The sequence below is a fragment of the Leucoraja erinacea genome, chromosome 42 (assembly GCF_028641065.1).
Source record: "Leucoraja erinacea ecotype New England chromosome 42, Leri_hhj_1, whole genome shotgun sequence".
In the NCBI taxonomy this organism is placed as follows: domain Eukaryota; kingdom Metazoa; phylum Chordata; class Chondrichthyes; order Rajiformes; family Rajidae; genus Leucoraja; species Leucoraja erinaceus.
Window position 1 is genome coordinate 2021506 of NC_073418.1, and position 62752 is coordinate 2084257.

General features: G+C 46.9%; 1 protein-coding gene across 1 annotated transcript; it reads left to right on the forward strand.

The window, feature by feature from the left end:
* Positions 1 to 11467: 11467 nt before the first annotated feature.
* Positions 11468 to 42371, forward strand: LOC129714847 (nurim-like). Its single transcript, XM_055664679.1, has 4 exons — positions 11468 to 11655; positions 27700 to 27905; positions 30460 to 30636; positions 40297 to 42371. Exons 1-4 carry the CDS (start codon positions 11517 to 11519, stop codon positions 40612 to 40614), a joined length of 840 nt encoding a protein of 279 aa, XP_055520654.1. The 5' UTR covers positions 11468 to 11516; the 3' UTR covers positions 40615 to 42371.
* The last annotated feature ends 20381 nt before the right edge of the window (positions 42372 to 62752 follow it).

Consider the following 62752-nt stretch of genomic DNA (forward strand, 5'->3'; position numbering starts at 1 on the left):
TTTCTGCTCTGTAACCAGCACAGCTCTGGAATACAACCATGTACTACATAGAAACATAGAAACATAGAAAATAAAACAAAATAGAATAGAGAAAATTCAACAAAATAGAGAGAGTACAGAGGAGATTTACTAGAATGTTGCCTGGGTTTCAACAACTAAGTTACAGAGATAGGTTGAATAAGTTAGGTCTTTATTCTCTGGAGCGCAGAAGGTTAAGGGGGGACTTGATAGAAGTCTTTAAAATGATGAGAGGGATAGACAGAGTTGATTTGGACAAGCTTTTCCCTTTGAGAATAGGGAAGATTCAAACAAGAGGACATAACTTCAGAATTAAGGGACAGAAGTTTAGGGGTAATATGAGGGGGAAATTCTTTACTCAGAGAGTGGTAGCGGTGTGGAATGAGCTTCCAGTGGAAGTGGTGGAGGCAGGTTCATTGGTTTCATTTAAAAATAAATTGGATAGGCATATGGATGAGAAGGGAATGGAGGGTTATGGTATGAGTGCAGGCAGGTGGGACTAAGGGGAAAAAATGTTGTTCGGCACGGACTTGTAGGGCCGAGATGGCCTGTTTCCGTGCTGTAATTGTTATGTGGTATATGGTTATATGGTTCAAATAGGTGCATGAGGAGGCCATTCGGCCCTTCGAGCCAGCACCGCCATTCATTGTGATCATGGCTGATCGTCCCCTATCAATAACCCGTTCCTGCCTTCTCCCCATATCCCTTGACTCCACTAGCCCAAGAACTCTATCTAACTCACTCTTAACTGCATCCAGTGATTTGGCCTCCACTGCCCTCTGTGGCAGGGAAATTCCATAAATTCACAACTCTCTGGGTGAAAAAGTTTTTTCTCACCTCAGTCTTAAAGGACCTCCCCTTTATTCTAAGAACCTCACCTTTATTCTAAGATGTTTGAATACAGCGGTGCGCAGTAGACTTGCTGCATCACAGCGCCAGAGACCCGGGTTCGATCCTGACTGTGGGTGCTTGTCTCTACCGAATTTGTACGTCTCCCCGTGCCCGCGTGGGTTTCCTCCGGGTGCTTCGATTTATGCCCACATTCTAAAGACCTACGAACTTGTGGGTTAATTGGGGCTCTGTAGATGGCCCCTGGTGTGTGGGAGTGGATGCGAATGTGGATAACAGGGAACTACCGTGTAAAAGTGATCGATGGTCGGCGCGGACTCTGTGGGCCGAAGGGCCTCTTCCCACGTTATACCTCTAAACGAAACTAAACTAATTATCATTTGACGAGCACCTTGCTTCCACAATGTTCCACCCTTATCTCAAACGTCCAGCATTGCTTGTCATCCACGAGATTCCTTGGCTCCACTGTGTAAAATAAGGGGGGGGGGGGGGGGGGGGGGGGGGGGACATACTTGTGATAGTACTGTGTAAGAAGGAACTGCAGTTGCTGGTTTAAACCGAAGATAGACACAAAAAAGCTGGCGTAACTCATCGGGACAGGCAGCATCTTTGGAGAGAAGGAATGGGTAACGTTTCGGGTCGAGACCCTTCTTCAGACCCCCAAAAAGAAGGGTCTCGACCTGAAACGTCATCCATTACTTCTCTCCAGAGATGCTGCCTGTCCCGCTGAATTACTCCAGCATTTTGTGTCTATCTTGTGATAGTATATAGTACAGCTCCGTGAAAATACTTTTTTTTTAAACGAAGGCATTTAATAATCCTCTTCGTTCCTTTAGAACTCAGAAGACTTCATAAAAATTGTAGTGAGTGTTGAAAGATTATACACCTATATTAATTTCACGTGGCCACGTACACTTCAAGTTACCGAGTCAATTATTGAGAACGTTCAAGAGAGTTTATTGTCATGTGTCCCTGATAGGACAATGAAATTCTTGCTTTGCTTCAGCACACAGAACCTAGTAGGCATTGACTACAAAACAGATCAGTGTGTCCATATACCAATGTATAAATATATACACACATGAATAATTAGACTGATCAAGTGCAAATAACAGATAATGGGTTATTAATGATCAGAGTGTTGTCAGAGCCAGGTTTAATAGCCTGGTGGCTGTGGGGAAGTAGCTATTCCTGAACCTGGTCGTTGCATTCTTCAGGCTCCTGTACTCATCGCCACCTTAAGTTGTTCAGCCGGTCAGACCGCATTCTTGGAGAAAAATGATGGGTGACGTTTCCGGTCTGAACCCTTCTTCCCACCCGAAACGTCATCCATCATTTTTCTCCAGAGATGTTGCCTGACCCGTTGAGTTAGTCCAGGAGGTTGTGTCTCTCGCTGCAATCCCTTCCAACATGCCCAAACTCGTTCCTTAGCTATTCCAGAATCTATTTTTTCCATCCAATTGAAGAAAGATGTTTTCACAATGCTTGCATAAGAATTACGTTTCCTTGTAATCTGCCCACATGGCTCAACGTAGAATCTGCTAACGGAATCAGAACAGAACGGAATGTAACGGCCCACTTTCGTTGACCGAAAGGGCCGATGCCCAGCACACCTAGCACATCTATCCTGTGAAATAGGCACACAAAACAACTAGAGTAACTCAGCGGGTCAGACAGCATCTCTCGAGAAATGGAATAGGTCACGATTCGGGTTGCGACCCTTCTTCAGACTGAGAGTGAGGGGAAAGGGAAACGATAGATATAGACGGTGGTGTGGAGAGGTGGAGAACAAAAGCATGTATGATATGCAATTGGGTAACGATGATCAAGTGAACAGGCCATTGTTAGCTATGGGTGACAACGAGTTACAGATAATGAGATTCAACAGGGCGACTTGTAGCTAGTACAAGGACTTGGGTGCGGGAGGGGCAGCGAGTGCGGGGGGGGGGTTGCAAGGGTTACTCGGAGTTAGAGAAATGAATGTTCATACCGCTGGGTTGTAAGCTGTCCAAGCGAAATATGCGGGTGCTGATCCTCCAAGTTGCGTTGGGCCCCACTCTGACAATGGAGGAGGCCCAGGGCAGAAAGGTCAGTTCAGAAATGGGAGGGGGAATTCATGTGTTTGGCAACCGGCAGATCAGGCAGGGCCAGGCACACACACATATACACATATGTAAGTTATAAAGTGCTTGCAACGTTATGACCCCAACAACCAACCAATTTATGAGCCTGTTTCATCAATGTCATTACCACAGGGATGATAGAAGGAGACAAATACAGCGTAAGTGACTTGGAAGTTGTTATTGGGCAAGTATTGTTCCGATAAATAAATTCCACATGTTCACCTTATTGGAGAGTTGCAACAATTGCATTTGAGACTGGATAGACTCGGTTTGTACTCGCTAGAATTTAGAAGATTGAGGGGGGATCTTATAGAAACTTACAAAATTCTTAATTGATTGGACAGGCTAGATGCAGGAAGATTGTTCCCTATGTTGGAGAAGTACAGAACAAGGGGTCACAGTTTAAGGATAAGGGGGAAATCTTTTAGGACTGAATGGAGAAAAACATTTTTCGCACAGAGAGTGGTGAATCTCCGAAATTCTCTGCCACATGCTGTAGTTGAGGCCACAGTTCATTGGCTATATTTAAAAGGGAGTTCGATGAGGCCCTTGTGGCTAAAGGGATCAGGGGGTATGGAGAGAAAGCAGGTACAGGATACTGAGTTGGATGATCAGCCATGATCATATTGAATGGCGGTGCAGGCTCGAAGGGTCAAATGGCCTACTAGTGCACCTATTTTCTATGTCTACTTTTCTATGTTTTAGGACTGAGATGAGAAAAACATTTTTCACACGGAGAGTGGTGAATCTCTGGAAATCTCTGCCACAGAATGTAGTTGAGGCCAGTTCATTGGCTATATTTAAGAGGGAGTTAGATGTGGCCCTTGTGGCTAAAGGGATCAGGGGATATGGAGAGAAGGCAGGTACAAGATAATGAGTTGGGTCCTTTGTTGTTTGTCATGTACATCAATGATCTGGATGAAGGGCTGGTAAATTGGATTAGTAAGTATGCAGATGATACCAAGATAGGGGGTGTTGTGGATAATGAAGAGGATTTCCAAAGTCTACAGAGTGATTTAGGCCATTTGGAAAAATGGGCTGAAAGATGGCAGATGGAGTTTAATACTGATAAATGTGAGGTGCTACACCTTGGCAGGACAAATCAAAATAGGACGTACATGGTAAACGCCATGTACACGGAAGACGCCATTACCGTAGCTCTCCACTCTGTGCTGAGCCACCTGGAGCAGGGGCAGAGCTACGTCCGGATGCTCTTTGTGGATTATAGCTCAGCTTTCAACACAATCATTCCGGACATTCTCATTGGTAAACTGGTCACTCTCGGCCTCCCCATTCTCACATGTGCCTGGATAAAAGATTTCCTCACCAACCCAGACTTTGAGACTCGGCCCCCACCTCTCCTCCACTCGCAGGTTGAGTACCGGCTCCCCACAGGGCTGTGTGCTAAGCCCCCTCTTATACTGTCTCTACACCTACGACTGTAGTCCGGCCTACAACAACAACCGCATCGTCAAATTTGCTGACGACACTACTGTAGTCGGACTTATTTCAAAGGGAGATGAGGCAGCCTACAGAGAGGAAGTCCTGAAGTTGACAACCTGGTGCTCAGAAAACAATCTGGCTCTGAACACCAGGAAAACAAAAGAGCTGATTGTCGACTTCAGGAGGAACAGCACCGACTTAGTCCCCCTACACATCAACGGCGAGTGTGTGGAGAGGGTCAACACCTTCCGGTTTCTCGGCGTCCTTATCTCTGCTGATATCTCCTGGACAGACAACACGACAACGGTCATCAAGAAGGCTCAGCAGCGGCTGCACTTCCTGAGGGTCCTCAGGAAGCACAACCTGGACTCTAACCTGCTGCTGACCTTCTACCGCTCGTCCATCGAGAGCCTGCTGACATACTGCACTACAGCATGGTATGGCAGCTGCACCATGGCAGACAGGGAGAGGCTTCAGAGGGTAACTAGGACAGCACAGAAGATCATTGGCTGCCCTCTCCCCTCCCTGATGGATATTTACACCTCCCGCTGCCTTAGCAGGGCAAAGAATATCATCAAGGACAGCTCCCATCCTGCGTTTGGACTGTTCGACCTGCTGCCCTCTGGAAGGCGCTATAGGTGCATCAAATCTAGGACAAATAGACTCAGGAATAGTTGTTTTCCGAAAATCATAACTACTCTTAATTCACACAAGCACTGACTTCACAGCCCAACACCCGGACTTCCATCTATTCTATCCACATACTGAAATTTGGAACTGTAATGTGTATTATAACTGTAATTTTTAACATTTTTTAAAAACATTTTTAATATTTAATATTGTCTTTAAACATCTGCCTAAGAATACTACCTATTCATCCTTCACCATTTTGCCTTTATAGATATGTATATAGCACCGCAGAATTGTGCACCTATCACCCCCCCCCTCTCCCTTTTGTTTTTGTTTTCTGTTTCTTGTTTTTTTGTACTAAATTATATGTATATTACAGAGATAGGTTGAATAAGTTAGGTCTTTATTCTCTGGAGCGCAGAAGGTTAAGGGGGGACTTGATAGAGGTCTTTAAAATGATGAAAGGGATAGACAGAGTTGATGTGGACAAGCTTTTCCCTTTGAGAATAGGGAAGATTCAAACAAGAGGACATGACTGTATGGTATGGCAACTGCTCTGTTTCCGACCGGAAGGCATTGCAGAGAGTGGTGAAAATTGCCCAACGCATCACCGGTTTCACGCTCCCCTCCATTGAGTCATGTCCAAAGCAAGCGCTGTCTGCGGAGGGCGCTCAGCATCGCCAAGGACTGCTCTCACCCCAACCATGGACTGTTTACCCTCCTACCATCCGGGAGGCGCTACAGGTCTCTCCGCTGCCGAACAGCAGCAGGTCGAGGAACAGCTTCTTTCCGGCGGCTGTCACTCTACTCAACAACGTACCTCGGTGACTGCCAATCACCACCCCCCCCGACCCTTATTATTTTTTTTAATTCAAATCGCTTGCTATGTCGCTCTTCAAGGGAGATGCTAAATGCATTTCGTTGTCTCTGTACTGTACACTGACAATGACAATTAAAATTGAATCTGAATCTGACTTCAGAATTAAGGGACAGAAGTTTAGGGGTAATATGAGGGGGAACTTCTTCACTCAGAGAGTGGTAGCGGTGTGGAATGAGCTTCCAGTGGAAGTGGTGGAGGCAGGTTCATTGGTATCATTTAAAAATAAATTGGATAGGCATATGGATGAGAAGGGAATGGAGGGTTATGGTATGAGTGCAGGCAGGTGGGACTGAGGGGAAAAAAAATTGTTCGGCACGGACATGTAGGGCCGAGATGGCCTGTTTCCGTGCTGTAATTGTTATATGGTTATATGGTTATATGGTAATATGGTTATATGGTATGCACTGAGTACGAGCTGCTTTTAATCTCATTGTACATGTATAGTGACAATGAATGGCATATCTATCTAAATGGCAGGGAATTGAAGAATACAGTTGAACAGAGGGATCTGGGAATAACCATGCATAGTTCCTTGAAGGTGGAATCTCATATAGATAGGGTGGTAAAGAAAGCTTTTGGTATGCTAGCCTTTATAAATCAGAGCATTGAGTATAGAAGCTGGGATGTAATGTTAAAATTGTACAAGGCATTGGTGAGACCAAATCTGGAGTATGGTGTACAATTTTGGTCGCCCAATTATAGGAAGGATGTCAACAAAATAGAGAGAGTACAGAGGAGATTTACTAGAATGTTGCCTGGGTTTCAACAACTAAGTTACAGAGATAGGTTGAATAAGTTAGGTCTTTATTCTCTGGAGCGCAGAAGGTAAAGGGGGGACTTGATAGAGGTCTTTAAAATGATGAGAGGGATAGACAGTGTTGATGTGGACAAGCTTTTCCCTTTGAGAATAGGGAAGATTCAAACAAGAGGACATGACTTCAGAATTAAGGGTCAGAAGTTTAGGGGTAACATGAGGGGGAAATTCTTTACTCAGAGAGTGGTGGCGGTGTGGAATGAGCTTCCAGTGGAAGTGGTGTCGGCAGGTCCATTGGTATCATTTAAAAATAAATTGGATAGGCATATGGATGAGAAGGGAATGGAGGGTTATGGTATGAGTGCAGGCAGGTGGGACTAAGGGAAAGAAGTTGTTCGGCACGGACTTGTAGGGCCGAGATGGCCTGTTTCCGTGCTGTAATTGTTATATGGTTATATGGTTATATCAGCCGTGATCATGTTGAATGGCGGTGCAGGCTCGAAGGGCCGAATGGCCTCCTCCTGCACCTATTTTCCATGTTTCTATGATATCTGGGGTTATCTATCTTTCTAACAAATATTTAGAGGGTTTATTTGTACTATTGAAATTTAATTTTAGCCACTGGGCTAGTTGTGAAGAAATCTATCCAGTTTATATTTTAAAAATCGTCTCATTCCCGCCACTGTGCCAGGATCCTGGGTAAGCATATATTCAGAACTACCCCTTTTGCTATTCAATACATCTCCGTTACTCCACCTCTCAGCTCCTCCCTTGAACGCTCCAACACTCACTTCGACTCCCATCCATTTTTCATCTTAACCTCACCTAAATATAATATTCATTTCCAGCATGTTTTAAATAGATCTGAAGAAGGGTCTCGACCCCAAACGTCACCAATTCCTTCTCTCCAGCGGTGCGTCCCGTCCCGCTGAGCTACTCCAGCATTTTGTGTGTATCTTCGTGTTTTAAATCGGTATATCTGACAATGTTTGTGCAGAAAATGATGCCAAGTTAAACTAATCTTATCTGCCTGCATGTGATCCATATCCCTCAATGTCCTGCCTATCCTAAAGCCTCTTAAATACTACCAGCGTCTCAGCCTCCACTAACAACCCTGATAGCGCAAGTGGGCAACCTATTTAAATTTAAAACAAAGACCACTTATTTACAAACTGGAGCGTTCTCCACATTAAGGACAAAAATCCTCTCTCAATTTCAATACGTATAGCACGGGTCGACAAGGTGGCACAGCGGGCGAGTTGCTGCCTTTTACAGCGCCGGAGTTCCGGCTTCGATCCTGGCTTCGTGTTCTGTCTCTTTGGAGGTTGTACGTTCTCCCCGTGATCTGCGTGGAATTTCTCCGAGAACTTCGATTTCCTCCCACATTCCAAAGACGTGCAGGTTTGTATGTTAGCATTCATAGCAAAAGGATTTGAGTATAGGAGCAGGGAGGCTCTAGTGCAGTTGTACAGGGTCTTGGTGAGACAACACGTGGAGTATCGCGTACAGTTTTGGTCTCCTAATCTGAGGAAAGACATTCTTGCCACAGAGAAGGTTCACCAGACGGATTCCTGGGATGTCAGGACTTTCATATGAAGAAAGACTGGATAGACTCGGCTTGTACTCGCTAGAATTTAGAAGATTGAGGGGGGATCTTATAGAAACTTACAAAATTCTTAAGAGGTTGGACAGGCTAGATGTAGGAAGATTGTTCCCGATGTTGGGGAAGTCCAGAACAAGGGGTCACAGTTTAAGGATGAGGGGGAAATCTTTTAGGACCGAGATGAGGAAAACATTTTCCACACAGAGAGTGGTGAATCTCTGGAACTCTCTGCCACAGAATGTAGTTGAGGCCAGTTCATTGGCTATATTTAAGAGGGAGTTAGATGTGGCCCTTGTGGCTAGAGGGATCAGGGGGTATGGAGAGAAGGAAGGTACAGGATACTGAGTTGGATGATCAGCCATGATCATATAGAATGGCGGTGCAGGCTCGAAGGGCCGAATGGCCTACTCCTGCACCTATTTTCTATGTTTCTATGTTTCTTTGTAGGTTATGAAATCGCAAATTGTCCATAATGTATGATAGTGTTAATGTCTGGGGATCACTGGTCCTTCCCTCCGGAGATAGAAACATAGAAACATAGAAATTAGGTGCAGGAGTAGGCCATTCGGCCCTTCGAGCCTGCACCACCATTCAATATGATCATGGCTGATCTAATATGAGATCATGGCTAATATGAGATGCTTCATGTCCCGCTGAGTTCCTCCCGCGTTTTGTGTATGTCTTCTGTATAAAGCCAAGCTGCCTGTCACCTGCATGAAGGTACACAAAAATGCTGGAGAAACTCAGCGGGTGCAGCAGCATCTGTGGAGCGAAGGAAATAGGCAACGTTTCAGGCCGAAACCCTTCTTCAGACTGATGTTGGGTGCGGGGAGAAGAAAGGAAAAAGGAGGAGGAGCCCGAGGGCTGAGGGAGAGGTAGGAAGGGGAGGAGGCAGCAAGAGCTAACAGAATTGTGAGAATTCAATGTTCATGCCACCAGGATGCAGACTCCCCAGGCGGAATATAAGGTGCTGTTCCTCCAATTTCCGGTGTTGCTCCCTCTGGTCAAACACTTTGTAATACCTGGTGTTGGAGCAGGCAACAATGGAAAATTCCTGCTGCATTTCCATTGTCAAAACGGTAACGTTGACGGCCTTTGGAACATTTTCGTTTAAATACATGAATTGGCGAGAGAATGAAATGTGTCCTGGTCTCCCGCTGCCAGGCGTGTTAAAATTCCATCTTCACTTGTTTTCCAGAGTTGAATGATCCACGAGGCGCCAGCATCTAGATCAAGACCGTTGATCGAAAATCTAACCATTAACTCCTCAGTTTCAATGTTTTAGAGTAATATTTACAGCTTGGTTGTCCGTTCCATTTCCATGTTATAACTGTGGCTGAATATAAAATTAAAAAATCAAAATACAAATCAAAGAAGCATACTCTCTGACTCAAACTGTACAACCCAGGCGCACAAATAAATGCTTATCGTGCTGAAATTATCACTTCCAATTCCACGAATAAATAGTGATTGAAAACAAAAAAAAAGAAAGCCAGGGATCATATCTTCTTTCTAATGGGATTAAGAACATACCCATGTGTCATGATTTCAGTTTGCAATTGTTTAAAACCTTCGTCCAAAAATGTTTAAATGATCTATCTTCCCTTCTTAACTTTATTCTCCTGATTTCTCGCCATAACTCTGACACCATAGTGAGTACGAATCAAGGTCTCAACGTCTGTGGAATCCTCTGCCTCAAGGTGGAGACAGGTTCTCCGGATGCATTCAAGAGAGAGCTAGACAGGGCTCTTAAAAACACTGGAGTCAGGGAATATGGGGAGAAGGCAGGAACGGGGTAGTGATTGGGGATGATCAGCCATGATCACATTGAATAGTGGTGCTGGCTCGAAGGGCCAAATGGCCTCCTCCTGCACCTATTGTCTATTGTCTATTGTCTCTCGGTCTCCACTTGCTCGGAAGCAGCAACTCTACCGCTGCGCCCTATTTCCTCCATAGATGCTGCCCGATCCACCAGCTCTTGGTCTTAATGCTCCAGGGACTAACTTTACTGTACCATTCTACTGTTTGTTTATTTTTTAATTGCTGTTTATTTTGCCTTTTTCCCCCCGCCCACAATATTTAATATGTAAAAGAATATGTGATTCTGTTCCGTTCAGTTTGTAGTTTGTAGAGGGAGTTAGATGTGGCCCTTGTGGCGTATGGAGAGAAGGCAGGTACAGGATACTGAGTTGGATGATCAGCCATGATCATTTTAAATGGCAGTGCAGGCTCGAACGGCCGAATGGCCTACTTCTGCACCTATTTTCTATGTTTCTATGTTTGTTTGTTTGTTTGTTTTTTGCACAGAGTCCGCGAGCATTGCCACTTTTCATTTCACTGCACATCTCGTATGTGTATGTGACGAATAAACTTGACTTGACTTGACTCACCTTAAACCCATGTCCTCCAGTTCTCAATTCCCTGGGCAAGACTCTGTGCATTTACCTGATCTATTGACTTGACTTGACTTGACTCACCTTAAACCCATGTCCTCCGGTTCTCGACTCACTGGGCAAGACTCTGTGCATTTACCTGATCTATTGACTTGACTTGACTTGACTCACCTTAAACCCATGTCCTCCGGTTCTCAATTCCCTGGGCAAGACTCTGTGCATTTACCCGATCTATTGACTTGACTTGACTTGACTCACCTTAAACCCATGCCCTCCGGTTCTCGATTCCCTGGGCAAGACTGTGCATTTACCCGATCTATTGACTTGACTCAAGGTTCAGTCAAATTCATTTCACTTGCAGTTTATGTGCAATGTGACGAATAAAACTGATTGATTGATTGCTCAATCAATTTTACAGGGAGATGCTAACTGCATTTCGTTGTCTCTGTACTGTACACTGACAATGACAATTAGAATAGAATAGATTAGAATAGAATAGTTTCTTTATTGTCATTGTAACATGAACCATGTACAACGAAATTTAAAATGTCAGCCAGTCAGTGCAGCATTCAATTAAAGTTGAATCTGAATCTGAATCTGAATCTGATTGATCTGCGGTTCCTGGTGTGTGGGGGCCTCATGGCGGGGTAACTTCCCAGCGTGCCCCGCGGCTGGGAAAGTGCCCTATTCGCCACAGCGGGGGGAACTCGGCGCAGGCGCAGTGGGAAGTGGCGCAGGCGCAGTGGGAAGTGGCGCAGGCGCAGTGGGAAGTGGCGCGGGCGCGGGACGCGGGCCCGGAACCGGAAGTGGGCCCCGCGTTGCCATGGCCGCCCTTCAGTCCGCGGCCCTCGCCTGCGTCTCGCTCGTCAACTTTCTCTTCGTCACCTGGAGCAGCGGCGAGTTGGTGGCGTTCATCTCCCTGCGGCACATCTACCGGGGGCAGCGGCCCGGGACCGGGGACACAGAGGATAAGGAGGAGGGGAGAGGATAAAGGAGAGGGGAGGATAAAGGAGAGGAGAGGGGTAGAGGAGGGGAGAGAGGATAAAGGAGGAGAGAGGATAAAGGGAGGGAGGGGAGGATAAAGGAGAGGGAGAGGATAAAGGAGGGGATAAAGGAGAGGATAAAGGAGGGGAGAGGATAAAGGAGAGGAGAGGATAAAGGAGAGGAGAGGAGGATAAAGGAGGGGAGAGGATAAAGGGGAAAGGAGAGGAGAGGATAAAGGAGGGGATAGAGGAGGGGAGAGGATAAAGGAGAGGAGAGGATAAAGGAGGGGAGAGGATAGGAGAGGAGAGAGGAGGGGAGAGGAGAAAGGAGAGGAGAGGGGAGGAGAAAGGAGAGGATAAAGGAGGGGATAGAGGGGAGAGGAGGGGATAGAGGAGGGGAGAGGATAAAGGAGAGGAGGATAAAGGAAGGAGAGGATAAAGGAGAGGAGAGGATAAAGGAGAGGAGAGGAGAGGAGAGGGAGAGGGGAGAGGAGAGGAGAGGATAAAGGAGAGGAGAGGATAAAGGAGGGGAGAGGATAAAGGAGAGGAGAGGATAAAGGAGAGGAGAAAGGAGAGAGGATAAAGGAGGATAAAGGAGAGGAGAGGATAAAGGAGAGGAGAGGATAAAGGAGGAGAGGATAAAGGAGAGGAGAGGATAAAGGAGAGGAGAGGATAAAGGAGGGGAGAAAGGAGGGGGAGGATAAGGATAAGGGAGAGGAGGAGGAATAAAGGAGAGGGGAGGATAAAGGAGGGGATAAAGGAGAGGAGGAGAGATTAAGGAGGGGAGAGGGGGAGGATAGAGGAGGGGAGAGGAGAGGAAAAAGGAGGGGAGAGGATAAAGGAGGGGATAGAGGAGGGGAGAGGGATAAAGGAGGGGAGAGGGGATAAAGGAGAGGGGGAGGATAGAGGAGGGGAGAGGATAGAGGAGAGGATAACGGAGGGGAGAAGATAAAGGAGAGGAGAGGAGAGAGTAAAAGAGAGGATAAAGGAGGGGAGAGGGGGGGACGAGGAGGAAAGGAGGAGGAAGGAGAGGATAAAGGAGGAGGATAAAGGAGAGGATAAAGGAGAGGATAGGAGAAGGAGGGAGGGGAGGGAAATAAGGAGAGTATAAAGGAGAGGGAGAGGGAGATAAAGGAGGAGGGAGGAGAGGAGGGGAGAGGAAGGAGGGGAGAGGAGAGAGGATAAAAGGAGAGGGGAGAGGATAGGAGGGGGGAGGAAAGGAGAGGAGGGGAGAGGATAAAGGAGAGGATAGGGGAGAGGAGAAGAGAGGGGAAAGGAGAGAGGAGGGGAGAGGATAAAGGAGGGGAGAGAGGAGGAGGAGGGGGGATAAAGGGAGGAGAGAGAAGGAAAGGAGGAGAGATAGGGGAAAGGAGGGGAGAGGAGAAAGGAGGAGAGGATAAGGAGAGAGGAAAAGGAGAGGTAAAGGAGGGGGGAAAGGAGAACGGGAGGAGAGAGAGGAGGAGAGGGATAAAGGAGGAGGGGAAAGGAGGATAAAGGAGGAGAGAGGATAAAGGGGGGAGAGGATAAAGGAGAGGGGAGAGGATATAAGGAGAGAGGAGAGGGGATAAAGGAGAGGAGAGATAAAGGAGAGAGGAGGATAAGGAGGGGAGGGATAAAGGAGAGAAGAGAGGATAAGGGGGAGGGGAGGAGAGGGGAGGAGAGGAGGAAAGGAGAGGAGAGGAGAGGGGATGAGAGGAGAGGAAAGGAGAGGATAAAGGAGAGGAGAGGATAAAGGAGGATAGAGGAGAGGGAGGAGGGGAGAGAGGGAGAGGATAGGAGAGAGATAAAGGAGAGGGAGTGTAAAGGAGGGGATATAAAGGGGAGGAGAGGAAGGGGGAGAGGATAGGATTAAAGGGAGGGGAGAGGATAAAGGGAGGGGAGATAAGGAGGGCTAAAAGGGAGAGGGATAAGAGGATAAAGGAGAGGAGAGGATAAAGGAGAGGAGAGGATAAAGGGAGAGGGAGGAGGTAAAGGAGAGAGATAGAGGAGAGGGAAAGGGGGGGAGGAGAGGAGGGGAGAGAGGATAAAGGGAGAGGATAAGAGGAGGGGATAAAGGAGAGGAGAGGATAAAGGAGGGGAGAGGATAAGAGAGGGGGGAGAGGATAAAGGAAAGGAGGAGAGGAGGATAAGGATAAAGGAGAGGAGGAGGAGGAGAGAGAGATTAAGGAGGATAAAGGAGAGGATAGGGAGAGGATAAAGGAGAGGAGGGAGGATAGGAGGAAGGAGGGGAGGGAGGAGGATAGAAAGGAGGGGAGAGGAGGAAAGGAGGGGAGAGGATAAAGAGAGGAGAGAGGATAAGGGAGAGGAGAGGATAAAGGAGAGGAGAGGATTAAAGGAGAGGAAAAGAGGAGAGGGAGGAGAGGGGAGATAAAGGGAGAAAGGAGGAAAGGAGGGGAAAGGAGGAAAGAGGAGAGGATAAAGGAGAGGAGAGGATAAGAAGGAGAGGAGAGAAAGGAAGGAGGAGAGGAGGGGGAGAGGAGAGGAGAGGATAAAGGAGGGGAGAGGATAAAGGATGGAGAGGAGAATAAAGGGAAAGGGGAGAGGAGAAAAGGAGAGGGAGAGGATAAAGGAGAGGAGAGAGGCTAAAGGAAGGAGGAGAGGAGAGGATATAAAGGAGGAGGGAGGAGAAAAGGATAAGGAGAGAGGATAAAGGGAGAGGAGAGGAAATAAAGGGGGGAGGATAAGGAGGGAGAAAAGGAGAGGGAGAGGATAGAGGGGAGAGGATAAAAGGAGAGGATAAAGGAGGGGAGAGGATAAAGGGGAGAGGATAAAGGAGAGGAGAGGATAAAGGAGAGGAGAGGGGAGAGGATAAAGGAGGGGAGAGGATAAAGGAGAGGAGAGGGGAGAGGAGAGGAGAGAGGAGAGGAGAGAAGAGGGGAGAGGAGAAGGGAGGGGAGAGGATAAAGGAGAGGAGAGGATAAAGGAGGGGAGAGGATAAGGGAGAGGATAGAGGAGGGGGAGGAGAGGAGAGGGAGGAAAGGAGAGGGGAGAGGATAAAGGAGAGAGTAGAGGGGGGAAGGAGGAAAAGGAGAGGATAGAGGAGAGGAGAGAGGAAAGGAGAGGGGAGAGGATAAAGGAGAGGAGAGGATAAAGGAGAGGGAGGAGGATAAAAGGATAGGGGAGAGGATATAAAGAGAGGAGAGGAGAGGGGAGGGAGAGGATAAGGGGGGAGAGGATAAAAGGAGAGGAGAGGATAAAGGGGAGGGAGAGGCTAGGGAAGGAGAGGATAAAAGGAGAGGAGGGGGAGGATAAAGGAGGTATAAAGGAGGAGGAGATAAAGGAGGGGGGAGGAGGAAAGGAGGAGAGGAGAGGATAAGGAGAGGGGAGAGGATAAAGGAAGGAGAGGAGAGAAAGGAGAGGAGAGGATAAGGGAGAAGAGAGGATAAAGGAGGAAGAGGATAGAGAAAGAAAAAGGAGGGGAGAGGAGAGGGGAGGAGGAGGGGGAGAGGAGAGGATAAAGGAGAGGGGGAGAGGATAGGGGAGAGGAGAGGATAAAGGAGAGGATAGAGGAGAGGAGAGGATAAAGGAGAGGGGAGGAGAAAGGAGAGGGGAGGAGAAAGGAGGGGAGAGAGGATAAAGGAGAGGAGAGGAAAGGAGAGGGATAAAGGAGGGGGAGAGGATAAAGGAGAGGGAGAGGAGGATAAAGGAGAGGATTAGAGGAGAGGAGAGGATAAAGGAGGGGAGAGGATAAAGGAGCGAGGAGGAGGAGAGGATAAAGGAGAGGAGAGGGGGAGAGAGGAGGAGAGGAGGAGAAAGGATAAAGGAGGGGAGAGAGGATAGAGGGAGGGGATAAAGGAGAGAGAAGGATAGAGGAGAGGAGAAGGGGATAAAGGAGAGGAGAGGAAGAAAGGAGGGGGGAGGATAAAGGAGGAGAGGATAAAGGAGAGGAGAGGATAAAGGAGAGGGGAGGATAAGGAGGGGAGGGATAAAGGAGAGGGAGAGGAGGGGAGAGGGGGAGGAGATGGAGAGGGGGAGGATAAAGGAGGAGAGGGAGGAGGAGAGGAGGGATAAAAGAGGGGAGAGGATAAAGGAGGGAGGGAGGAGGAGAAAGGAGAGAGGATAAAGGAGAGGAGAGGAGGATAAAGGAGGGGAGAGGATAAAGGAGATAGGAGAGGAGGGGAGGAGAGAAAGAGGGATAAGGAGAGGAGAGGAGATAAAAGGAGGAGGAGAGAGGAAAAAGGGAGAGAGGGAGAGGGGAGGGGGAGAGGAGAGGATAAGGGGAGGGGAGAGGATAAAGGAGAGGGGAGGATAAAGGAGAGGGAGAGGTGAGGGAGAGGAGGGGATAAAGAAGAGGAGAGGGGAAAAGGAGGAGAGGAGAGATAAGAGGAGGAGAGGGGGAGAGAAAGGGGGGAGAGGAGGGGAGAGGGGGAGGGGAGAGGTTGAAAGGGGGGAAGAGGATGGGGAAGGGGAGGAGGGACAGGAAGAGGGGAGAGGGAGGAGAGGAGGGGGAGGAGGAGGGGAGATGAGAGGAGAGGGGAGGGTGGAAGAGATGAGAGGAGAGGGGAGGATAGAAACATAGAAAATAGGTGCAGGAGTAGGCCATTCGGCCCTTTGAGTCTGCACTGCCATTCGATATGATCATGGCTGATCATCCAACTCAGTATCCCATCCCTGCCTTCTCTCCATACCCCCTGATCCCTTTAGCCACAAGGGCCACATATAACTCCCTCTTAAATATAGCCAATGAACTGGCCTCAACTACCTTCTGTGGCAGAGAATTCCACAGATTCACCACTCTCTGTGTGATAAGAGAGAGGAGAGGGGAGAGGAGAGAAGGGGGAGGGAGAGGAGAGAAGGGGGAGGGAGAGGAGGTAGAAGAGAGGAGATAGAATAGAGGAGAGGAGGAGAAGAGAGGAGAGGAGAGATGAGATAGAAGAGAGGAGAGGGGAGGAGAAAGGAGAGGGTACAGGAAAGGAGAAGGGAGAGGAGCGGAAAGGAGGGGAGAAGAGTTCAAGTTCAAGTTTATTGTCATGTGTCCCTGATACGCTAATGAAATTCTTGCTTTGCTTCAGCACAACAGAACATAATAGGCATTGACTACAAAACAGGAGGGGAGGGGAGGGGAGAGGAGGAGTGGAGAGAGAGGAGAGGAGATGATAAGAGAGGAGAGAAGAGAAGGGAGGAGAGGAGCAGAGAGGGGAGAGGAGAGCAAAGATTGCTATAGGATCTTTGGGAGAGAGGAGGTGGTGAGGAAGAGGAGCGGAGAGAGGGTTGCAAACAAAGATCCTATAGAATCATTGGTTGGAAAGGAAGAGGAGAGGGAGAGGAGAGGAGGAGGAAAAAAGAGGGGAGGGAGAGGGGGAGAGGAGGATAGGGAGGGGGGAGAGGAGAGGAGAGCGGAGGGGGAGGTGGGGAGAGGGGGAGGGAGAGGAAAGGGAGAGGAGGAGAGGAGGATTGAGGAGAGTAGGGAGAGGGGGGAAGAGGAGAGGGGAGGGGTGGGGAGAGGAGGAGGGAGAAGAGAGGAGGAGCGGAGGAGGAGAGGGGGGAAGGAGAGGATAAGAGGAGGAGGGAGAGGGGAGGAGAAGAGAGGGGAGAGGAGAATAGGAGGGGGAGAGGAGAGGATAAGAGAGGGGAGAGGGAGGGAAGAGAGGAGGGGGAGAGATGAGAGGGGGAGAGGAGGGAGGGAGGAGAGGGGAGAGGAGAGGAGAGAGCAAAGATTACTCTCGCATCTTTGGGAGAGAGGAGGTGGGGAGGAAGAGAGGAGCAGGGAGAGGGTTGGAAAGGAAGAGGATGAAGAGGAGGGAGGGGGAGAGGGAGGAGGAGGCAGAGGGAGAGGACGGGGAGGGGGAGAGACAATAGACAATAGGTGCAGGAGTAGGCCATTCGGCCCTTCGAGACAGCACCGCCATTCAATGTGATCATGGCTGATCATCCCGTTCCTGCCTTCTCCCCATATCCCCTAACTCCGCTATTTTTAAGAGCCCTATCCAGCTCTCTCTTGAAAGTATCCAGAGAACCGGCCTCCTCCGCCCTCTAAGGCAGAGGAGGAAGAGGAGAGGTGGAGAGAGGGTTGGAAAGGGAGAAGAGGCGGGGGGGGGGGGGGGGAGGAGGAAGAGGGGAGGGGGGGAATGTTTAAACACGAGAGGATAGGGTGTGGTTTTACCCCGAAGATAGACACAATATGCTGGAGTAACTCAGTGGGACAGGCAGCATCCCTGGAGAAAAAGGAATAGGTAACGTTTTGTTGGGGTACAAAGTTGTATAGGGCTCTGGTGAGACCACATCTGGAGTATTGTGTACAGTTTTGGTCTCCTAATTTGAGGAAGGACATCCTTGTGATTGAGGCAATGCAGCGTAGGTTCACGAGATTGATCCCTGGGATGGTGGGACTGTCATATGAGGAAAGATTGAAAAGACTAGGCTTGTATTCACTGTAGTTTAGAAGGATGAGGAGGTATCTTATAGAAACATATAAAATTATAAAAGGACTGGACAAGCTAGATGCAGGAAAAATGTTCCCAATGTTGGGTGAGTCCAGAACCAGGGGCCACACAGTCTTCGAATAGAGGGGAGGTAATTTAACACTGAGGTAAGTAAAAAAAAATCCACCCAGAGAGTTGTGAATTTATGGAATTCCCTGCCACAGAGGGCAGTGGAGGCCAAGTCACTGGATGGATTTAAGAGAGAGTTAGATAGAGCTCTAGGGGCTAGTGGAGTCAAGGGATATGGGTTGAAGGCAGGCACGGGTTATTGATAGTGGATGATCACAATGAATGGCGGTGCTGGCTCGAAGGGCCGATTGGCCTCCTCCTGCACCTATTTTCTATGTTTCTAAAACGTCATCTATTCCTTTACTCCAGAGACGCTGCCCGAGTCACTCCAGCATTTTGTGTCTGTGTCTGGTACAAGCTAGCATCTGCAGTTCCTTCCTACACATGAAGGAATGTGACATGAGAGATCTCGGCAGCACAAGGCACATGTCAAGTAGTTAGGGATCAAATACTGCAGACATCAGAAAAGGTAGAATCAGGCACGATAGGAAGCAATGGAGAGAGAATGATCAGAGAGCACATGCCCGCTGCAAACGAGAGCAGTTACCCAAAACATTACATCGCTTGTTTCAGAGAGCGGAGACAGATACTGCCCCTTCAATGCTGCCCCTTCAATGCCACCAGGCATTGCCAGACCTCTTCTGGAGCAGGTGGATCTTGGCACCAAACAAAAAACCTTTGGCATTGTGTGGGCAGCAGCAGGCAGTTGTTAAAACATGATAACTGTAATACTGCTGAGGCCTAATGGAGGGCCGGGGGGGAAATACCAGACACTATCAAGGCGGCACAGTGGCGCAGCTGGTAGAACGCCAACCTCACAGCGCCAGAGACCCGCGTTCAATCCTGATGTTGGGCACTGTGTGTGGCGTTTGCATGTTCTCCCTGTGACCATGTGGGTTTCCTCCGACACCCGCAAAGACGTGTGGATTTGGAGGCTAATTGGGCCTCTGTAAAATGTCACGGGTGAGTAGGGAGTGGATGAGAAAGTGGGATAACTAGTGTGAAAGGGTGATCGAAGGTCGGCGTGAACTCAGTCGGAGCCAGGGCCTGTTTCCATGCTGTTTAAGAAGGAACTGCGGATGCTGGAAAATCGAAGGAGCACAAAAATGCTGGAGAAACTCAGCGGGTGCAGCAGCATCAATGGAGCGAAGGAAATGGGCAACGTTTCGGGCCCAAACCGTCCGAAGAAGGGTTTCGGCCCGTAACGTTGCCTATCTCCTTCGATCCATAGATGCTGCTGCACCCGCTGAGTTTCTCCAGCATTTTTGTGTACCTCCTGTTTCCATGCTGTATCTCGAAACTAACCCAAGGACTGCAGGGGGCACTGGTGGGCAAATGTTTGAAACACTATCTCTGCTCCATTGAGCAATGACAGGTGGGTGCTGTATTGCAACTGCTCCTGGAGCACTTCACGGTGTGGCAGTGGGCTGAACCTGACCTCAAAGGACAGTGAGCAGCAGCAGTCTTAATTTTAGAGATACAGCGTGGAGAGACACAGTGGTGAAGTTGCCTCCTCTCAGCACCGTAGCCCCGGGTTCAATCCTGACTACGGGCGCTGTCTGTACGGAATTTGTATGTTCTCCCCATGACCTCATGCGCTTACCCCGGATGCTCCAGTTTCCTCCCCCACTCCGCAGATGCACAGGCTTCAGTATTGACTGTAAATTGGCCCTCATGTGTAGGATAGTGCTAATATACAGGAATCGCTGGTTGGCACAGACTCGGTGGGCCGAAGGGCCTGTTTCTGCGCTGTATCTCTGAACTCCAAACATCAAATATGAGAGATAACAAGGACACCCTATGGAAAGTCAGCAACCTTAGCCCAGTACCCCAATCACCATGGGGACACAAGGAACTACAAATGCTGGAATCTTAAGTGGGGGAAAAAATGTAAACTGCCGGAGGAACTCGGTGTATAACCATATAACAATTACAGCACGGAAACAGGCCATCTCGGCCCTTCTAGTCCGTGCCGAACACTTATTCTCCCCTAGTCCCATCCATACTCATACCATAACCCTCCATTCCTTTCCCGTCCATATAACTATCCAATTTATTTTTTAATGATAAAATCGAACCTGCCTCCACCACCTCCACTGGAAGCTCATTCCACACAGCTACCACTCTCTGAGTAAAGAAGTTCCCCCTCATGTTACCCCTAAACGTCTGTCCCTTAATTCTCAAGTCATGTCCCCTTGTTTGAATCTTCCCTACTCTCAGTGGGAAAAGCTTATACACGTCAACTCTGTCTATCCCTCTCATCATTTTAAAGACCTCTATCAAGTCCCCCTTAACCTTCCGCGCTCCAAAGAATAAAGACTTATCAGGCAGCATCTGTGGAGAGAATGGAATGGCAACTTGGAATGCTGAGTTCGAAGGGAAGGTTGCCATAGAGGGAGCACAGAGAAGGTTCACCAGACTGATTCCTGGCTTGGCAGGACTTTCATATGAAGAAAGACTGGATAGACTCTGCTTGTACACGCTAGAATTTAGAAGATCGAGGGGGGATCTTATAGAAACTTAAAACATTCTTAAGGGGTTGGGCAGGCTAGATGCAGGAAGATTATTCCCGATGTTGGGGAAGTCCAGAACAAGGGGTCACAGTTTAAGGATAAGAGGGAAGTCTTTTAGGATCGAGATGCGAAAATCATTTTTTACACAGAGAATGGTGAATCTGTAGAATTCTCTGCCACAGAAGGTAGTTGAGGCCACAGTTCATTGGCTATATTTAAGAGGGATTTAGATGTGGCCCTTGTGGCTAAAGGGATCAGGGGGTATGGAGAGAAGGCAGGTATGAGATACTGAGTTGGATGATCAGCCATGATCATATTGAATGGCGCTGCATGTACGAAGGGCCGAATGGCCTACTCCTGCACCTATTTTCTATGTTTCTATGTCCCGACCCGAAACGTCACCTATCCATTTCTGCCACAGATGCTGCCTGACCTGCAGAATCCCTCCAGCACTTTGTTTTTTGCTTTCATACAGTGTGCAAAATCCCCCCAAAATATATCTTTTAAAACATCAGGTCATAAGGAATAGGAGTGGAATTAGGCCATTTGGCCCATCAAGTCTACTCCACCATTCAATCATGTCTGATCTATCTCTCCCTCCTAAGCCCGTTATCCTTCCTTCTCCCCATACACTGACACCCGTACTAATCAAGAACCTATCTATAACCGCCTTAAAAATATCCGTTGACTTGGCCTCCACAGCTATCTGTGGCTATGAATTCCACAGATTCACCACCCTCTGACTAAAGAAATTCCTCCTCATTACCTTCCTAAAGGAATGTCATTTAATTCTGAGGCTAATACCTCTGGTCCTAGACTCTCCCACTCATTGGAAACATCCTCTCCACATCCACTCTATCCAGGCCTTCACTATTCAGTAGGTTTCAATGAGGGGGCCCCCCTCCCCATCCATCTAAACTCCAGTGTCGTCAAACGTTCTATTAAATGTAATCAGAGTCAAATGGTCTGTTATAACAAAAATGTACTGTTTCTTGAAACCAAACTAAACAAACTTCTTCTCATTCGCTTCAATTTGCTACAACTCCTTCCCTTTTCCCCCACATTTGATTATCCGCCTTCATTTAAATGTACTTAGAGGAAGTACTTAAAGGAAGTACTTTAATCCTCATCACACCTTGTAGAAACTTCCCCATTCTAACCACTTCCTGCATCAGGTGGGGCTGCCTGATGTTAACTTGCATGGTATCCCCATTATCAAACCCATTCAAAAAACTGCATTGGATCTTCATGGAAAATTAATTGTTTACCTTAAAGGGCCTGTCCCACGAGCATGCGACTCCATGCGGCAAGCGCGACCTAAAGGGCCTGTCCCACGAGCATGCGACTACATGCGGCAAGCGCGACCTAACGCGGTCGCTTGAGCCGAATGGCCTCGCGTGGCCGGTCCCATTTCAATCGCCAGAGCCGTATGGAGTTGTGCGGAGCTGGTCCGACATCGCGCGGAAAAACTGACCGTGTTCAAAAATTCCGCACGGCAGCGGCCTGCCGGCCCGCAGCCGCCTCGACAGGCATATGCAGCGTCTTGACGCTGTACGCGCCGCCTCGACGCCATACGTTACGCGCGAACTTCCCGCGGACTTCGCTCGAACTTCACGTCACTCACTCGACCTCCGCGCGGCGCCCGCTTCTGGTTTGGTCGTGCTTGTCGCATGCAGTCGCATGCTCGTGGGACAGGCCCTTTAGTTTGGAGATACAGCGCGGATTTAGCCTTTGAGACAGAATCCACGGCGACCAGCGATCCCCGTACACTAGCCCTATCCTACACACAGGGACGGACAATTTACACCAAAGCCAATTAACCTACAAACCTGCGCCCATGTCGGGCGTGGGGGGAAACCAGAGCAACCGGACGAAACCCACCCGGTCGCAGGGAGAGCATGCAAACTCCACCTGGACAGACAGTTCCCGAGGTTGAGGTCGATCACTGTTCTCTGGCACTGTGAGGCATCAGCACCACTAGTTACCATAAAGTTTGGTGGCAGGCAGCACGGTGACGCAGCTGTTGTGTGAAGCATAATCGCTAGCCTGGGGGACTTTGTAAATCCTCTGTAATTCCACACATGTTCAGCATTATTGGAAAAAGTACAAATCATTGGGAAGAACTGTTGTAAAGATATAAATTTAGCCTGTGGTCAGGAGTGTTTGGTTTGGTTTATGGTCACATGCACAGAGATACACTGAGATGCTTGTTCTGCTTACTATCTGGTCAATTCATACTGTACATAAGTACATTAGATCCTCTTCGGGAAAAGCGCACCAAAGGTTGCCTCATTTCACCACAATCTTGCAACATCCAAGTCTCCAAAAAGTCCATTCTTGGCCCAAGCTCAACTTTCCACCTCATTACAAACATAGAAAATAGGTGAAGGAGTAGGCCATTCGGCCCTTCAAGCCTGCACCGCCATTCAATATGATCATGGCTGATCATCCAACTCAGTATCCCGTACCTGCCTTCTCTCCATACCCCCTGATCCCCTTAGCCACAAGGGCCACATCTAACTCCCTCTTAAATATAGCCAATGAACTGTGGCCTCAACTACCTTCTGTGCCAGAGAATTCCAGAGATTCATCACTCTCTGTGTGAAAAATATTTTTCTCATCTCGGTCCTAAAAGATTTCCCCCTTATCCTTAAACTGTGACCCCTTGTTCTGGAATTCCCCAACATCGGGAACAATCTTACTGCATCGAGCCTGTCCAACCCCTTAAGAATTTGTAAGTTTCTCATTGTTGACCCTCGGACTATCCTTGATCGGACTTTGCTGGCTTTACCTTGCACTCATTGATATTCCCTTAACATGTATCTATACACTGTAAATGGGTCAATTGTAATCATGTATTGTTTTTAAGCTGACTTGACAGCACGCAACAAAAGCTTTTCACTGTACTTGAGTACATGTGACAATAAACTAAACTAACTAACTAAGGTGATATGCAATTCATTAGTTTCTCATCCCTTGCACTGGATGGATGAAGTAGGTGTCAGCTCCTTCCCCTGCCTCTCGATCCGCTCGTTCGCCCCCGCTACTGTAGGGCCTAACCGCGGCCAACACCGCCACCCGCAACCACCGCAAATCCATCGCCTCCACACGCCAAAGTCGCCCCATCCCGAGCTGATCACAGAAATTTAGAGCACTTTCCGAGGCCGTGAGGGGTGAGTTTTAGTTTAGAGATACAGTGCGGAAACAGGCCCACCGAGTCCGCACCGACCGGCGATCCTCGCACATTAACACTACTTAGGACAACGTACCTTTATACCAGGCCAATGAACCTGCAAACCTGTAGGTTTTTGGAGCGTGGCAGGAAACTCAGATCACAGAGAAACAAGATCTCAGAGAAAAACCACGCAGGTCATGGGGAAACTCCGTATAGGCAGGACCCATTTATTATCTAAATGGTGGCCGATTAGGAAAAGGGGAGATGTAACGAGACCTGGGTGACATGGTACACCAGTCATTGAAAGTAGGCATGCAGGTGCAGCAGGCAGTGAAGAAAGCGAATGGCATGTTAGCATTCATAGCAAAAGGATTTGAGTATAGGAGCAGGGAGGTTCTACTGCAGTTGTTCAGGGTCTTGGTGAGACCACACCTGGAGTATTGCGTACAGTTTTGGCCTCCAAATCTGAGGAAAGACATTCTTGCCATAGAGGGAGTACAGAGAAGGTTCTGGGATGTCAGGACTTTCATATGAAGAAAGACTGGATAGACTCGGCTTGTACTCGGTAGAATTTAGAAGATTGAGGCTGAGTAGAATCTTATAGAAACGTACAAAATTCTTAAGGGGTTGGACAGGCTAGATGCAGGAAGATTGTTCCCGAGGACATGACTTCAGAATTAAGGGACAGAAGTTTAGGGGTAACATGAGGGGGAACTTCTTTACTCAGAGAGTGGTAGCGGTGTGGAATGAGCTTCCAGTGGAAGTGGTGGAGGCAGGTTCGTTGGTATCATTTAAAAATAAATTGGATGAGAAGGGAATGGAGGGTTATGGTATGAGTGCAGGCAGGTGGGACTAAGGGAAAAAAAAGTTGTGTCGGCACGGACTTGTAGGGCCGAGGGCCTGTTTCCGTGCTGTAATTGTTATATGGTTATATGTTGGGGAAGTCCAGAACAAGGGGTCACAATTTAAGGATAAGGGGGAAATCTTTTTTAGGACCGATATGACTGCACCTATTTTCTATGTTTCTAACCACAAACCGGCTGAACAACTACGGAATTTGCATTGCTTAGGTTACTCCACATACCTTGTGTTTTTTTTGCACTATCATGGTCAGCTAGAATGACTGATGATTTATTACATATCTATTGTTATTCAGTCCAATGTACTTGTAAATTGGCAACAAGTACATTGTTCCATTGTATGAGTTTCATGGCTCATCCTGACCACTGTTTGTATCCGAGATAATGGCGGTGGAAGGTGAAGGGGAATGTCGATGTCTGAACTTGGGCGGCACAGCGGTATAGTTGCTGGCATACAGAGGTTCAAATGACAGAGATCTGGGTATGATCCCGACCATGGGTCATAGAATCGTAGACACATAGACAATAGGTGCAGGGGTAGGCCATTTGGCCCTTCGAGCCTGCACCGCCATTCAATATGATCATGGCTGATCATCCAACTCAGTATCCCATCCCTACCTTCTCTCCATACCCCCTGATCCCTTTAGCCACAAGGGCCACATCTAACTCCCTCTTAAATATAGCCAATGAACTGGCCTTACTACCTTCTGTGGCAGTGAATTCCTGAGATTCACCACTCTCTGTGTGAAAAATGTGTTTCTCATCTCGGTCCCAAAGGATTTCCCCTTTATCCTTAAACTGTGACCCCTTGTCCTGGACATCCCCAACATCGAGAACAATCTTCCTGCATCTATAAGATCCTAACTGCAGTAGAACCTCTCTGCTCCTATACTCAAATCCTTTTGCTATGAATGCTAAGTTAAGGTTGCGCAAGGTGGTTCAGGAACACGATGGCCATTGGGAAGAAATTTCTTGCACCTGGAGCTGACAATTCTCTGGCTGCTGCGCCTTCTTCGCGATGGTAGTAGCAAGAAGAGAGCATGGCCAGAGTGGTGTGGGTCTTTAATATTTGTTGCCTTCTTAGCCATACAGCAAGGAAACGTGCCCTTCGGCCCATCTCGCCCATGCCGATCAAGATGCCTTATCGACGCTAGTCCCACCTGCCCGATTGTGGTCCATATCCCCATAAACCTTTCCTATCCATGCACCTGTCTCAACGTCTTTTAAATGCTGTAATATTACCTCCCTTAACTACCCCTAGAAACATAGAAAATAGATGCAGGAGGAGGCCATTCGGCCCCTTGAGCCAGCACTGCCATTCATTGTGACCATGGCTGATCGTCCTCAATCAATAACCCATTGCTGCCTTCTCCCCATATCCCTTGACTCCACTAGCCCCTGGAGCTCTATCTAACTCTTTCTTAAATCCATCCAGTGACTTGGCCCCCACTGTCCTCTGTGGCAGGGAATTCCACAAATTCACAACTTTCTGGGTGAAAAAGTATTTTCTCACCTCAGTCTTAAATGGCCTCCCCTTGATTCCAAGACTGTGGCCCCTGGTTCTGCACTCGCCCAACATTGGACGCAGTTTTTCCTGCATCTAGCTTATCCAGTCCTTTTATAATTTTATATGTTTCTATAAGATCCTCCCTCATCCTTCTAAACTCCAGTGAATACAAGCCTAGTCTTTTCAATCTTTCCTCATATGACAGTCCCGCCATCCCAGCGATCAATCTCGTGAACCTACGCTGCACTGCTTCAATCACAAGGATGTCCTTCCACAAATTGGGGAGGTGGCAGCTTGTTCCATAAACCCAGCATCCTCTGTGTGAAAAAAATTGTCCCTCAGTTTCCGAATAAATCTTAGCCCTTAAACCCATGGCCTCTGGTGCATGATATCCCAATTCTGGATAAAAGACTACAATCACCCTTATTCCCCTCATCATTCCTCAGCCATCTGCGCACCTGTGAATAAAGTCCTAGTCTACTCAACCTCTCCCGACACCTCAGAGCCTCAAGTCCTGGCAATATTTTGGTAGTGCTGCCTCTGAATCCTTTTGGTTGGGTTGTCAGGACCCGTGACCCAGTAATGTCCATAAGACATAGAAGCATAAAGATATTCTTGCCATACAGGGAGTGCAGAGAAGATTCAACAGACTGATTCCTGGGATGGCAGGACTTTCATATGAAGAAAGACTGGACAGTCTCGGCTTGTACTCGCTAGAATTTAGAAGATTGAGGGGGGATCTTATAGAAACGTACAAAATTATTAAGGGGTTGGACAGGCTAGGTGGAGGAAGATTGTTCCCGATGTTGGGGAAGTCCAGAACATGGGGGTCACACAGTTTAAGGATAAGGGGGAAGTATTTTCGGTCCGAGATGAGAAAAACATTTTTCACACAGAGAATGGTGAATCTGTGGAATTCTCTGCCACAGAAGGTAGTTGAGGCCAAGTTCATTGGCTATATTTAAGAGGGAGTTAGATGTGGCCCTTGTGGCTAAAGGGATCAGGGGGTATGGAGAGAATGCAGGTACAGGATACTGAGTTGGATGATCAGCCATGATCATATTGAATGGCGGTGCAGGCTCGAAGGGCCGAATGGCCTACTCCTGCACCTATTTTCTATGTTTCTAATCCGATCATCGCGGATTATTTTATCCCTCTCAACCTCATTCTCCTGCCTTCTCCCCTTAACCATTGTCGGTCCCGCTGAGTTATTCCATCATTCTGTATGTCTATCTCCGGTGCAAACCAGCACCTGCATGCAGTCCCTTCCTCCACCTATTACCTGCTTGGCTTTATCCTGCCTCCCATCTGTCCCAGCTTTCTTCACCCACCTTCTACAATCGGGCTGAAGGAGGTCCTGATCTGAAAAGTCACCTGTGCATGTTCTCCGGAGATGCTGCCTGACCGCTGATTTACTCTAGTGCTTTGTGCCCCAGTAGCTGTTCGCTGTAATATGCTGATCCTGCCATTGTTCCCCCAGATGCAGACCGACACGAGGATTGGCAGTCCACCCTGGGAGACCGCAAGGTCCTCCTGACCCTTGCATTCGACCTGGCGCTCCTTGTAGTCTTCATTCTGCAGCACAGCCTGATGGCAGCGGAGACAGTGAAGAACTGGACGCTGGCTTGCTTTGGTGTGCTCCAGAGATCCCTCTATGTATTCGCTACAGCCGCCTCTCTGCAGGTAACTTCACCGAATACTCCCACGGCAACACCAAACACCTAACTGACTGACCGCACTGGAGAGCTCCAGTCCTCTGATTTCTTCCCACACATCAAACACATATAAGTTTGTAGTATTTAAGAAGGAACTGCAGATGCTGGAAAATCGAAGGTGCACAAAAATGCTGGAGAAACTCAGCGGGTGCAGCAGCATCTATGGAGCGAAGGAAATAGGCAACGTTTCGGGCCGAAACCCTTCTTCAGGCTGATGGGGGGTGGGGGAAAGGAAAAAGGAGGTGGAGGAGGAGCCCGAAGGCTGAGGGGTGGGAGGAGGAGCCCGAGGGCTGAGGAAGGGGAGGAGACAGCAAGGACTAACAAAATTGGGAGAATTCAATGTTCATGCTCCCAGGATGCAGACTCCCCGTATGAGGTGCTGTTCCTCCAATTTCTGGTGTTGCTCGCTGTGGCCAAGGAGGAGCCCCAGGACAGAGAGGTCGGATACGGAATGGGAGGGGGAGTTGAAGTGCTGTAGGTTTGTATTATGACAGACCCATAGTCAGGATCGAAACTGTGCCTCTACTGCCAGGCCGGCTGGGTCAGGGTAAATTAGAATTAGGTGGGACTGGTTCATGGTGAGAAATTTAAAGGCAACCTGAGGGATAGGTTTCTCAGTCGCAGGTACTGATTGTGTGGAAAGAGATACAGCAGGAGATGTGGAGGCTGATAAAATTACAACATTTAATTGACTTTTGCCCTGGTTTTCATTTAGTTTTGAGATACAGCAAAAGGATTTGAGTATAGGAGCAGGGAGGTTCTACTGCAGTTGTACAGGGTCTTGGCGAGCCCACACCTGGAGTATTGCGTACAGTTTTGGTCTCCAAATCTGAGGAAAGACATTCTTGCCATAGAGGGAGTACAGAGAAAGGTTCACCAGACTAATTCCTGGGATGTCAGGAATTTCATATGAAGAAAGACTGGATAGACTCGGCTTGGACTCGCTAGAATTTAGAAGATTGAAGGGGGATCTTATAGAAACTTACAAAATTCTTAAGGGGTTGGACAGGCTAGATGCAGGAAGATTGTTCCCGATGTTGGGGAAGTCCAGAACAAGGGGTCTCAGTTAAGGATAAGGGGGAAGTATTTTAGGATCGAGATGAAGAAAACATTTTTCACACAGAGAGTGGTGAATCTCTGGAATTCTCTGCCACAGAAGGCAGTTGAGGCCAGTTCGTTGACTATATTTAAGAGGGAGCTAGATTTGCTATATTTAAGAGGGAGTTGGATGTGGCCCTTGTGGCTAGGGGGATCAGGGGGTACGGAGAGAAGGCAGGTACAGGATACTGAGTTGGATGATTAGCCATAATCATATTGAATGGTGGTGCAGGCTCGAAGGGCCGAATGGCCTACTCCTGCACCTATTTTCTATGTTTCTAACATGTATCAGGCCCATCGGCCCATGGTGTTCAAGCCGACCATCGATCACCTGTTCACACTGGTTCTTTGTTACCTCACTTTTGCATCCACTCCCTCCACACTAGTGACAATTTACCGTGGCCAATTAACATACAAATCCACACATCTTTGGAACATGGGAAGAAACCAGAGCTCCTGGAGGACACCCGGGATAATGTGCAAACTCCACACATAGACACATTTAGATAGCTTTACACAAAATGCTGGAGTCACTCAGCGGGACAGGCAGCATCTCTGGAGAGAAGGAATGGGTAACGTTTTGGGTCGAGTTCCTTCTTCAGACTCTACCCGAAACGTCACCCATTCCTTCTCTCCAGAGATGCTGCCCGTCCAGCTGAGTTACTCCGGCATTTTGTGTCTATCTTCGGTTTAAACCAGCATCTGCAGTTCCTTCCTACACAGGGTAATTGGCTTCAGAAAAATTGTAAATTATCCCTAGTGTGTCGGAAATTCCAGTTTACCGGGTGACCTCTGGTTGGTGCAGAAGCAGTGGGCCGAAGGGCCTCTCTCTACGATGCAATCTCTGAAGTCTACTGTAAAGTCTACTTTACTGAATAAAGTCTGAGCATTCTACAAATGGTGAACATGCCACACTGTCCCCCACATGAGAATATTATGTTTACTACATAGAAACATAGAAAATAGGTGCAGGAGGAGGCCATTCGCCCCTTCGAGCCTGCACCACCATTCAATATGATCATGGCTGATCATCCAACTCAGTATCCCATCCCTGCCTTCTCTCCATACCCCCTGATCACTTTAGTCACAAAGGCCACATCTAACTCCCTCTTAAATATAGCCAATGAACTGGCCTCAACCACCTTCTGTGGCAGAGAATTCCAGAGATTCACCGCTCTCTGTGTGAAAAAATGTTTTTCTCATCTCGGTCCTAAAATATTTCCCCCTTATCCTTAAACTGTGTGACCCCTTGTTCTGGACTTCCCCAACATTGGGAACAATCTTCCTGCATCTAGCCTGTCCAACACCTTAAGAATTTTGTACGTTTCTATAAGAAACTTATGAGGAATATTGTATACACTCGTACCTTTGAATATGGGGGTCTCTTCCACCTCTCCAGTCTAATGGTCTCTGTCCTCCTGCAGTTGCTGATGAGGTATTGGCAGCCCATCCAGACTGCACCCTTTCTGTGGAACATCAGCTGGGAGCCCTGGGCAACCTGGTTCCCCCTGATCTGCTTCATCATTCACATCATCGCCTGGCTAATCATCTTCAGCATTGTACTCATCTTCGACTATGCCGAGCTCATGGGCCTTAAGCAGGTGAGTGGTGGAGTCGCTGGCCAGTGGCTCAGAGGTCGAGTTGCTGCCTTATCATGTCGGAGTCAAGTCAAGTCACATTTATTTATATAGCACATTTAAAAACCACTCTCGTTGGCCAAAGTGCTTTACATTTGTATAAGAATAGTATAAACAAACAAACTACATACATATAGCCTATGTATACATGATATACTATGTATACATGAATCTATACTTTACCCTCGTTAGACCTCATTTGGACTACGCAATTGCAGCATGGGACCCATACACAAATAAAAACATTTCTTCCATCCAAAGACAGGCAGCTCGATTTGTTACTAACACCTATGAGAGAGAAGCGAGTGTCACCAAACTTCTGAATTCTCTGGGGTGGAAGGAACCCTCTCCAAGACAGGCAGACGTGAAGCTCACCGTTTGACCTGTTCTTACAAAATGTTAAATGGTCAGCTCGACATAGATTACAAGTCCTACACCAAACCCAAACCAATTAGGAGCAGACGAGGGCAGTCGATCCAATTTGTGATCCCAGCTACAAAGACAGATGTGTACAGCAATTCGTTCTTCCCCCGCACAATTAAAGCATGGAATAATCTCCACCCAACTATAGTTACCCAACCAGATGCAACTAAATTTATAGTAGCTCTTTCTTCCCAATACCCCTTTCTGGCTTAAGCCCTCCCTTCACCACCTCCAGTTTAAATTCCATTTAACCATATAACCATATAACAATTACAGCATGGAAACAGGCCATCTCGGCCCTACAAGTCCGTGCCGAACAACTTTTTTCCCTTAGTCCCACCTGCCTGCACTCATACCATAACCCTCCATTCCCTTCTCATCCATATGCCTATCCAATTTATTTTTAAATGATACCAATGAACCTGCCGATACCACTTCCACTAGAAGCTCATTCCACACTGCTACCACTCTCTGAGTAATGAAGTTCCCCCTCATATTACCCCTAAACTTCTGTCCCTTAATTCTGAAGTCATGTCCTCTTGTTTGAATCTTCCCTATTCTCAAAAGGAAAAGCTTGTCCACATCAACTCTGTCTATCCCTCTCATCATTTTAAAGACCTCTATCAAGTCCCCCCTTAACCTTCTGCGCTCCAGAGAATAAAGACCTAACTTATTCAACCTATCTCTGTAACTTAGTTGTTGAAACCCAGGCAACATTCTAGTAAATCTCCTCTGTACTCTCTCTATTGTGGTGACATCCTTCCTATAATTGGGCGACCAAAATTGTACACCATACTCCAGATTTGGTCTCACCAATGCCTTGTACAATTTTAACATTACATCCCAGCTTCTATACTCAATGCTCTGATTTATAAAGGCTAGCATACCAAAAGCTTTCTTTACCACCCTATCTATATGAGATTCCACCTTCAGGGAACTATGCACGGTTATTCCCAGATCCCTCTGTTCAACTGTATTCTTCAATTCCCTACCAGTTGCCATGTACGTCCTATTTTGATTTGTCCTGCCAAGGTGTAGCACCTCACATTTATCAGCATTAAACTCCATCTGCCATCTTTCAGCCCATTTTTCCAAATGGCCTAAATCACTCTGTAGACTTTGGAAATCCTCTTCATTATCCACAACACCCCCTATCTTGGTATCATCTGCATACTTACTAATCCAATTTACCACCCCTTCATCCAGATCATTGGTGTACATGACAAACAACAAAGGACCCAACACAGATCCCTGAGGCACCCCACTAGTCACCTGCCTCCAACCCGACAAACAGCCATCCACCATTACCCTCTGGCTTCTCCCATTCAGCCACTGTTGAATCCATCTTGCTATTCCAGCATTTATACCCAACAGTTTAACCTTCTTAACCAACCTTCCATGAGGAACCTTGTCAATGGCCTTACTAAAGTCCATATAGACAACATCCACTGCTTTACCCTCATCAATTTCCCTAGTAACCTCTTCAAAAAATTCAAGAAGATTAGTCAAACATGACCTTCTAGGCACAAATCCATGTTGACTGTTCCTAATCAGACCCTGTTTATCCAGATGCTTATATATATTATCTCTAAGTATCTTTTCCATTAATTTGCCCACCACTGAAGTCAAACTAACAGGTCTATAATTGCTAGGTTTACTCTTAGAACCCTTTTTAAACAATGGAACAACATGCGCAGTACGCCAATCCTCGGGGACTATTTCCGTTTCTAATGACATTTGAAATATTTCTGTCATAGCCCCGGCTATTTCTACACTAACTTCCCTCAATGTCCTAGGGAATATCCTGTCAGGACCTGGAGACTTATCCACTTTTATATTTTTCAAAAGTGTCAGTACTTCTTTTACTTTGAAACTCATAGTATCCATAGCTACTCTACTCGGTTTCCCTTACCTCACATAATTCAATATCCTTCTCCTTGGTGAATACCGAAGAAAATAAATTGTTCAATATCTCCCCCATCTCTTTTGGCTCTGCAGATAGCTTCCCATTCTGTCTCTCCAATGGACCAATTTTATCCCTCGTTATCCTTTTGCTATTAAATATAGCCTATAACAATAGAAACAGGCCATTGGATTTACAAGTCCACGTTAGTCCCACCTGCCTGCCAAAGCACCCTAACCCTCATTCCCTTCTCATTATGCCTTTCTAATTTCTTTTAAATGATACCTTTTACCACTTCCACTGGGAGCTCATTCCACACCGCCACCACTCTCTGCATTTACCTCATATTACCCCTAAACGCTGTCCCTATAATTGGAAGTATATTTGGAATATTCTGGAGGGAAAAGAACCAAACCCTCGCTCGGAGGACATCAAGAAAGGCTTGGGAGTACAGATGGGTTTTGTAAAGGAATCTAGACGTTGTCCATAGTCCTTTAACTAGATCTTTATTTAGCTTTTCTAATTTCACTAATAACACACGTTCCAGTACTAACCACATCTGGTCTACACACGTACTGGAACCTAACGGGGAGGGAACATGCAGAGACTACTTAGTCTCGACTTAAAGGAGTCGATGGAGGAGGGCAGTTCTGATGGGAAGGGGGGTGCTGTTCCACAGTCTAAGAGCTGCAACCGCAAAGGCGCGGTAGTTCGCCCCTAAGCTTATGCCTAGACCGCGGGATATTCAGCAACCCCAAGTCGGCCAATCTGAGGGGCCTGGAGTTGGCGTGATGGATGAGCAGACTTTTAATGTAAGTGGGGGCAAGCCCATTGAGGACATGAAGGAGGATCTGGGTTTGATCCTGACTATAGGTGCTTGTTTGTGCATTCTCTCCGTCACCCGCGCGGGTTTTTTCAGGGGTCTCTGTCTTCCTCCCACGCTCCAAAGACGTGCAGGTATGTAGGTTAATCAGCTTGGTATCATTGTAAATTGCCTCTAATGTTTGTAAGATAGTGCTAGTGTTGGGGATCGCTGCTCCGCGAATACTCAGTGGACCGAAGGACGCTATCTCTAAACTAAACTAAAGTTAGTGAGGAAAAACACAAAAAGCTGGAGTAACTCATCTGGACAGGCAGCATCTGTCGAGAGGAATGGGTGACACATTGTCGCTGTAACATAGAAACATAGAAAATAGGTGCAGGAGGAGGCCATTCGGCCTTTCGAGCCAGCACCGCCATCATTGTGATCATGGCTGATCGTCCCCTATCAATAACCTGTGCTTGCCTTCTCCTCATATCCCTTGACTCCACTAGCCCCTAGAGCTCTATCTAACTCTCTCTTAAATCCATCCAGTGACTTGGCCTCCACTGCCCTCTGTGGCAGGGAATTCCATAAATTCGCAACTCTCTGGGTGAAAACGTTTTTTTCTCACCTCAGTCTTAAATGACCTCCCCTTTATTCTAAGACTGTGGCCCCTGGTTCTGGACTCACCCAACACTGAGAACATTTTTCCTGCATCTAGCTTGTCCAGTCCTTTTATAATTTTATATGTTTCTATAAGATATCCCCTCATCCTTCTAAACTCCAGTGAAAACAAGCCTAGTCTTTTCAATCTTTCCTCATATGACAGTCCCGCCATCCCAGGGATCAATCTCGTGAACCTATGCTGCACTGCCTCAATCACACGGATGTCCTTCCTCAAATTAGGAGACCAAAACTGTACACAGTACACAGTTTTGGGTCGAGACCCTTCTTCGGTTCCTGATGAAAACGTTTTTTCTCACCTCAGTCCTAAATGACCTCCCCTTTATTCTAAGACTGTGGCCCCTGGTTCTGGACTCGTCCAACAGCTGTAGTGTTGCTGCCTCACAGTGCTAGAGGTGCTGGTTCGATCCAGACTACGGGTGCTATCTCTGTAGAGTTTGCACGTTCTCCCTGTGACCGAGTGCTCCAGTTTCCTCCCACGTCCCAAAGAAGTGTGGGGTTTAGTAGGTCAACTGGTTTCTGTAAATTGCCTCTAGTGTGTAGGGAGTGGATACGATTGGGAATGGGGATTGATGGTCTAAACTTTATTTCCTTATTATGTACCTAATACCTGGAAAAAGCAGGTCCGCTCCAACTCTCAGTTCTTTTAAATCAGCGCTGAAGACTTTTCTGTTTGACGCTGCTTTTAATTGCTTTTAGTTTTAATTAACCATATAACCATATAACAATTACTGCATGGAAACAGGCCATCTTAGCCCTTCTAGTCCGTGCCTATTTTCACCTAGTCCCATCTACCTGCACTCAGACCATAACCCTCCATTCCTTTCCTGTCCATATACCAATCCAATTTATTTTTAAATGATAAAATCGAACCTGCCGCCACCACTTCCACTGGAAGCTTATTCCACACAGCCACCACTCTCTGAGTAAAGAAGTTCCCCCTCATGTTATCCCAAAACTTCTGTCCCTTAATTCTCAAATCATGTCCTCTTGATTGAATCTTCCCTACTCTCAATGGAAAAAAGCTTATCCACGTCAACTCTGTCTATCCTGTCTAACTCTGAACAGAGAAGGTTCACCAGACTGATTTCTGGGATGTCAGGACTTTCATATGAACAAAGACTGGATGGACTCGGATTGTACACGCTAGAATTTAGAAGAGTGAGGGGGGATCTTATAGAAACTTACAAAATTCTTAAGGGGTTGGACAGGCTAGATGCAGGAAGATTGTTCCCGATGTTGGGGAAGTCCAGAACAAGGGGGTCACAGTTTAAGGATAAGGGGGAAATCTTTTAGGACCGAGATGAGAGAAACATTATTCACACAGAGAGTGGTGAATCTGTGGAATTCTCTGCCACAGAAGGTAGTTGAGGCCAGTTCATTGACTATATTTAAGAGGGAGTTAGATGTGGCCCTTGTAGCTAAAGGGATCAGGGGGTATGGAGAGAAGGCAGGTACGGGATACTGAGTTGGATGATCAGCCATGATCATATTGAATGGCAGTGCAGGCTCGAAGGGCCGAATGGCAGTGCAGGCTCGAAGGGCCGAATGGCCTACTCCACCTATTTTCTATGTTTCTATGTTTCTATATCCCTCTCATCATTTTAAAGACCTCTATCAAGTCCCCCCTTAACCTTCTGCGCTCCAAATTAAATTAAATAATTATTCATTTCTAACACTGCACTGTACTTTTTATTCTTGTATTTTATACTTGTCTTATTCTATTTTAGCTTGTTTTTATTTTCTATTCTTGTTAATGACTTTTTAATTGCTTTTGATTGCTTTTTAATGCTTAGTGTAAAGCACTTTGAATTGCCTTGGTGCTGAAGTGTGCTATATAAATAAACTTGTTTGCTTGCTTGCTCAATGTTGTTCCCTTATCACGTATCTGTCTCAATTGCAATCATTTATTGTCTTTCCACTGAGTGGTTAACATGCAACAAAAGCTTTTCACTGTACCTCGGTACACGTGACAATAAATCGAACTGGTCAGCATGGACTCAGTGGGCTGAGGGCTGTTTCCATGGTGTATCTTTCATCCATTCATCAAAGCTCAAGTGACCTAGTTCCAATCCTGACCTCAGGCGTTCTTAGAGTCTGCACATTCTCCATTCTGCATGGTTTTCTATTTAGTATGCCTGTTTATATAGGCCGTGCATGCAAGAGCCAGGACATCATGTTTCAGTTGCACAAAACCTTGGTTAGACTAAGCTCGGAGTATTGCGTACAGTTGTGGTCGCCACATTTCAGGAAGGATGTGGTCGACCTGATTTGAGATCTGTAGTTATAAGGAGAGATTGAATAGGATGGGATTATTCTTGATGGCACGGAGGAAACAGAAACATAGAAAATAGGTGCAGGAGTAGGCCATTCGGCCCTTCAAGCTGCACCACCATTCAATATGATCATGGCTGATCATCCAACTCAGTATCCTGTACCTGCCTTCTCTCCATACCCCCTGACCCCTTTAGCCACAAGGGCCACATCTAACTCCCTGTTAAATATAGCCAATGAACTGGCCTCAACTACCTTCTGTGGCAGAGAATTTCACAGATTCACCACTCTCTGCGTGAAAAATGTATTTCCCATCTCGGTCCTAAAAGATTTCCCCCTTATCCTTAAACTGTGCCCCCTTGTTCTGGACTTCCCCAACATCGGGAACAATCTTCCTGCATCTAGCCTGTCCAACCCCTTAAGAATTTTGTACGTTTCTATAAGATCCCCCCTCAATCTTCTAAATTCTAGCGAGTACAAACCGAGTCTATCCAGTCTTTCTTCATATGAAAGTCATGACATCCCAGTAATCAGTCTGGTGAACCTTCTCTGTACTCCCTCTATGGCAAGAATGTCTTTCCTCAGATTAGGAGACCAAAACTGTACGCAATACTCCAGTGTTGTCTCACCAAGTACAACTGCAGGCTGTGGGATGACCTTCTAGAGGTTGGAAAATTCAGGAGGACCATGGAAAGGGCCCACACTCAGATTTTTTTTTTAGTCTAGAGATACAGGCCCTTGTGCTCACCGAATCTGTGATGACCAGTCATCCCCGCACACTAACGCTATCCTCCACGCGGTAGGGACAATGTACAGTTATACCTAGCCAATTAGCCGACAAACAAGTACTTCTTTGGAATGTGGGAGGAAACCGGAGATCCAGGAGAAACCCACGCAGGTCACGGGGAGAATGTACGATCTCTACACAAGCAGTCGGGTTTGAACCCGGGTCTGTGGCGCTGTGAGGCACCATCTCTGCCGCTCCACCCATGTCAGGGGAGATTAGAATTAGGTGGAACAGGGTTTTGGTGAGAAATGTAAAGGGATAGGTTTTTCAGTCACAGGCAGTGATTATCTGGAAAGAGATACCACAGGAGATGTGAAGGCTGGTAGAATTACAACATTTAGTCGACTTTTGCACTAGTTTTCATTGAGTTTCGAGATTCAGAATGTACCAGGCCCATCGGCCCATCCAAGCCAACAATTGATCACCTGCTCACACTGGTTCGATGCGGGAAAAATGTTCCCAATGTTGGGCAAGTCCAGAACCAGGGGCCACAGTCTTAGAATAGATATATTAGATAGATAGATATGCCATTTATTGTCACTATACATGTACAATGAGATTAAAAGCTGCTTGTACTCAGTGCATACATATAATTTAGTACAAAAAACAAGAAACAGAAAACAAAACAAAAAGGGGAGGGGGAGGAATAGGTGCACAATTCTGCGGCGCTATATACATACCTATAAAGGCAAAATGCTGAAGGATGAATAGGTAGTATTCTTAGGCAGATGTTTAAAGATTATATTCAATATTTAAAAAAAAAAATTAAAATATTAAAAATTACAGTTACAATACACATTACAGTTCCAAATGTCAGTACGTGGATAGAATAGATGGAAGTCCAGGTGTTGGGCTGTGAAGTCAATGCATGTGTGAATTAAGAGTAGTTATGACTTTCGGAAAACAACTATTCCTGAGTCTATTTGTCCTAGATTTGATGCACCTATAGCGCCTTCCAGAGGGCAGCAGGTCGAACAGTCCAAACGCAGGATGGGAGCTGTCTTTGATGATATTCTTTGCCCTGCTAAGGCAGCGGGAGGTGTAAATATCCATCAGGTAGGGGAGAGGGCAACCAATGATCTTCTGTGCTGTTCTAGTTACCCGGGCTGTGGGGCAGCACTGGCCGTTAACGTCCAAACGCAGGAGCAAGGTGTTGATGAGTTCTTGTCCGGAGTGGGGCAGCGCGGGTTGTGGGCTATCATCAGGACAGGAGGACAGAGCGTTCTTTCATCTGGTGGGCACCATTAGTTCCAGTCCCCGCTGAAGCCTCTCCCTGTCTGCCATGGTGCAGCTGCCGTACCATGCTGTAATGCACTACAAAGGGGAGGTCATTTAAGACTGAGGTGAGAAAACTTTTTTTCACCCAGTGAGTTGTGAATTTGTGGAATTCCCAGCCACAGAGGGCAGTGGAGGCCAAGTCACTAGATGGATTTAAGAGAGAGTTAGATAGAGCCATAGGTGCTAGTGGAATCAAGGGATATGGAGAGAAGGCAGGCACGGGTTATTGATAGGGGATGATCAGCCATGATCACAATGAATGGCGGTGCTGGCTCGAAGGGCCGAATGGCTCCTCCTGCACCTATTTTCTATGTTTCTATGTCATCTCACTATTGCATCCACTCCCTCCACATTAGGGACAACTTACCGCAGCCAGTTAACGTCCAAATCCGCACGTCTTTGAGACATGGGAAAAAACCACAGCTCCCAGAGGTCACCCGGGATAACGTGCAAACTAGGAACAAGAAAAGGCAGATGCTGGTTTGCCACGGCAAGACTCCACAAAATGCTGGAGTAACTCAGCAGGACAGTCTAAAGAAGGGTCTCAACCCGAAATGTCACTCATTCCTTCTCTCCAGAGATGCTGCCTGCACCATTTGCTGAGTTACTCCAGCATTTTGTGTCTATCTTCGGTGTAAACCAGCATCTGCTGTTCCTTCCGACATATTTAGGTTTAGTTGCATATAGGCCAAACATGGGAACATGGTCATCCACTTTGGTGGCAAAAACAGGAAAGTAGACTGAATTGTGGCCGATTAGGAAAAGGGGAGATACAACGAGACCTGGGTGTCATGGTACACCAGTCATTGAAAGTAGGCATGCAGGTGCAACAGGCAGTGAAGAAAGCGAATGGTATGTTAGCATTCATAGCAAAAGGATTTGAGTATAGGAGCAGGGAGGTTCTACTGCAGTTGTACAGGGTCCTGGTGAGACCACACCTGGAGTATTGCATACAGCTTTGGTCTCCAAATCTGAGGAAAGACATTCTTGCCATAGAGGGAGTGCAGAGAAGGTTCACCAGACTGTTTCCTGGGATGTCAGGACTTTCATATGAAGAAAGACTGGGTAGACTCGGCTTGTACTCGCTAGAATTTAGAAGTTTGAGGGGGGATCTTTTAGGACCAAGGTGAGAAAAACATTTTTTACACAGAGAGTGGTGAATCTGCGGAATTCTCTTTTGCAGAAGGTAGTTGAGGCCAGTTCATTGTCTATATTTAAGAGAGAGTTAGATGTGGCTCAGGGGATCAGGGGGTATGGAGAGAAGGCAGGTACGGGATACTGAGTCGTATGATCAGCCATGATCATATTGAATGGCGGTGCAAGCTCGAAGGGCCGAATGGCCTACTCCTGCACCTATTTTCTATGTTTCTATGTTTCTATGAATAGCTGAAGTGGGGTAACTTGGTCAGGATGGACCGAGTTGGGCCAAAGGGCCTGTTTGTGTGACTCTATCACTCTTTGCTCCCCCCACAGGTTTACTACCACTACCTGGTCCTTGGGGACCCGATGGAGCTGAAGTCACAGAGGGCCCAGCGCCTGTACAGCCACCTGCGGCACCCTGTCTTCCTGGAGTTCTTGGTCGTGCTGTGGCTGGTGCCCAGCCTGTCCCTCGACCGCCTGCTGCTGTCCGCCACCTTCACCCTCTACCTGGTCCTCGGCCACGGCCTGGACCATCAGGACTACCGCTACCTGCGGGCGCAGCTGGATAAGAAGTTCGAAATCTTCTCCCGAGAGGAGACCTCCTTCACCCACTCTGCCCCGGGCAACGGGGTGGGCGGGCACAGAGAGTAGCTGGTCGTGCCCTTCCCAGCACTGTCCAGCACTGCTCACCCCCTACAACAGCAACTAAATGGGATGGCCCCTAGTCACCTCCGACTACACATACGCTGGGCCCTTTCATATAAAGAACAGGAAATATATAACCGTCCGGTTAAAGTGGCCGGAGATTTTAGTCCTGTGGGGGGGAAAAAACACAAAATGCTGTAGTAACTCAACAGGTCAGACAGCATTACTGGATAAATGATGGGTCAGAATTCGGGTCAGTTCCTTTCAGTTTTGGGTCCTGACCCAAAATGTCACCTATCCATGCTCTCCGGAGATGCTGCCTGACTCCCTGAATTACTCCAACATTTTGCATCTTTCCTTGGCAAACCTGCATTTGCAGTTCCTCGGTTCTACAGATAAACTGGGCTTTTTTTTAATATAGAGAACGAGAAATATTACCATCAGTTAAAGTGGGCAGAGATTTTGGTCTTGATGGGGAGGGGGAAAGACACAAAGTTCTGGAGTTACTCAGCGGGTCATCTTTGGAGAACATGGAGAGGTGATGTTTCTGATCGGGACCATTCCCGGGGATTTTAGACCAGCTGTCCTTGTGGGGGGTCGCCAGTGGGATATATTTTGCCTGGGTGGGCTCCCTGCACTCAGCGGGCTTGTGTCCATTCTGAATGGGCACCGTTCGAGCGGCAAGGCCTCCGCAGATTAGCCAGCGCAAAGTATAACTGAAGCAGAAAAGCACAGAGTGCCAGAGGAACTCAGTACGGTCAGGCAGCATCTGCGGAGGGAAATGGATTCACGACATTTCGGGTCGGGATGGGATCCCCCTTCAGATGAAAGTGTAACGTAGTCAACTTGCGTAGTTAGCTGGGCCCACTGTATCAGTATCAGTCAGGAAAGATGTACCCGGCTCATCAAGTACAGGCAGCTTGCGTTTTACGCAGGGATTATGTAACTATAAGGCAGTCCGTAACTCAAAAACACGTAAATTAAATGTATACACGAACGACACTGCCAGCCATAAATTTCAGTACATTATTTCAAAATTACAGCACTTAAATTTGATTTAAGTATTAATCAAACAATTAACCAAAAAAGTATAAATTAAACCAACATAAAACACGAGGTGCCTGTACACATCAAGACAGGTTTTAGACCTGTTAAGAATTCTTGCTCTCTCCCACCCAACAATCACTGGTTTTCAGATGTTAATATATTTTCTCACCTTCCCTCCTAATCTACCAGTTCTAGTGAATCCTTGCAATAACAGACCTCTAACGGATTTTGATTATATCAATAATATCAATATCAATAACAAGGCTCCCGTCGCAAGGCTGTCCCACTTCCGCTAGTTGCCCAACGAGCTGGCACCACGTGGCGTGCTTCAGATTGTGGAAGTGGAGAACGCGAGCAGCAAGAAGGCGGGGTGAGTACCGGGCCCGTCCACGGCGTGCCGCGTGTGTGGCCAGTGGCTTTCTGTGGCTCCGTGGCCTGTGAATTAATCACGCTTGTTTAAATCTCTCCCCCCGCCCCCCAAAAAGCACAGTTTCTTCCTTCCCGGCCTTGGATTGAACTTTACCCACTTCACTTGGTTATAGTGGACAATTGGCAATAACGGACATCATCTCCTCCCCCCCGTGTCCATTATAACGAGGGTTTACTGTACTTTGAATCTACAATCACTGGCTTCTGTTGGCTTGGTGTAGAGTTACCACGTAATGGGCCAGTGGGTTTTGCCGTCCTTCAATTCTTCACCGAACTGAAGACATCAATGACCGAGAAAAGTGACTTAAAATCGACCTGCTGAAGTAATTCCTGGATGAACAGAGTGTGCTACCTCACAGCTACTGAGAACTGTGCTAACAACTGCCTCGCCCACTGTAACACAAATCACTGGCAGAAAACCCGATGCTCAAAATATTTTTATAACAATTTTTATATGATAAAGATTTGTATCCGTACATTCGTACCCTTAGAAAAAGATATACTCATCATGTTGAAAACTCTGAAACTGTTTTGGATAGTGAATTGTGGTGTTCAAGGAATGATCTGACTTTTTTTTAAATATATACAAATTCATAAAAAATCTGTGATCCAGTGTTCATCTGTCATAATTGATATCAGGAGATAAGTCATTCACTGGCACACAAGACGTCATATTGGTAAATGTATAAAGGAACATTGTTTCTGTTTAAGATTGGATCTTGAATAATAACCCGGCTGATTTTCCAGATCTCTGTCAGATGAGATAAAGGGAGGATTTACCAAGAAACTAAGGAAAACATGGCAATTTTTACATGAATGTTTTTGTTGGAAAGAGTTTCAGACAATCATTTATGGGATCCTAAGTTCCAGGAACAGGGTTCATCGAGTCTTCTCTGCCATTCAATCATGACTGATCTGTCTCTCCCTCTCAAGTTCGAGTGAGTTTATTGTCATGTGTCCCTGATAGAACAATGAAATTCCTGCTTTGCTTCAGCACACAGAACATAGTACGCATTGACTACAAAACAGATCAGTGTGTCCATATACCATTGTATAAATATATACACACATGAATGAATAGACTGATGAAGTGCAAATTAACACCTAATGGGTTGTTAATGATCAAGAGTTTTGTCCGAGCCAGGTTTAATAGCCTGATGGCTGTGGGGAAGTAGCTATTCCTGAACCTGGTTGTTGCAGTCTTCAGACTCCTGTACCTTCTACCTGAAGGTTGCAGGGAGATGAGTGTGTGGCCAGGATGGTGTGGGTCTTTGATGATACTGCCAGCCTTTTTGAGGCCGCGACCCCATTCTCTCAACCTCATTCTCCCCATAACCCCTGACCCATACTAATCTAGAATCAGTCGGTCTCTGCCTGTAAAATTATCCATTGACTTGGCCTCAACAGCCGGCTGCAGCAATGAATTCTACAGATTCGCCACCCGCCCATGCAACATAGTGAACCCTTTACATAGTACACCTTTTTATCGGTGAGACCGAGCGTAGGCTTGGCGATCGTTTCGCTGAACACCTCCGCTCGGTCTGCACTAACCAACCTGACCTGACCTCCCGGTGGCTCAGCACTTCAACTCCCCCTCCCATTCCGTATCTGACCTCTCTGTTATGGGCCTCCTGCTTGGGGAGTCTGCATCCTGGGGGCATGAACATTGAATTCTCACAATTCTGTTCCCTTGCTGTCTCCTCCCCTTCCTACCTCAGCCCTCGTGCTCTTCTTCCTCCTTTTTCCTTTCTTCTCCCCACCCCCTATCAGTCTGAAGAAGGGTTTCGGCCCGAAACGTTGCCTATCTCCTTCGCTCCATAGATGCTGCTGCACCCGTTGAGTTTCTCCAGCATTACACCCTTTTATCATGCAGCTTCAGATATACCATCCCTGCCACTCTACCACCCAAGACAAGCGGCAAGAGTGTTTAATGGCCATGTGCACCTGTATAGGAATATAATGCCCCAACATAACAGGACAGTCAATGCAATAGCAAATAGATAAATATATAATAATCCATAATACAATAAATTAATAACTGATCCTAGGTAAGCATAAATCCGATACTGCCTGACTTATATAAAACTTGCGTAACCTTGCACTTATGTAAACAATTCTATACACAATCCCAGGTACAATTAATAATAATAATAATAATAAATTTTATTTGCGGGCGCCTTTCAAAGTCTCAAGGACACCTCACAGAAAATTAACAAGAGAGAAAAAACATATAGTCGGAGTAAAATAAATAATAAGGACATCACCAATACACAAATTAAAGACAGAATTCGCTCCAAAGACAAAAAATCAAAAAACACAATGTGAAGAGAGAGCCGCGGCAGCTAAACCGCGCCAGCGTCCACTCTCCCTTCCGACAGCCATCTTGGACACAAACTAACATATTAACATTACACACAAAAAATCATCCCCCCACAATGGTTACCACTGTGGGGGAAGGCACAATGTCCAGTCCCCATCCCCAGTTTGCCCAAAGTCAGTCCTATTGAGGCCTCCTCTATTGCCTCTAGGGAGGCCCGATGTTCCTGGCCGTTCTGGCCGGGTGCTGTTGCCCCGGCGTCAGGAGAGTCCTCTCAGCGGCTGGGCCACCTGGAACGGCCGCTTCCTAACTGGGGACCGCGGCTTCCGAAGCCGACAAGGCCGCGCCGGTTTGGAGCTCCCAGGCTCCCGATGTTAAAGTCGGCGCCGCTCCGCTCCACAGACCCGCAGCCCGGAGGTGTTGATCTCGGCGGTCACAGCTCACCGCAGCGTTGATCCAGCGCGGCGACCCAGGCAAGGCATCGCCCGCTCCACTCCGCGATAGCGCTCCAGCGCTGTGCCGCCACCGAAGCCGAGGTGCTGGGCGGTCCCCGCCAGGAAACGGCGCTCCACGCCCGCTGGTAGGCCACGAGGACGGGTCGACGGGGCAGCCCGGAGAAAAAGCTGCCTCACCGACCAGGTAGGGACCTAGAAATATTATTACCCCCTTGCCCCCCACATTAAAAAGACTATCTCTCCCACAAACAGGGCACAGGACTAACTAAAACTGCAAAAAAAAAGTGAATTAAACGGACGGCTGCTGGTTAGCAGCCGTTCCCCAAGATGGCTCCTCCCACCCATTAAGGCATTTCGTAATTTCCTCTACACCGTCCAAGTGTCTTTTAAATATTGTTATAGTACCAGCCTCAGCTACCTCCTCTGGCAACTTGGACCATGTACCCATCACCCTCTGTGTGGAAAACGTTGCCCCTCAGGTTCCCTATTAAATCTTTCCCCTCTCACTGTTGGCCAGTCCACCCCACCATCCTGCTCTGTCATCAACATGGCTGATTTAATCTCGGCTCAACACCACATTCCAGACTCTCGTTGCAAATCTGTGACTTCCTTGAGTCATAGAAACATAGAAACTAGGTGCAGGAGTAGGCTATTCGGCCCTTCGAGCCAGCACCGTCATTCATTGTCATCATGGCTGATCATCCCCTATCAATATCCCTTGACTCCACTAGCCCCTAGAGCTCTATCTAACTCTCTCTTAAATCCATCCAGTGACTTGGCCTCCACTGCCCTCTGTGACAGGGAATTCCACAAATTCACAACTCTCTGGGAGAAATGTCATATGTTCCCGATGTTGGGGAAGTCCAGAACAAGGGGTCACAGTTTAAGGATAAGGGGAAAATATTTTAGGACCGAGATGAGAAAAACATTTTTCACACAGAGAGTGGTGAATCTCTGGAATTCTCTGCCACAGAAGTTAGTTGAGGCCAGTTCATTGGCTATATTTAAGAGGGAGTTAGATGTGGCCCTTGTGACTAAAGGTATCAAGGGGTATGGAGAGAAGGCAGGTACAGGATACTGAGTTGGATGATCAGCCATGATCGTATTGAATGACGGTGCAGGCTCGAAGGGCCGAATGGCCTACTCCTGCACCTATTTTCCATGTTTTTATGTTTCTATGAAAACGTTTTTTCTCACCTCAGTCTTAAGTAACCTTCCCTTTATTCTAAGACTGTGGCCCCTGGTTCTGGACTCGCCCAACATTGGGAACATTTTTCCTGCATCTAGCTTGTCCAGTCCTTTTATAATTTTATATGTTTCTATAAGATACCCCCTCATCCTTCTAAACTCCAGTGAATACAAGCCTAGTCTTTTCAATCTTTCCTCATATGACAGTCCCGCCATCCTAGGGATCAATCTCGTGACCCTACGCTGCACTGCCTTCATCTGCAGCTTGTGCATATTCATCGACTCTACCTCCAGAGCTCTCTGCGATAGAGAACTCCAAAGAGTCACGTGTGGATACAAGGTTTAAGTTTAAGCTGGTTTAAGAAAAAGACTCGATGTGGTGTTGGTGTAACTCAGCGGGTCAGGCAGCATCTCTGGAAAAACATTCTGGGTCATGTTCATAAGGTCTAGGAGCAGAATTAGGCTATATGACCCATTGTCTCTGCCACTCAATCATAGAAACATAGACAAAGAAAATAGGTGCAGGAGTAGGCCATTCGGCCCTTTGTGCCTGCACCGCCATTCAATATGATCATGGCTGATCATCCAACTCAGTATCCCGTACCTGCCTTCTCTCCATACCCCCTGATCCCTTTGGCCACAAGAGCCACATCTAACTCCCTCTTAAATATAGCCAATGAACTGGCCTCAACTACCTTCTGTGGCAGAGAATTCCACAGATTCACCACTCTCTGTGTAAAAAATGTTTTTCTCATCTCGGACCTCAAAGATTTCCCCCTTATCCTTAAACTGTGACCCCTTATTCTGGACTTCCCCAACATCGGGAACAATCTTCCTGCATCCAGCCTGTCCAACCCCTTAAGAATTTTGTAAGTTTCTATAAGATCCCCCCTCATTCTTCTAAATTCTAGCGAGTACAAGCCGAGTCTATCCAGTCTTTCTTCATGATTATGACTGATCTATCTTTTCGTCTCAACCCCATTCTCCTGCCTACGCCTTTGAATCCCTGACATCCTTACTAATCAAACTAATCTAGTTTGAATAAACCCAACCCGAAATATCACCTCTCCTTGTTTTCCAGAAATGCTGCCTGAACTGCTGTGTTACTCCAGCACTTTGTCTTTTCTTCCCAAATGGTCACAATCCAGTGGGGGCAAAAAATCCCTCCTCTGCACCTTGTGTAGGGTATGGTTCACTCTTATCCTATGTCCCCTGAGTCTTGGTACCCTTGTGAATCCCCCTCGGGATCTTTTATCTTATCAATAAAATCATCTCCAATGCTAAACTCCTAAAGCTCGTAGGCCCAACCGTCAAAACACCTAAAGATCTTTGCCTGAGGTAAAACCTTCGACAATAATTAGAACCTTTCAAACAAGTGCACATTTCTTTCAAGAATGTACACTGTTTGCTGGGTGTGGTATCACCAGCGACCAGTGAAGTTGCTTCAATACCTCTCTATTTAGCCTCCAAGCCTCCGTAAATAAAGATCAACATTCAAATTAGCCTGAAGGTACACAAAATTGCTGGAGAAACTCAGCGGGTGCAGCAGCATCTATGGAGCGAAGGAAATAGGCGACGTTTCGGGCCGAAACCCTTCTTCAGACTGATGGGGGGTGGGGGGGAGAAGGAAGGAAAAAGGGAGGAGGAGGAGCCCGAGGGCGGGGGGGGGGATGGGCGGAGACAGCTCGAGGGTTAAGGAAGGGGAAGAGACAGCAAGGGCTAGCAAAATTGGGAGAATTCAACGTTAATGCCATCAGGATGCAAACTCCCCAGGCGGAATATGAGGTGCTGTTCATCCAATTTCCGGTGTTGCTCACTCTGGCAATGGAGGAGACCCAGGACAGAGAGGTCGGATTGGGAATGGGAGGGGGAGTTGAAGTGCTGAGCCACCGGGAGGTCAGGTTGGTTATTGCGGACTGAGCGGAGGTGTTGGGCAAAACGGTCGCCCAACCTACGCTTAGTCTCCCCGATGTAAATCAGCTGACATCTAGAGCAGCGGATGCAGTAGATGAGGTTGGAGGAGATACAGGTGAACCTTTGTCGCACCTGGAACGACATCAAATTAGCCTCCCTATTTGCTTGCTATATCTTTGTGCCAATATGTTTGGGTATTTTAATGTACTGGGACTCTCGGATCCCAGTGTACCACAACATGTTGTATCTTTGTTCCATTTAGATAGCAATTTGCTTTTTCCTTCCTCCTTCTCAGTTGGATGACCTCACCTGTTCCCAAATTAGATTCCATCTGCCCAATTTATCAAACATCAAGCCCCACTCCCAATTTTTCCAGAGGGATCATGGATTCTTCTTAGTGTTCTGCCCGACAGACTGTTTTCATTCAAATGTAACGCAATGTCATTAAAGCAGATTTGTGCTAATCCAGGTCCCCTTCAGTCAAACTCACTTACTTCCTTAGAGACACATCATTGAAACGGGGTTCTTTGGCCCATTGAGTCCAAGCCACCCATCGATCACCTGTTCACACTGGTTCTATGTTATCCCACTTTCTCATCCACTCGCAACACAGTTGGGGCCAATTTATAGAAACCAATTAACCTACAAAGCTGCACGACTTTGGGATGTGGGAGGAAATTGGAGCACCCAGAAGAAACCCACGCTGTTACAGGGAGAACGTGTAAATTCCACACCCAGACAAAACCTGAGGTCAGGATCGAACCCGGGACTCTGGCGCATTGAGGTAACTGCTCTACCAGCTGTGCCACTCTGTTTCCCCAAATGATGAATTGACTTATTTAAGATGTATAGGATATCAGCACATGTAGAGTGATGCTTCTGTTCCTAATGCCCCTGTCCCACTTAGGAAACCTGAACGGAAACCTCTGGAGACTTTGTGCCCCACCCAAGGTTTCCGTGCGGTTCCCGGAGGTGTTTGTCAGTCTCCCTACCTGCTTCCACTACCTGCAACCTCCGGTAACCACCTGCAACCTCTGGGAACCGCCGGGAACCTTGGGTGGGGCACAACGTCTCCAAAGGTTTCCGTTCAGGTTTCCTAAGTGGGACAGGGGCATAAGAAACATTGTGTTATAGAATATTGTGTAATAAAGTCAACTGTGCCAATGGGGAAAAGAATAGGGGGTAGAAAATGTCAAACCTAATAGTGAAGATTTTTTATTCCTGGAATTTCAAAAATAAAAGTATTTTTATTAGCTTGGTTTATTTTTGTTAAAACAAGTTTAAAAATACTGAAGGTCGTCTGATACACTATTCAATAGATTATCATTGCTCAAGACAATAGAAGCGATTGCTTAGAGTCAGAAAGGTGGAGTAACTCAGCGGGTCAGGCAGAAACTGGAGAAAAGGAATAGGGAACATTTTGGGTCAAGACCCTTCAGACTGAGCATCAGGCGAGAAGGAACAGAGAGATATGAATAGGTACATAGAACTAAATAACAAAATATATCCAAAAAGACAAAAATTTGATCGTTTGTCAATTTCTATGGCCCCCGCCATGGACTGTTCTTAAGAGGTAATGGTTGGGGCTCATGTTGTCGACCTCCCCGTGGTGAGCTCTGTCAACTGACCTCAGTCAGGCAAACGACAGCAAACAGAGACAGCAACAGTTTTTAGGGCGGGCACCTACGGATGTCGAACCGGATGGCATCACCCAGATGCAGACTTCTACTGCCTCAAACACAAGAAGAAGAAGAAGAAGAAGAAGAAGAAGGTAATGATGTCTGATTACTGCGGGGAGGTTACATGGAAACATTTGTATTCCGAGACTGTTCTTGTTTGCAAGACAGCTTTTTCTCTGCTTCTCAATTTCCAAAGTAACCTTTAAATAGTCCTCTATTTCCCAATCGAAATCTCATCATTACCAATTCGGTCATAGAGTCATGGAGTGATACATTGTGGAAACAGGCCCTCCGGCTCAACTTGCCCACACCGGCCAACATGTCCCAACTACACTAATCCCACCTGCCTGCGTTTGGACCATTTTCCTCCAAACCTGCCTTATCCATGTACCTGTTGTAACTGTTTCTTAAAAGTTGCCTAAACCGGCCAACATGTCCCAGCCACAACTTGCCCACACCGGCCAACATGTCCCAGCCACAACTACCTACTCTGGCAGCTTGTTCCATACACCTACCACCCTTGTGTGAAACCCTTACTCCTCAAGATTCCTATAAAATCTTTTCCCCTTCCCATATACCCATGTCCTCTGGTCCTCGATTCTCCTACTCTGGGCAAGAGACTCTGCAAGAGACCCAATCTATTCCTCTCATGATTTTGTACGCCTCTATAAGATCACCCCCTCATCCTCCTGCGCTCCAGGGAATAGAGACCCAACGTACTCAACCTCTCCCTACAGCTCAGGCCCTCTAGTCCTGGCAACATCCTCGTAAATCTTCTCTGTGCTCTATCCAGCTTGACAACATCATTCCAGTAGCACGGTGTGCAGAAATGAACACAATACTCTAAATGCGGTCTCACTGAGGTCATATTCGGCCCGTAAAATGCAAATAGTGTTCCTTGATTCATCAATCATGTTGAATCTATTTTTGTAGAACTAACTGTACTGAGAGAATCAACAACTAAACGATCACTCCCAGTGGGTGGAGAACAGTGGCTCGAGTGCATAATTGATACAGTTGGCGATATTTTAATATGATAACTGTTTGTTTATAAACTGCCAAATTTGGCAGTCTTTGATCATGTTACAACTGTATTTGAATAAAAGCATTTGTATATTTTTTTTCAAAGGAGGAAGGGAAAAAAGTGGGTGGAGAACTGGACAGTAGACAGAGAAACAAGTCCTGGTCATCATTGTTCTTAGTTCCTGGATTGCTCAATGTCAGGATGACTCATTGATATTTAAAGCAATTCGATTTGATTTGTGTAATGTGCCCTGCATTTTCTTTCCGGCTCTGATACCACCTGACTCGTTGCTCTGACTGCTCTACTTTAATAAACATGACCTCCTTCTCCTCCATCTTTGGCAGCACAGCACAGTTGGTAGAGCTGCTGCCTCACAGCGCCAGAGAACCAGGTTCGATCCTGACCTCGGGTGCTGTCCGTTGGTGTGTGAAGTACTTTGAATGAATGAATGAATGAATCTCTTTATTGTCATTGCACATGGTACAACGAAATTTAAAAGTCAATCCCACGGTGCGATTCACAAGAGCAATTTTAAATATATAAGAAAAGGTAAAAATATATACATATAAAAAGAAATTACAGATAAATAACAATAGCAGCTGAGGTAGAGCCATTCAGTTGAATGTGAGTGTTATTTCTTATTTTGCATTGTTAAGTTCACGTATGGCTATGGAGTAGAAGCTGTCTCTTAGTCTGTTTGTGCAAGTTTTGAAAGACCTGTACCGTCTGCCTGAGGGCAGCAGGTGGAACAGGTTGTGTCCAGGGTGGGAAGGGTCCTTCAGGATGTTGGCTGTCCTGCCAAGGCAGCAGGAGCTGAAGATGTCCTTCAGGGAGGGCAGTGGGCAGCCAGTGATTTTTTGTGCGGTGTTGATGACCCTTTGAAGGGCTCTCCTGTCCGCTGCAGAGCAGCTGGCATACCATGTGGTTATACAGTATGCCAGCACACTCTCGATGGAGCAGCGGTAGAAGGACACCAGCAGCTTCTCCTCCAGGTTGTTTTTCCTGAGGATCCTCAGAAAGTAGAGTCACTGCTGGGCCTTCTTGACTGCTGTGGTGGTGTTTGTAGTCCAGGAGAGATCCTCCGTAATTTGTGTGCCCAGGAATGTGAAGTCTGAGACCCTTTCCACACAGTCCCCATTGATGAATAGGGGTTTGGGGGCTGCACTTTTCTTACGGAAGTCTATGATCATTTCCTTTGTTTTTGTAGCGTTTAGGATGAGGTTGTTGTCTGAACACCACGCTGCCAGTCTTTCGACTTCCTCCCTGTAGGCTGTCTCATCTCCTCCTGAGATACGTCCAACCACAGTCGTGTCGTCCGCAAACTTGACGATGGTGTTGGTGGAGTGGGTGGGGGCACAATCGTGGGTGTAGAGGGCGTAGAGGAGGGGGCTCAACACACAGCCCTGTGGGGAGCTGGTGCTGAGTGTGATGGCAACCATTGGATCATGGCCCGTCAGAGGCCCAGGACCGTTGGAGCGAGTGGAGGAGGGTCAGGGCGGTGAGTATATAAATCGGGCGCGGGGCTTGTTTTTCACAGAGGCCCGGGACCGTTGGAGAGCAGTGGAGGAGGGTCAGGGCGGTGAGTATATAAATCGGGCGCGGGGCTTGTTTTTCACAGAGGCCCGGGACCGTCGGAGAGCAGTGGAGGAGGGTCGGGGCTTTTACCGAAATCCGTAACGTTCCACACTCCATAGTGAGGGTTCTGGTGGAAGCCGCTGATTGGTGGAAGCAGACTAGAGGAAGCAGCTGATTGGGTGCAACATCAGGTTAGCATTTGTGCTTTCTGGTTAAAGGTGCAGTGCTTTAGTTAAAGGTACAGTGCTTTAGTAAAGGTACAGTGAGCCAAGGGTACAGTGGGCTAAAGGTACAGTGCTTTTTGTTTATATAATAAAGGTGCAGTTTAAAGGTCACGAGGGAGCAGCTGTTGTGAGTCAGATACCTGCTGATTTCTCCCAGCAGTTTCTATTGTATTATACTGGTATCAGATCCAGGGTAAGGCGGGAGAATGACAGTCAGGGCAGTGTACTGTTCTGGATGTCAGATGTGGGAGGTCATGGTGTCGGATGGCCCTCCAGACATCCACATCTGCACCAGGTGCAGCGAGATGGGGCTCCTAAGGGACCGTATTAGGATCCTGGAGCAGCAGCTCGATGACCTCGCTCTGATCAGGGAGAGTGAGGAGGTCATAGAGGGGAGTTATAGAGAGGTGGTCACTCCAAAACCACGGGAGAGAGACATGTGGGTCACGTTAAGGAAGGGCAAGGGGCAGAGGCAGGAACGAGTGAGTACTCCAATGTCGGTACACCTCGCAAATAAGTACTCCTGTTTGAGTACGGATGGGGGTGACAGCCTACCCGGGGGTAGTGACAGCGGACGGGCCTCCAGCACAGAGACCGGCCCTGTTGCTCCAAAAGCTAGGGAAAAAAAGAGGGCAATAGTAATTGGGGACTCTATTGTTAGGGGGTCGGATAGGCGATTCTGTGGATGCAGTCGGGAGACCAGGATGGTGGTCTGCCTCCCTGGTGCCAAGGTCTCGGACGTGTCTCAACGCATCCAAGATATCCTTAAATCAGAGGGAGAGGAGCCTGAGGTCGTGGTACATATAGGTACCAATGACATAGGAAAAAAAAGGGAAGAGGTCCTGAAGGGAGGATTTAGGGAGTTGGGAGGAGAGTTAAGAAAAAGGACCAAAAAGGTAACAATCTCAGGATTACTGCCTGTGCCACGCGACAGTGAGAGTAGGAATGGAGCGAGGTGGAGGATAAATGCGTGGCTGAAAGACTGGTGCAGAGGGCAGGGATTCAAGTTTCTGGATCATTGGGACTTCTTTTGGGGAAGGTGGGACCTGTACAGAAAGGATGAGTTGCACTTGAACCCGAGGGGGACCAATATCCTAGCGGGGAAATTTGCAAAGGCAGCTGGGGAGACTTTAAACTAGAATGGTTGGGGCGAGGGACTCAAATAGCGAAAGTTAGTAGACAGAATGGGAGGCAGGAAGCAGAAATGGGAAGCACTTGCACACAAGAGGAGAAAGGAAAAAAAGGAAATAAACAGAGAATAAGAGACGGGGGTTTTCTTAAATGTGTATATTTTAATGCTAGGAGCATTGTAAGAAAGGTGGATGAGCTTAGAGTCTGGATAGACACCTGGAAGTATGATGTTGTGGCGATCAGTGAAACGTGGTTGCAGGAGGGCTGTGATTGGAAACTAAATATTCCAGGATTTCGTTGCTTCAGGTGTGATAGAATTGGAGGGGCAAGAGGTGGAGGTGTTGCATTGCTAGTCAGGGAAGATATTACAGCAGTGCTTTGGCAGGATAGATTGGAGGGCTCATCTAGGGAGGCTATTTGGGTGGAATTGAGAAGTGGGAAAGGTGTAGCAACACTTATAGGGGTGTATTATAGACCGCCAAACGGAGAACGAGAATTGGAAGAGCAAATATGTAAGGAGATAGCAGAGATTAGTAGTAAGCACAAGGTAGTGATTGTGGGAGATTTCAACTTTCCACACATAGACTGGGAAACACATTCTGTAAATGGGCTGGATGGGTTGGAGTTTGTAAAATGTGTGCAGGATAGTTTTTTGCAGCAATACATAGAGGTACCTACTAGAGGAGGGGCAGTGCTGGACCTCCTGTTAGGAAATGAGACGGGACAGGTGGCGGAGGTATGCGTTGGGGAGCACTTCGGGTCCAGTGATCACAATACCATTAGTTTCAATATAACTATGGAGAGGGTCAGAACTGGACCTAGGGTTGAGATTTTTGATTGGAGAAAGGCTAACTTTGATGCGATGCGAGATGATTTAAAAAGGAGTGAACTGGGACATTTTGTTTTATGGGAAAGATGTAGAAGAGAAATGGAGGACATTAAAAGGGGAAATTTTAAGAGTACAGAATCTTTATGTTCCTGTTCGGTTGAAAGGAAACAGTAAAAATTGGAAAGAGCCCTGGTTTTCAAGGGAAATTGGACATCTTGTTCGGGAAAAAGAGGGAGATCTACAATAATTATAGGCAGCATGAAGTAAACGAGGTGCTTGAGGAGTATAAGGAATGTAAAAAGAATCTTAAGAAAGAAATTAGAAAAGCTAAAAGAAAGATATGAGGTTGCTTTGGCAAGTAAGGTGAAAGTCAATCCAAAGGGTTTCTACAGCTATATTAATAGCAAAAGGATAAGGAGGGATAAAATTGGTCCATTGGAGAGACAGAGTGGACAGCTATCTGCAGAGCCAAAAGAGATGGGGGAGATATTGAACATTTTTTTTTCTTCGGTATTCACCAAGGAGAAGGATATTGAATTATGTGAGGTAAGGGAAACTAGTAGAGTAGCTATGGATACTATGAGGTTCAAAGTAAAAAAGTACTGACACTTTTGAAAAATATAAAAGTGGATAAGTCTCCAGGTCCTGACAGGATATTCCCTAGGACATTGAGGGAATTTAGTGTAGAAATAGCCGGGGCTATGACAGAAATATTTCAAATGTCATTAGAAAGGGGAATAGTCCCCGAGGATTGGCATACTGCGCATGTTGTTCCATTGTTTAAAAAGGGTTCTAAGAGTAAACTTTTGAAGAGGTTACTAGGGAAATTGACGAGGGTAAAGCAGTGGATGTTGTCTATATGGACTTTAGTAAGGCCTTTGACAAGGTTCCTCATGGAAGGTTGGTTAAGAAGGTTCAACTCTTGGGTATAAATGCAGGAATAGCAAGATGGATTCAACAGTGGCTGAATGGGAGAAGCCAGAGGGTAATGGTGGATGGCTGTTTATCGGGTTGGAGGCAGGTGACTAGTGGGGTGCCTCAGGGATCTGTGTTGGGTCCTTTGTTGTTTGTCATGTACATCAATGATCTGGATGAAGGTGTGGTAAATTGGATTAGTAAGTATGCAGATGATACCAAGATAGGGGGTGTTGTGGATAATGAAGAGGATTTCCAAAGTCTACAGAGTGATTTAGGCCATTTGGAAAAATGGGCTGAAAGATGGCAGATGGAGTTTAATGCTGATAAATGTGAGGTGCTACACCTTGGCAGGACAAATCAAAATAGGACGTACATGGTAAATGGTAGGGAATTGAAGAATACAGTTGAACAGAGGGACCTGGGTATAACCGTGCATAGTTCCTTGGAGGTGGAATCTCATATAGATAGGGTGGTAAAGAAAGCTTTTGGTATGCTAGCCTTTATAAATCAGAGCATTGAGTATAGAAGCTGGGATGTAATGTTAAAATTGTACAAGGCATTGGTGAGACCAAATCTGGAGTATGGTGTACAATTTTGGTCGCCAAATTATAGGAAGGATGTCAACAAAATAGAAAGAGTACAGAGGAGATTTACTAGAATGTTGCCTGGGTTTCAACAACTAAGTTACAAAGATAGGTTGAATAAGTTAGGTCTTTATTCTCTGGAGCGCAGAAGTTTAAGGGGGGACCTGATAGAGGTCTTTAAAATGATGAGAGGGATAGACAGAGTTGAAGTGGACAAGCTTTTCCCTTTGAGAATAGGGAAGATTCAAACAAGAGGACATGACTTCAGAATTAAGGGACAGAAGTTTAGGGGTAATATGAGGGGGAACTTCTTTACGCAGAGAGTGGTGGCGGTGTGGAATGAGCTCCCAGTGGAAGTGGTGGAGGCAGGTTCATTGGTATCATTTAAAAATAAATTGGATAGGCATATGGATGAGAAGGGAATGGAGGGTTATGGTACGAGTGCAGGCAGGTGGGACTAAGGGGAAAAAAATTTGTTCGGCATGGACTTGTAGGGCCGAGATGGCCTGTTTCCGTGCTGTAATTGTTATATGGTTATATGGTTATATCATTTTGACAACCATTTGATCATTTCATTCTGCGGCCAAATAAATGTTCAAGCATCTTTGTCAATGTGATTTCAGTTTTCATGAAACCTACGACATAGGAGCAGAGTTAGGCCATTCGGCCCATCAGGTTGTGCCCTGCCTCCATTGACCTAACCTCTGGTCACTCCCTAAACCCTGGCAAAAACCTCAGGAGAGATTTTTAAATGCATATTTAACCCAGCAGCAGTCATAGAAACATAGAAAATAGGTGCAGGAGTAGGCCATTCGGCCGCTCGAACCTGCACCGCCATTCGATGTGATCATGGCTGATCATCCAACTCAGTATCCTGTACCTGCCTTCTCTCCATACCCCCGGATCCCTTTAGCCACAAGGGCCACATCTAACTCCCTCTTAAATATACCCAATGAACTGTGGCCTCAACTACCTTCTGTGGCAGAGAATTCCACAGATTCGCCACTCTCTGTGTAAAAAATGTTTTTCTCATCTCGGTCCTAAAAGATTTTTCTCTTACCCTTAAACTGTGACCCCTTGTTCTGGACTTCTGGAAAAATAGAGAACAAAAGATATAAGAAAGTAAAATAAGATAAAGGGATATAACTACTTTGTATCTTTACACACCCCTCACCAGGTCCTGAAATCATTTATTTTCAAAGTTTTGTTGCATCCTATATTTGTAATCAGTCGATAAATGGAGACCAAATCTTTTGGAAATGGTCTGCTTTGCCTGCTAGGAGGAATGCAATGTTTTTTTTCTAATGAGAGACACAAAACTCAGTGAGACAGACACAAAACTCAGTGAGACAGGCAGAAAATGTCCGTTTCTTTTCCTGTAGAGATATAGATCACTGTCGGACCGTCCCATTGAAACAAGTCAAGTCAAGTCAAGTCAAGTCAAGTGTATTTGTCACATACACATACGAGATGTGCAGTGAAATGAAAGTGGCAATGCTCACGGACTTTTGTGCAAAAGACAAACAACCAAACAAATTATAAACACAATCATAACACACATATTCTTTTACATCACCAGCTGAAGTCATCGTCGCATACTGTGCTTGGATGAAGGAGCTGATCCCATGGCCCAGTAATGGCTCATTTTCCTCTGGTCAGGAGGTGATGGGTTTGAATCCCAGGGCAGACTTGTGCGCAAACTCTGGGCTCAAACAAAGCTTTATTGTTGAGAAATGATCTAGTCCACATTACTTATGATGTCATCCTTGCATCTAATTTGCCTTGAAGCCTTGGGGAAATGCATGCAAATTGAGCCTTCTCGAGTTTGCATTTTTAATGACCATGGCGACAGTTGTTGATTTGATGTAAAACTAGTTATCAAGTTAGATATTCTGCTCCTCTACCAGACTGATTCCTGGAATGTCAGGACTTTCATATGAAGAAAGACTGGACAGACTCGGCTTGTAGCAGGGAGGTTCTACTGCAGCTGTACAGGGTCTTGGTGAGACCACACCTGGAGTATTGCGTAGAGTTTTGGTCTCCTAATCTGAGGAAATACCTTCTTGCCATAGAGGGAGTACAGAGAAGGTTCACCAGACTGATTCCTGGGATGTCAGGACTTTCATATGAAGAAAGACCGAATAGACTCGGCTTGTACTCGCTAGAATTTAGAAGATTGAGGGGGGATCTTATAGAAACTTACAACATTCCTAAGGGGTTGGACAGGCTAGATGCAGGAAGATTGTTCCCGATGTTGGGGAAGTCCAGAACAAGGGGTCACAGTTTAAGGTTAAGGGGGAAATCTATTAGGACCGATATGAGAAAAAAAAATGTACACAGAGAGTGGTGAATCTGTGGAATTCTCTGCCACAGAAGGTAGTTGAGGCCAGTTCATTGGCTATATTTAAGAGGGAGTTAGATGTGGCCCTTGTGGCTAAGGGGATCAGGGGTATGGAGAGAAGGCAGGTACGAGATACTGAGTTGGATGATCAGCCATGATCATATTGAATGGCGGTGCAGGCTCGAAGGGCTGAATGGCCTACTCCTGCACCTAATTTCTATGTAAGAGGGAGTTAGATGTGGCCCTTGTGGCTAAGGGGATCAGGGGGTATGGAGAGAAGGCAGGTACGAGATACTGAGTTGGATGATTAGCCATGATCATATTGAATGGTGGTGCAGGCTCGAAGGTCCGAATGGCCTCTACTCCTGCACCTAATTTCTATGTTTCTATAAAGGGAGCATCCCTGCTGGCATGAATAGAATGTCACCTACTAATTTCCTTTAGTTTAATTTAGAGACACTGTGCAGAAACAGGCCTATTTGGCCCACCGAATACACACCGACCAGCGATCCCCGCACATTAACACTATCCTACACACACTAGGGACAATTTACAATTATACCAAGTCTATTAAGCTACAAACTTGTAGGTGTTTGGAGTGTGCGAGGAAACTGAAGATCCCGGGGAAAACCCACACGTGTCACGGGGATGACGTGCATATTAGCTGGGAACTTGTGCAATGGAACTTGTGCAATTCAAGAGGATGAGTCAACAAGACACAAGGAACTGCAGATGTTAGATTGCCAAAAAAAGACGCAAAGCGCCAGAGTCCCGGGTTCGATCCAGACTACTGGGTGGATCCTATTCTTCCTGCACACATTAAATGGCCTTCCTACCACAGTAGCCCAGGTCTCATTTAAGCTTTTTCATTGTTCAGTTGTTCCACCTTTAGACTTTAGAGATACAGCGTGAAAACAGGCCCTTTGGCCCACCGGTGGGTGGCGCGGCTCTGGCCAGCAGCGGCCTCTGCAGTCTGTCCGCGTTTTATTATTTTCTGTCTGTGTTTTAATGTAGTTTTTGTTATTTTTTGTTGGGGTGTTAGTGTGGGGGGGTGGGAGGGGGGGGGAAACTTTTTAAATCTCTCCCTGCACTGGAGACCCGACCTTTTCTCGTTGGGTTTCCGTTGTCGTTGGGGCCGCAACGAGGAGCGGCCTCCAACAGGAAGAAGCCGGGGACTCTGGTGCTACAACTCACCGTCGCCGTCGCGGGGCTGGCCGAGTCCGGAGCGGGTGGAGCGGTGGAGGAGCGCTGCTGCTGCTGCTGCGGCCCGACCGGAGAGTCGGAGGCTCCAACGACAGGTCTGTGGACGGCGGCACCGGGAGCCCGCGGCTCCCTGGAGGGAGACCGCTTTTCAGGGCTCTCGCAACGGCGACTTCCCCCGCCCGAGTTGCGGGGTTGAAGAGCTCCTGGAGCGGGGCCTAACATCACTGCCCCGCGCGGCTTGGAATGGCCGTGGGACTCTGCGAGCGCACACCGGGGGGCTCTAACACCAAGACCCGGTGTGCGACCTCGCACCACCCGGCGTGGCTTTAATGGCCGCGGGACAATCGCCATCGCCAGCCCGGGGGCTTTGACTTTGACTCTGACATGGGGGGGGGTGGGGGGGGGGGGGGGGGGGGGAGAGTGCAGTGGAGAGATAAGTTTATTTGGCCTTCCATCACAGCAATGTGATGGATGTTTATGTAAATTATGTTGTGTCTTGGGTCTATGTGTTTGTATGTATGGCATTTCGTTTGGACCTCAAGGGGTCCAAATGACAATAAATGTATCTTATCTTATCTTATCTTATCTTACCGAGTCTGTGCCAACTAGCGATCTCCCCATACCCCCGGTTCTATCCTGCACACAATAGGCACAATTTACAACTTACAGAAGCCAATTAACCTGGAACCCGTACGGATTTGGAGTGTGGGAGGAAACCAGGAGTACCCAACCCACGTGGTCACGGGAAGAACGTCCAAACTCCGTACAGGCAGCATCCCAAAGTCAGGATCGAACTCGGGTCTCTGGCACTATAAGGCAGTAACTCTACCACTGCCCCACTGTGCTAACCACTGGGAACGATAAAGGCAAAAGGTAAATGTACCCACAAAGATGCCACAGATGCCAGTTTACAAAAACAGACACAAAGTGCTGGGGTAACTCAGCGGGTCAGGCAGCATCTCTGGAGAACTATGGATAGGTGATGTTTTGGGGCGGGACCCTTCTCCACCACACTTGCAGAGTCTTGTGTGCAGTTTTGGCCTCATAATTTGAGGAAGGGCATTCTTGCTATTGAGGGAGTGCAGCGTAGGTTCGCCAGACCATTTAAGACTGAGGTGAGAAAAAACGTTTTCACCCAGAGAGTTGTGAATTTGTGGAATTCCCTGCCACAGAGGGCAGTGGGGGCCAAATCGCTGGATGAATTTAAGAGAGAGTTAGATAGAGCTCTATGGGGCTAGTGGAGTCAAGGGGTATGGGAAGAAGACAGGCACGGGTTATTGATTGGGGACGATCAGCCATGATCACAATGAACGGCGGTGCTGGCTCGAAGGGCCGAGTGGCCTCCTCCTGCCCCTATTTTTCTACGTTTCAGAAAGATTGTAGTAGAGAGATTGGGGCAGGGCAATGTGATATATGGTTCATATGATATATGGCGTGAGGGAAGAGGGCATGTTTGGCAAATGGTTGGACGAAGGCCAGGGATGAAAATACAGAAGGTAGTGAGCTAAGGAGAGAAGAGACGTGAAATGTGAAGATAGATCTTTAGTCAGAGGGTGGTGAATCTGTGGAATTCTTTGCCACAGAAGGTTGTGGAGCCCAACTCAGTGGATATTTTTTAAGACAGAGATAGATAGATTCTTGATTAGTACTGGTGTCAGAGGTTATGGGGAGAATGCATGAGAATGGGTTAGGAGGGAGAGATAGATCAGCCATGATTGAATGGCGGAGTAGATTTGATGGGCTGAATGGCCTAATTGTACTATTTCTTATGACAATAGGTGGAAGGGAACAGAGGGAAGAGGAAAGGGAGAAATGGGTGTGCATCCGAATTGGGGGCAGGGAACAGAGGCAGGGATAAAGGGGAAGGAGTTGGTTGTAGGTTAGGTATCTATAGAGAATTCAATGCTCATATCATTGGGTTGCAATTTACAGAAGCCAATTAACCTACAAGCCTGCACACAGTGGGAGGAAACCGGAGCATCTGGAGAAAATCTGGAGAAAATTCCTGAGAAGATTACGGAGAGTCAGTTTGTCAAGGAGGACTCTCTCTAACTTCTACAGGTGCACAGTAGAGAGCATGCTGATCAGTTGCATCGTGGCTTGGTTCGGCAACTTGAGCGCCCTGGAGAGGAAAAGACTACAAAAAGTAGTAAACACTGCCCAGTCCATCATCGGCTCTGGCCTTCCTTCCATCGAGGGGATCTATCGCAGTCGCTGCCTCAAAAAGGCTGGCAGTATCATCAAAGACCCACACCATCCTGGCCACACACTCATCTCCCTGCTACCTTCAGGTAGAAGGTACAGGAGCCTGAAGATTGCAACAACAAGGTTCAGGAATAGCTACTTCCCCACAGCCATCAGGCTATTAAACCTGGCTCGGACAAAACTCTGATTATTAATAACCAATTTATCTGTTATTTGCACTTTATCAGTTTTATTTATTCATGTGTGTGTATATATTTATATCATGGTATATCGACACACTGATCTGTTTTGTAGTAAATGCCTACTATGTCCTGTTGTGCTGAAGCTAAGCAAGAATTTCATTGTCCTATACAGGGTCACATGACAATAAACTCTCTTGAACTTGAACTTGAAAATCCACCTGGTCACAGGCCGAATGTACAAACTCCCTACAGATAATTAAATGTTCATATCGTTGTTCTTCCAGTTTGCTTGTGGCCTCACTCTGGCAACAGAAGAGACCCAGGACAGAAAGGTCGGCCTGGGTAGAAAGGAACTGCAGATGCTGGTTTACACTGCAGATAGACACAACATGCTGGAATTACTCAGTGGGACAGGCAGCATCTCTTAAGAGAAGGAATGGGTGACGTTTTGGGTCGAGACCCTTCTTCAGACTGATGTAAGATCAGCGTGGGAATGGGAAGGGAAGTTAAAATAGTTGGCAACCGGTAATGTGTTGTGTGAGTAACTGTAGAATATTAAACCTTGTCATTTGCAATTCAAATCTAGAGCCTAACGTAAGAATGATTGCAACTGCCTAAACTTCTTCACTGTCAGGCCTTTGTCAATCCTGCAATATCTGTGTGGCTGCACACACAACAATCATACACATATTTGCTGTTGTCATCCTGATTCCTCGCTTCTTCAAGATTCACCATTAACCCTTTACTTCCAGCAATGAAAATGCAACCCCAAACTACCCCAAACTACCCCCAAACATAATAATATATTTTATTGTTGTTGCACGTCAGTGCAACGAGATTCAGTATGCAGCTCCAACCGATGAAAAAGAAAGTAAAATAAATAAATAAGCTGTGTGTCA

Excerpts from the sequence above, each read along its gene's own strand:
- LOC129714847 (XM_055664679.1), top strand. The coding sequence starts at position 11,517 with ATGGCCGCCCTTCAGTCCGCGGCCCTCGCCTGCGTCTCGCTCGTCAAC. Across the intron at positions 11,656-27,699 it reads GCGGCCCGGGACCGGGGACA|CAGATGCAGACCGACACGAG; the intron begins CAGAGGATAAGG and ends CCATTGTTCCCC. Across the intron at positions 27,906-30,459 it reads CTACAGCCGCCTCTCTGCAG|TTGCTGATGAGGTATTGGCA; the intron begins GTAACTTCACCG and ends GTCCTCCTGCAG.